The sequence below is a fragment of the Cynocephalus volans genome, chromosome 16 (genome assembly GCF_027409185.1).
Source record: "Cynocephalus volans isolate mCynVol1 chromosome 16, mCynVol1.pri, whole genome shotgun sequence".
NCBI lineage: Eukaryota > Metazoa > Chordata > Mammalia > Dermoptera > Cynocephalidae > Cynocephalus > Cynocephalus volans.
Genome location: NC_084475.1, coordinates 62,756,783 through 62,828,871, shown reverse-complemented (window position 1 = coordinate 62,828,871; position 72,089 = coordinate 62,756,783). Strand labels below are relative to the sequence as shown.

Here is a 72,089-nt window from a genome sequence, read left to right as displayed (position 1 = left end):
TCCTGCCTTGGCAGGTCACGGACCTGGGCCAGGTCACAGCGAACGGTGCAGAGAGAGCTGGAGCACATCATCTTCAGTGTCACCAGGTGATAGAATTTGGATGTGTTGTCCCCACCGAAACTCATGTGGAAATCTGGTCCTCAATGTGGCAGTGCTGGAAGCTGAGTCATGGGGGGCAGATCCCTCATGAATGGATTCATGTTCTCCCTGGGGGAAGTGGGGCCCTAGTGAAATCTTGCTCTATTAGTTCCCTGGAGAGCTGGTTGTATAAAAGACCCTGGCATCTCCTCCCTGCCTCTCTTGCTTCCTCTCAAAATGTGATCTGCTTGTACCCGCCAGTGCCTGCCATTTTCCACCATGAGTAGAGGAAGCCCGAGGTCCATGCCAGAATCAGCTGTCCCAGAATCATAAGACAAACAAACCTCTGTTCTTTCCAAATTACCTAGTCTCAGATATTCTCTTAGAGCAACACAAAATGGGCTAATGCACCAGGGAGGAGGTAGCGCGGCCACTGGGGGGATGGAGGTGTCGGGCATCGACCCAGCTGCTATCAGCACCTTCTTGCATGTGAGAGTCTGACACGGCGAGCCCAGGGTTTGCAGCTTTTGGACTTGTCCCAGTTTTGTTTCCACTTCCTTTCACTTTGTCTTCCATTTACGAGCCTCAGATAATGTCATGACTTCAACACTGCGCTCGTGTTATTACACTGGAAGTTCAACACGTTCATCAAAAATGAAAGAAATCTCAATCCAGTAGGAAATATTCATACAAATGAGAACCAATGTTGAAATAAATACGTCTCAATATATGTCTCTTTTCAAATTCTAGCACTTAGAGAGTTGATCCTGTACAGCATTATTAAATTTCTTCGATTGCACTGAAATACAAGTTGCCTCCTCTGTCTGCATTTCCCTATTAAAGGACTCGTTCACTAGATTTGATGCCTTCCACCTTTCTTCACCATAGCTCATATTTTCCGACATAATCGATAGATAATAGCAGCATAGAGCTGAGGCATTAATTCATTAGTTCTCTTCGTCTGTCACCAGTAATGTGTTGACTGCATATACATGAGTGATAACATGCTTGGCAATGTGGATCCAGTTATAACTGAGACAGGGAAACTGTGAGAAAACTTTAGTAGTTGTCAGTACTAGTTTTCCAGTGGAAATTGGAGAGATTAAATCACATAAACTTGCAAGTTACTTGCTGAGAATCTGAACATAGTAAACAATAGTTACCGTGAGTATTGATATAACAAATATCGTAATCCTCTGTAGAGTCTGCATTCAACCGAGTCAAGCCAAGAGAAGCTTTCAGTGCAGCTCCCTTGACACGCTCAGGGCCAGTCACATTGGTGCCTCTCAAATGGAAACTCCACGAGGGGGACCGTCTGCAGGCCTGTGCAGGAGCAGAGCCCAGGCTGCCAGTGTTAGAGCAGTGCCTGGTGCAGAAGAGAAACTGCCCAGCACCCTTGAAGCACCTTCCGGGGAACCGGTGTGGCAGGAAGTCGAGTGACAGAAAATGGCTGCTCTGTGAACAGTTTACAAACGAAATACTAATCTGTCCTTCACAGTCAGTCAGTTTCACCCACGTTTGGTGATATATTTTGAAGCAGGGATTTAAAAAAAAAAAAAAATTGGAAAGGACAGAAAAAAGGTTTAAAAATATACGGAGTATATATATTGTATAAAAATACATGTAGTATATCTATTTTCTTCTTATTCAAAAATAATATATATGTAAATATATGTAAACATAAGTATACCTATGAATCTAACTGTATATACATATATAATCCAACATTATAAATATATAAATATTAGATAATATGTAATACTGTATGTATAATTATCTTTACATATAATATAAACAAAGTATTTACATTGACATATAATTACCTATGCATATAAAATATATATAATTTTAAGCATATATAAAATGCATTTAAATATATAAGTTATTTCTATTGGGGCTTTTTTTGAAGGGAGGGTGAGTGGACATTCCTTGATTTTCAACCACGGATAATCACAATACTAATTCAAAAGCTATTTCCTGGGCTGGAATTAGGGAGTACTTTCCTCAAGCCAAAAATTTAAGGAGGCCGCAATCTAAGGAATCGACACAAATGATATTTCCATGCCGTATGAAAAATGAAAATTAGTGAAAAACTATCCAGGAGAAACAAAGTAATACAATTTTAAGTAAAGACCAGAAATGACCGTGCACTTGCAAATCCCTCAGAGTCTCACCAGGGAGAAGGGAGACTGTGGCAATTGCATGGTCATCAAGTGTGGCAAATTGCACTCACTCTATGCCACTCTCACCCAAGAGCGTTGAAGGTTCTGACCGGCTAAATGCCCTCAACTGCTCCTACACGACACTGCTCCTTTTTCTTCCTAGCAACACAAGTCACGGTGGCGTTCTGCGAAAGAAGTTTCAGTAACCTCAGGTGAAAGAGCAATGATCGAAGATTAATCCTGAATCACAAGAAACCTAAACATGGCCGTTCTGTCCGTTGAAAAGTAAAGTAGCACCTTGCAAATATCGTGGAGTTTCCCTCCTTTAATGCTGGGAAAGTAAAATTACATAAAAACGATCTAAATCAAATAATGCCGCTTTAATTTGCCTAGATTCCTTTTTTCAAAGACTTGAACGTCCTGACTCAGAAACATGGGCCACTGAAAACTCCGACGACCCCACAGGGGGGCGCACGTCCCTCCTCCCGGCCCCGGCCCCGGCCCCGGCCCCGGCCCCGGCCCCGACTCCATCCCTGTTCCCGGCCCCAGCCCCGGCCCCGGCCCCGGTCCCGGCCCCAGTCACGGTCCTGGCGGTATCACCGCCGTCGTCCCCGCTCACTCGCCCGAGGCTCCCGCACTGGGGCTGCTCCCGGACCCGCTGTCTACCCGGCTCCCCTTTCCCAGGCTGTCCCGGCCTCGCGTCCCCCACTCCTGCGGAATCTGTGACCATCACAGCCCGTGCGGTCGCGAGCACTCGGGTCCCGACTCAATGGGTTTCCCCGTCAAACTCAGTCTCGCTGCGGCTTCTACGCGAAAGAAAGCCCCGAGCACAGGGAGCAGCTCAGACACTCACGGCCCTCACCGAAGAAAACTGGGTCGCGCCAAGCCGCGGCGGAGCTCTCTCCGCAGCCATCGGAGGAAAATGTTCTCCACACTATTTAAGCAGCACCGGTTCGGCGCGACAAGCGGCGACGTCTGCTCTCTCGGGCTGTGGCACCCTCTGAAACCAAAAGCGGCCGAGTCCGTCCGCGTTTCCGGAACCGGAGGCTCAGAAAAGGCCGTTCGCGCGCCCCCTCGCGGCCGCCTCGAGAATCACTGAAATTCTCAATGGTCCACATCTGCCTGCTCATGGCGGGAGTGGTGCTCTGCTCCGTCCCTGCCTGCTCATCTGTCTGGGGCATGCCTTCCAGCCATGGCCTGGAAAACCGGCAAGCCATCATGCTAGTGAGACGGATGAAAAAGATCCCATCTCACTCATGCTTCAAGGACAGGAAGAACTTCAATTTTCCTTGGACAGGAGAAAATATCACCCCAATCCAGAAGACACATGCCACCTGTTTCCGTGGTCAGATGCTCCAGCAGATCCTCAGCCTCCTCAAAAGAGAGAACAGCCATGCTGCTTGGGATGCGATCCTCCTCGATAAACTACTCTTCAGCCTTGAGAAGAGCCTGCGACAAGTGCAGATGACAAATGGAGAAACTCTCTCTTGTCCTGATTTGGGAAATGACGTTCGGAAGTATTTCCAAGAAATGATTGGTTATCTGAGGGAAAAGAAATACAGCCCCTGTGCCTGGGAGGTGGTCAGAGTGGAAATTGAAGTGCGCTTAGTCCTCATTCACCGCCTTCAGAGCAACGTCAGGAAATGACGTAGAAGTTATACTCAGGACCCTCCCTAACCAATTACACGATTGTTTACCAGGCCCCCCAAAGCAAGCTAAACTCACACATTTGCACCAGCTGAAAAACATCTGAATCCTAAATCATGGGATTATGTAAAACATACGTTCTACATCGTGAATTTACAGTAGAATGATTAGAGAGAATAACATGGTGTCTTGTCCTAAATAAATACTGTCATGATTTATAATTTTCATTATCTGTTTCAATTCTTGAGTGGTGCTTGTTGTTTCCGAAGTTGGAAGTTTCATTGTTTACAGACATGGTTCTTCAGTCTAGAATTTGGTGAAGGGCATTTGTCAGTCAAGTTGATGCTCGCTCCTGTAACAGAACAAAAGAAAACCACCAGTAGTTAGATGATAATACAAACTGATCTTTCCTTTATAGAAGAGCTCAGTGTTGGCCTCCTCTGAGCGGGGTTTCAGGGACCTCACAACCTACTATTTTGCAGCTTTGCCATCATCAACATATAAGTTCAAACAGGTTTGCGACGCTTGAGGCTACTGTGCTCAGTCGATATGGAAAAAATTATATGGTGGATCACTTGTAGGATGCTTTGAAGGACCCATGCTGCACAGGGTGAACATCACTTCCACCCGTATTTACTCAGCCTGGATTCACGCTCGTCGGATACCTAAGTGCAAAGGAGAGGGGAAAGAGAGTCCGACTGGGGGATTAGTGAGAAGAGAATATATGTTCTTTGAATAAGACCACTCTTTATTTTCACACTGTGTGTACTAACAGTATTTGTAAGAGAAAATTAACTGGCATTCTTGCTAGGCACAGTTTATTTCAAAATCTGATGCCAACTCTGATTCCACAATTTAGACTCAGGGAAAACGACACGGACGTCATTCATTAAAGTTCACAGCGACACTGACTGAATCTTGGAAAGAGTTAAGTGATTCCCAAAGGCACAGGCCAAAATTGAAAAATAGACAAGTGTATAGGGACAAGGTCCCCAAACACATTGTAACATTCACATCGTCTCCGTATTATCGGAAAAGACAAGGAATGTGCGATCAGGCAAGGCGTTGCGCTTCCTTGAGGGGCACTGAAGTAAAAGTGGAAGGTGGGTCTTCCATTTGCAACCAGGCCCTGTGGCACATCCTGAGGTTCTAAATATTAAAACTACAAATGGGAAGAAAGCATCTCTACAATCAAGTGTTTGTGTTTTGTTTTTTAAATCGTCACAAAATCTTCCATTACAATTTCCCTGCATGAAGCGGGAAGAGCTTACAAATTCTTTAGATCTATTGTCTTCCCAATTCATGTCTCCAGTATGTATTGGTATTATTCTTTCCACTGTTATTATAATGATTATTCCTTTCATAAATATTGACTGAGCTCCGGAAATGATAGGAACTAGGCTAAGATGCCCAGGAAACAAGACCGCATAAGACGACTCCTCTGACCAAGAGTAACTTACGGACTCATGGCGACCTATATTCTTAGGACGAAGTTCATTCGAAGGTTCAATGTAATAAAGACATCATCTCTGACAGCTAGGAGAAATAATATAGCCATGTGTAAAGAAGGGGTGTCCTTTGAAATTGTGAATTCCCTTGCTTCTTGCTGGAGACATGACAAGACGATGAGTCAACTTCTGAGTCCATTTATCCACAAGGAGAAAACAAGGGATGCATTTCTCGCTTCCCCGTTATCCAGAGAGCATATTGCACTCTCACAAGTTTGCCTTTTCTGTGTGTAAACTCTTGTGGTTGTTGTGTCTCCCTTGACTCTCTTGAAAGCTGGATCCAGCAAAGCTGAAACCAACCCCTGGACCAGCAGTGATTGCTTTTCCTGGAGCCCATGCCCGTTTGCTACCTTTGACCTGCGTCCCTTCCACCACTTTTCTTCTGCTCTGCCGCATCCCCTCATCTGCGCCTTGGCTGGGCTCAATTTAGCTAAATTATCCTTCGTCGTGTCCTTTGCAGTGGGATATTGCTTTCCTTGTGACGTTTGATCACACTGAGGTACATATATTGGCTTTCTTGGTATTCCCATTCCTTGGGAGGGAAAATGCAGCAACTTTCCTTTCTATGTAAAAGGAAATGGGAAAGAAAGATCTCTGGTGTCTCGCCAGCGGTACACAACAATTGAACAGCCATTTATTTTCATCACACCTACATCCCATTGTTGCCATTTATGACAAAGATGGCTTCCTTTGGTTTAATAAGATTCCATTAGAATTGGAATCTCCAACTGATGTTTGGTTGGAAATTTGAACTTCGGTGCAAAACAAAATTTTCTTTTTAAATAAAATTGATGTTCTCTCCATCGTGCATTCTTCTTGGGATGGTATTGCTCCCAAAAGTGTGAAAATTAGTTCCTAGAGGTGTTAACAAATCTTAGTCATTACAATAATTTGTGGTTCTCCAAAGCCCAAATCTAAGAAAACCTGTCCCTTATTACTAATTTTTATTTCCCTCGGGTTTTCTTGTGTATCAAGAAGCATCGACATTGAGTTCTCGGAAGATCCACAGAGCATATGCAGCATGAGCAATACAAGCCTACGGTGAACAGACGATCGCTTGATCTCAAAATCATGTCTCGAGATGTGGCCTCCACACGAATACATATGGACTGCCTTTGGCTGTCTCGTGGATGGAGCTGAGGTTTGCTCCTGAGTGCTACTGAATGAGTTAATGGCTTTGAGAATTAAATGCAAAGAATTTGTGCTTTATTATGTGGCTCTGCTAAAGTTATTCGCCACATCAATAATGAAGTCGAGTGCTAAAAAGAAATAAGAGTTAACCGCACCTGGGGGAACATCCGGGAGGTGGCCCAGTGACAATGTATTCTATCGTATGGAACAAAATTTAAAGTTAGGTACACGAGAAATTAATGGGAAGAAAATAATTGAATTGATAGATAATTTTTAGCAGTTTTGAAAGATATTTAAGTATGTCATTACATTGGTATTGTGTATTTTTGTAACATGAATTTGCATGTGAAATTTGACTCATTACAATTTATATAAGTCAATAGATGACACAAAAAGGAGCTCAGCAAATAAACTTATAAAGCCAAGTCAAATCAATAACTTTGAAACTTAAGTCTTGGCTTAAAATTTTTATAGAGACCTTCTTAAACATGCATTGAATGCAAAAAGTTAACTTCACACTTTCTTTTCTACGTATGAACCTGAGCTACAGATACGGTCCGTAAATAATTGCACGATATACCCCCGCCTTTGTAGCTTATCACAGGAGGGTCAATTCGGAAAAAACAATTTAACCAGGCTCTGGAGGAAAGGGATGAGCAGGCCACCATGAAAGAAATAAAAGAGAAAAGAAAAAGGTGGAGAAACGCTGCTCTCAAAGTATGTAGAGAGTGCATAAAGAAAGCAAAAACAGAAGTAGAAAGGAAGACACGGGCATCCAAAAAATGGAAACTAGTGTGTTCCCTATTTAAGACACATGCACAAAGCAAGCTCTTCAGAGAACCTAGAGGCTAAGGCTCAGAGTCGCCCATCTCAGCCAGGCCAGCAGCATCTGCGAGATCCCCAATGGCCTTGCCCTTTCCTTTACTGATGGCCCTGCTGGTGCTCAGCTACCAGGCGACCTGCTCTCTGGGCTGTGATCTGCCTCAGGCCCACAGCCTGGGGACCAGGAAGGCCTTGATACTCCTGGGACGAATGAGGAGAATCTCCCCTCTGTCCTGCCTGAAGGACAGAAATGACTTCGGATTCCCCCTGGAAGACTTGGATGGCCACCAGCTGCAGAAGGCCCGAGCCATCTCTGTCCTCCATGAGATGACCCCGCAGAGCTTCAACCTCTTCTGCACAAAGGGCTCATCGGCTGCTTGGGATGAGAGCCTCTTGGACAAACTCTGCACTGGACTCTATCAGCAGCTGGACGACCTGGAAGCCTGTCTGATGCCGGAGGTGGGGGTGGAAGAGACTCCCCTGGTGAACGAGGACTTCGCACTGGCCGTGAGGAAATACTTCCAAAGAATCAGTCTCTACCTGAAAGAGAAGAGGCACAGCCCTTGCGCCTGGGAGGTCGTGAGAGCAGAAATCGTGAGATCCTTCTCTTCATCAATAAACATGCGGGGAAGATTAGGGAGGAGGCAATGAGACCTGGTCCGACGTGGAAACGACTCTCATGGACGAGTACACACTATCGCACTTTCCTGAGCTCTCCGGTCGCCAAGACTGTCACTTCTGCTACAATCATGACATGAAGTGCCTCAAGTTTGTCAGATGCCTTCAGGGTGTTCAGCAGCGTCATGTTCAACCCTGCAGGGACTGGTACTTACAGACGACCGTGCAAATGTATCTATCTATTTATTTATTTAAATGTTTATTTATCTAACTGTTGATAAGATTGAAATTGTTTTTGTCAATACGCCTTTATACTGTGCTTAATAGAACAAAATATATTCTTTGTATTTTGTGAAACTATTATATTGCTTTCTGCATTAAATTTTTACTATAGAAAAATGCTTGTATTTGTTTATTCTTTAAAAAGAGAGTCCAAGCCTGTCTCTACAACCTGACGTAAAAACAGATGGTACAATTCATCTCCTCAACATTAGTGTATTCGAGCTATCGGTAAAAATGAACTTCACCTAAAAGAGGTTGTTTGTTCCCCTCAGAATACGGATGTGAACATGCTCTCTTCTATCTTTGATTCTTGGAGGGACAGAGAGCTCAAAAGAAACACACTCATACTTAATATCAGTTATGTGAAACAGTATAATGAGAAAATGAAACAACCAATAAAATTCTCTCTGCAGAAGGTAGATGGAAGCATGTCAGGAAATAGAAATAAAATTACCGATACGCCCCACAAATTGCTAGACATGTAAGTGCAAATGTCCAGCACTAGTTGGACACAGGAATTTGCAATTGGCAAGGAATTCAATGCCTGGAGGATCATAATGGCAACTGAAAGTGCAGAAATGAAGTTGGTCATGTGGGAAGAGATGACAGAGGGAGAAACAGACATTGTCTGGATTCTAAGGACCTTCAAACTTTAAAGGAAGTGGACAGAAGAGCCACAGATGAAGAAGATGGAATAGCCATCCATTATAAAGACTCACCCTTTGGAGACAAAGACGATAAATGTCTTTTCTAAACAATAAATGTGCTGAGAAGAGGAATCAGTAGATTCCACAGAAGGTGTGAACTCAAACTGCCCACTACATTGGAAAATAGACCGTACTGGCAACCTTAGTGACATCTGGTTTGTAGAACGAATAAGCAGAAACCATACTGGAGTCGGTAGAAGTGAAATGAGAGAAAAGAAGTTAGTGACCCTGAGGGAAAGGCAGAAATTCGAAGAAATCTGGAAAAGAATGCGGGGTTTTTTGTGTGTATAGTTTTTCCCATTTTGCAATACATACTTTTTTCATGGTTAGAAGACATTTTTTATATATACATATATACAGACACACACACACACACACACACACACACAGAGAGAGAGAGAGAATATTGTTTATGAATATTCATGAGATAGAAAGCTGATTGTCAGCCCTTGTGCCCATGATGTGAGGGCCAGATTCCTACTGGCAGCACGCCCATTACCACAAATTGCATTTGTACCCTGTGTCCCCCACCCGATAATGCCCGAACTCCCTCTCCCTCCCTCAACCCCTCACTCCACTTTGTAGCCCATGGAATGCTCTGTCCCTCTGCAAGTCCAACACACTGCTATGGACTTTCTTTCCTTCCTTCTTTCTCTCACAGCTCCTTACATAAGTGAGCACATGTGATATTTATACCTCTGTGCTTTGCTTATTTCACTCAACATAAATTTCTCCAGGCTCATCCATGTTGTTGCAAATGGGAGTATGTCATTCTTTTTCGTGGCAGAGTAGTATTCCATGCTCTGTGTTGTGGGGAGGGGGGTTGTATTTAAATGTATATGTCACAGTTTCCTTATTCATTCATCCATTAAAGGATATTGTTATATTTACTGTAAAAGAAAATTGTTCTAGTTAAGTCTGTACTGTCACTTTGCCCAAAAACTCTCTGGAGCCACATCATGTTTGCTATCCGGGATTTAACGACTTTATGCATAGTTGAGAGAATTGCAGAACCAAGACTGAGCTGGCCATCACACAGCTGGGGGTGACAGCTAATGAACTTCAGCACCCAGCTGCTCACCTACCTCTCCAGGTCCCACCCAGGCTCTGGATTGTAGATTTTGGCTGCGTAAGACGAGAGAGGGAAAGACAAGAGCCAGGTCATGACTACAGTGGTGAGGAAGGTATTTGGGTAATCGTGATGCAGTGTCACCTGGAAGCGGCTCAGTTTGAAGGCAGCCACACCTCCATCTTCGCGACTGCTAGTGCCCTGTGCTGTAGTGGGCAAGGCCCCATGCTGTAGAGCACAAGGTCCCAGAGATGACAAGCCAGGCGTAGAAGCACAGCGAATACCAGGAGATGCAGTGCCAAGTCTGCACACGTGTCTACACCACAGGGGCCGGTGAAGAAAACCAGGAGCTCACTGTGCATGGGGTTCACCATTTGGGAGTTCTGATTCCACTGGAAGGAGACTGCACCCATCAGATGATGCTCATTTGCTCAATAAACAAAACTGAGCATCAAGACCTGTGAAGAAGTTCTAAGAACCAACAGTAGCTCGAAAACTCAGATTGTAAGAAATGGGACAAAATCTGGTGTACTGGGTTCCTGCTTACACAGATAGAAATTGCAAAATTTCTTGCATTTAGGTTACAACTCTGCTTGGCATACAATTGTTTTTTTCAACTAGGTTCTCCCAAGATACCGACACTGCGTAAATCTGAGTGCCCCAACACTGACTGAATGTCATGATGCCATCTGCCAAGGATCAACTCCCTCGTTATGTCAGGAACATTACAAGCAGAATTCCTCTTGGGGGATCTCTTTTTCTTCATCCAGGTCTTGACAGATTTTACAAGCCCACATTAGGCAGTCTGGGGTGCGTCAGTGGGAGACCCACTCGTTGAGGTTACTGAATATAAAACACTTTAATGTAAGCAAGACCCACTGCCGACCTCCTCCCCAGTCCACCTTTCCTTCTTCATCTACTCATGTTTCAAAGGCCGACTCTGTAGCCATGCCTACAACGGTCCTTGGAGAAAACCCTCAAGCACGTCAGGGAGAAGAGGCAACCGCACAAGACTCAGTACCTGACCTGGAAACCTCTTTCACCCCATTCTCTCCTGTGGGTGACAGAAGGCCAGATGGGGCCCATCCAATAGGGTGCACGGGTGTGCAGAGGTCCCTCTGAAGCAGAGGATGACAGTCAGGACAAACATCAACAACAGCGAAACAGAAGGCCTTGGAAGACACTAAGCAGGAGAAGATGAAATAGACGATGCAGGAATGGGGACCATCCATCCATGGGAGAAGAGTCTCTTTATCAGGACGGGTGATTAGTAGAGAAGCCTGGGCACAAGGAAGCCCAGTTCCTGCCATAGATCCCACCAGAGAATACATCAAAAACAGAATGAGGCATTTCTTTCCATGCTTTCATGTATATAAAAGGGGGAGGGAACCAAAATATCCCGATTTCATGCTCCAGAAGGAGCCTAGGCTCCCAGCCAGGATGGGACAGTCTAGACCAAGGATGGCAGGTCCATCCCACCATCCTCACGCCTGCCCCGGACACTGGGTCTGGGGTTCTGTTTCCTCTGGTCCGTGGACGGTTTTCCTTCACTGTCTACTCTCCAGAAAACTCCTTTCAAAGAAATGTTTTCAGAAAATTCGAAATATTTCATGGTTTTTCATAGTATGCATTCTCTGAAAAGGAGGTGTAATGTGAACAGCAAAATTGATTCTTCACGAATATGTTTGTTTCTCCTAAAGAAAGAGTGTTTTCTTTTTTCTCTGCTACATTTGGTGGAAGGTTCGCAAATCCCAGGCACTGGGGCTTAGATAAAAGAGGAGATCGGCTCCCGCACTCACTGGGCGCTCACTTGGAGTTTCCAAAGCTGAGCGAGGTCAAGGAGGGAGTGTGATGGCGACAAGGCACACCCACCACCCTCTCAGGTTCCTTCATTCATCATTCTGAAAATGGTATCTTAAGGACAAATGCAAAAACCTAACAGCTTGACAAACATTTGGGCTTAAATACATGAGCAAATCCATTAAAGAACACGCCTCGGGACCTAGACTGATCAGTCCTTCCCCTCTGCTCCGTTCTGATACTGAACTACAGACAGCCATGGGTTGGGATACCTGGGGTTACACAGGCATCCCAGGACCAGGAATGTCCCACTCAGCCTCCAGGAACAGCATGAGACAGGACACATGACATATCCCAAACGGGGACCTGGAAAAAAATGCTGACGGACTGGAGAAGAGATGGACAGCCCTAGAACAGAGTCAGGGATATAGCTGCTCATCGGAGAAAGACAAAATAGGTAAAACAACTAGGAGGGTACTTCAAAAACTTCATGGAAAGATTCATATGATCCTTCAGTTCTCTTCTTCCACAGGCTCTTTGAAGTAACCTCATATTAATCCATAGACAAGCAACAGAGCACTTCTTTTCTGGGCAATTGTGAAAAGAGTGATACTCAAAACAAATATTGAAAACCCTGAAATAATAGGACAGGTTTCCCTAACAATGTCCTATTACAGTGTTTCCTCATGTTTTTATGCTTGCCTCGTACGTAGAGGGGAAAACTAACTCGTGTAGAATATTTCCCAAAGACTCTACAGTACATGAAATCCAATTCTAAAATCATGTCATCTATCTGTGATTTTTATTGTAAACATATTTTTTGTGTTATTGGGTTTCAATGACAATAAATTTAATATTTCTTTATTTGTACACCAATGTTTATATCTGCATTATTCACAAAAGGCAAAACACGGAGACAACTGAAATGTCCATTAATGGATGAATGGATAAACAAATATCACATATACATACAATGGAAAACCAGCCTTAAAAGGAATGAAATTTTGATACAGGAAGCTGGAAGACATGAAGCCTAGTGAAACAAGCCACACACAAAAGTACAAATGCTGTATGATTCCACTTTATATGGAAGTACCTACAGTAGTCAAATTCATAGACACGGAAAGTCGAATAGTGATTGCCAGGGCCGGGGGAAGAGGAGAATGGAGAGTTATTGTTTAACAGGCACAGAATTTCAGTTGGGAATGATAAAAACATTCTGCAGATAAATTGTGATGATGATTGCACGTCCATGCACTTAATGACACTGAACTGTACACTTAAAATAGTTAAAATGGTAGGTTTTACGTATATTTTACCACAATAAAAATTTAAACAATTAAAAAATTATAATCCTCTTCAAGGTTGAGGATTTATTGTCAGAATAGCAATGGCAAGTGGTGAAGGGTTGTGGGCTCCTCTCGTCTCCCTCACTTCCATTGACACCATCCTCTATAACTTTACGAATGGTTATTGTCTCCTATTTGTCAATAAATCTAATATTTAATAAGAACTCGTAAGACAGGACCAATTAAGTACTGTATGACGATTTAAAAAAACACAAAAGAAAGACGAGGACCAGGGGCCTTGGGGAAGACGGGTGAAGAGTGGATGTGCAGGCTGTGGGTGCAGAAGCGCCACGCAGGTGGCCACGTGTTGCCGGTGCTCAGGAGAAGCGTAGCAGGTCACAGAAAGACCCTTCGGTGCACACGCAGGTGCTGAAGGGAAACCTTAGAACTCCTACCTACTTTTATTTTTGTCTGAGGTGTTAGATGGTTCATAAGAACTTGCACTATGTAAACACGGACTGGCCCTGGGGCGCTCGCCGCCACCCGTCATGTTCACGGTCCGGGCAGGAGTCCGGTGAGCGCTCTTCCTCCCCACGCGCAGGGTCTGGCAGTGCACCTCGCTCACTCACATGCTGTCGGCACCCCGCGCTCTCCCGCAGTGTGTGCACCCAGTCAAGCGGACACGCAATGTGTACAAGTGGCGTCTAGTGTTAACTAAACCGACAGTTACTACATGAGCAAGTGAGGAAAAGTTTCCTGTCTAGAAAGAATGACCAAAGTGCACTCTCATTATGCAACCACCCCGTGAAGGAGAATCTGGCCAAGGTGATGCTGGCTCTGTTGGGAGGAACTCTTCTTCGAGGCACGTGTACTGGCTCTGGAACAATTAACCAATCAGACCTGATATTTACAAAGGAGTAAAAAGCAAACATGAAAATGATCGAGAAAGGCTATTTAAAATTGGAATGTATGTTTTCCTCCTCCTGCCCAGGGTCTCTTCCATCTCCTGCACCACACAGGGCTCCAGAGACTCTAGTGAGTCATCGAGTCCAGTGAGGAATTTCAGCCCTCGTGCGGGGGAAGTTGGAGATCTGCTGGATAATCTCATGGGGAACAGAGGTGGCTTGAGCCTTTTGGAATTTGCCACCATCCAGCTGCTCCAGGGGAACTGAATACGTTCTCGTCCTTCGGATGGGAAAAAAGGAAGATTCTCCCACCTGGGTGCAGAACTGTGGAGGTCGGTCTCCTGCCTTGGCAGGTCACGGACCTGGGCCAGGTCACAGCGAACGGTGCAGAGAGAGCTGGAGCACATCATCTTCAGTGTCACCAGGTGATAGAATTTGGATGTGTTGTCCCCACCGAAACTCATGTGGAAATCTGGTCCTCAATGTGGCAGTGCTGGAAGCTGAGTCATGGGGGGCGGATCCCTCATGAATGGATTCATGTTCTCCCTGGGGGAAGTGGGGCCCTAGTGAAATCTTGCTCTATTAGTTCCCTGGAGAGCTGGTTGTATAAAAGACCCTGGCATCTCCTCCCTGCCTCTCTTGCTTCCTCTCAAAATGTGATCTGCTTGTACCCGCCAGTGCCTGCCATTTTCCACCATGAGTAGAGGAAGCCCGAGGTCCATGCCAGAATCAGCTGTCCCAGAATCATAAGACAAACAAACCTCTGTTCTTTCCAAATTACCTAGTCTCAGATATTCTCTTAGAGCAACACAAAATGGGCTAATGCACCAGGGAGGAGGTAGCGCGGCCACTGGGGGGATGGAGGTGTCGGGCATCGACCCAGCTGCTATCAGCACCTTCTTGCATGTGAGAGTCTGACACGGCGAGCCCAGGGTTTGCAGCTTTTGGACTTGTCCCAGTTTTGTTTCCACTTCCTTTCACTTTGTCTTCCATTTACGAGCCTCAGATAATGTCATGACTTCAACACTGCGCTCGTGTTATTACACTGGAAGTTCAACACGTTCATCAAAAATGAAAGAAATCTCAATCCAGTAGGAAATATTCATACAAATGAGAACCAATGTTGAAATAAATACGTCTCAATATATGTCTCTTTTCAAATTCTAGCACTTAGAGAGTTGATCCTGTACAGCATTATTAAATTTCTTCGATTGCACTGAAATACAAGTTGCCTCCTCTGTCTGCATTTCCCTATTAAAGGACTCGTTCACTAGATTTGATGCCTTCCACCTTTCTTCACCATAGCTCATATTTTCCGACATAATCGATAGATAATAGCAGCATAGAGCTGAGGCATTAATTCATTAGTTCTCTTCGTCTGTCACCAGTAATGTGTTGACTGCATATACATGAGTGATAACATGCTTGGCAATGTGGATCCAGTTATAACTGAGACAGGGAAACTGTGAGAAAACTTTAGTAGTTGTCAGTACTAGTTTTCCAGTGGAAATTGGAGAGATTAAATCACATAAACTTGCAAGTTACTTGCTGAGAATCTGAACATAGTAAACAATAGTTACCGTGAGTATTGATATAACAAATATCGTAATCCTCTGTAGAGTCTGCATTCAACCGAGTCAAGCCAAGAGAAGCTTTCAGTGCAGCTCCCTTGACACGCTCAGGGCCAGTCACATTGGTGCCTCTCAAATGGAAACTCCACGAGGGGGACCGTCTGCAGGCCTGTGCAGGAGCAGAGCCCAGGCTGCCAGTGTTAGAGCAGTGCCTGGTGCAGAAGAGAAACTGCCCAGCACCCTTGAAGCACCTTCCGGGGAACCGGTGTGGCAGGAAGTCGAGTGACAGAAAATGGCTGCTCTGTGAACAGTTTACAAACGAAATACTAATCTGTCCTTCACAGTCAGTCAGTTTCACCCACGTTTGGTGATATATTTTGAAGCAGGGATTTAAAAAAAAAAAAATTGGAAAGGACAGAAAAAAGGTTTAAAAATATACGGAGTATATATATTGTATAAAAATACATGTAGTATATCTATTTTCTTCTTATTCAAAAATAATATATATGTAAATATATGTAAACATAAGTATACCTATGAATCTAACTGTATATACATATATAATCCAACATTATAAATATATAAATATTAGATAATATGTAATACTGTATGTATAATTATCTTTACATATAATATAAACAAAGTATTTACATTGACATATAATTACCTATGCATATAAAATATATATAATTTTAAGCATATATAAAATGCATTTAAATATATAAGTTATTTGTATTGGGGCTTTTTTTGAAGGGAGGGTGAGTGGACATTCCTTGATTTTCAACCACGGATAATCACAATACTAATTCAAAAGCTATTTCCTGGGCTGGAATTAGGGAGTACTTTCCTCAAGCCAAAAATTTAAGGAGGCCGCAATCTAAGGAATCGACACAAATGATATTTCCATGCCGTATGAAAAATGAAAATTAGTGAAAAACTATCCAGGAGAAACAAAGTAATACAATTTTAAGTAAAGACCAGAAATGACCGTGCACTTGCAAATCCCTCAGAGTCTCACCAGGGAGAAGGGAGACTGTGGCAATTGCATGGTCATCAAGTGTGGCAAATTACACTCACTCTATGCCACTCTCACCCAAGAGCGTTGAAGGTTCTGACCGGCTAAATGCCCTCAACTGCTCCTACACGACACTGCTCCTTTTTCTTCCTAGCAACACAAGTCACGGTGGCGTTCTGCGAAAGAAGTTTCAGCAACCTCAGGTGAAAGAGCAATGATCGAAGATTAATCCTGAATCACAAGAAACCTAAACATGGCCGTTCTGTCCGTTGAAAAGTAAAGTAGCACCTTGCAAATATCGTGGAGTTTCCCTCCTTTAATGCTAGGAAAGTAAAATTACATAAAAACGATCTAAATCAAATAATGCCGCTTTAATTTGCCTAGATTCCTTTTTTCAAAGACTTGAACGTCCTGACTCAGAAACATGGGCCACTGAAAACTCCGACGACCCCACAGGGGGGCGCACGTCCCTCCTCCCGGCCCCGGCCCCGGCCCCGGCCCCGGCCCCGGCCCCGACTCCATCCCTGTTCCCGGCCCCAGCCCCGGCCCCGGCCCCGGTCCCGGCCCCAGTCACGGTCCTGGCGGTATCACCGCCGTCGTCCCCGCTCACTCGCCCGAGGCTCCCGCACTGGGGCTGCTCCCGGACCCGCTGTCTACCCGGCTCCCCTTTCCCAGGCTGTCCCGGCCTCGCGTCCCCCACTCCTGCGGAATCTGTGACCATCACAGCCCGTGCGGTCGCGAGCACTCGGGTCCCGACTCAATGGGTTTCCCCGTCAAACTCAGTCTCGCTGCGGCTTCTACGCGAAAGAAAGCCCCGAGCACAGGGAGCAGCTCAGACACTCACGGCCCTCACCGAAGAAAACTGGGTCGCGCCAAGCCGCGGCGGAGCTCTCTCCGCAGCCATCGGAGGAAAATGTTCTCCACACTATTTAAGCAGCACCGGTTCGGCGCGACAAGCGGCGACGTCTGCTCTCTCGGGCTGTGGCACCCTCTGAAACCAAAAGCGGCCGAGTCCGTCCGCGTTTCCGAAACCGGAGGCTCAGAAAAGGCCGTTCGCGCGCCCTCTCGCGGCCGCCTCGAGAATCACTGAAATTCTCAATGGTCCACATCTGCCTGCTCATGGCGGGAGTGGTGCTCTGCTCCGTCCCTGCCTGCTCATCTGTCTGGGGCATGCCTTCCAGCCATGGCCTGGAAAACCGGCAAGCCATCATGCTAGTGAGACGGATGAAAAAGATCCCATCTCACTCATGCTTCAAGGACAGGAAGAACTTCAATTTTCCTTGGACAGGAGAAAATATCACCCCAATCCAGAAGACACATGCCACCTGTTTCCGTGGTCAGATGCTCCAGCAGATCCTCAGCCTCCTCAAAAGAGAGAACAGCCATGCTGCTTGGGATGCGATCCTCCTCGATAAACTACTCTTCAGCCTTGAGAAGAGCCTGCGACAAGTGCAGATGACAAATGGAGAAACTCTCTCTTGTCCTGATTTGGGAAATGACGTTCGGAAGTATTTCCAAGAAATGATTGGTTATCTGAGGGAAAAGAAATACAGCCCCTGTGCCTGGGAGGTGGTCAGAGTGGAAATTGAAGTGCGCTTAGTCCTCATTCACCGCCTTCAGAGCAACGTCAGGAAATGACGTAGAAGTTATACTCAGGACCCTCCCTAACCAATTACACGATTGTTTACCAGGCCCCCCAAAGCAAGCTAAACTCACACATTTGCACCAGCTGAAAAACATCTGAATCCTAAATCATGGGATTATGTAAAACATACGTTCTACATCGTGAATTTACAGTAGAATGATTAGAGAGAATAACATGGTGTCTTGTCCTAAATAAATACTGTCATGATTTATAATTTTCATTATCTGTTTCAATTCTTGAGTGGTGCTTGTTGTTTCCGAAGTTGGAAGTTTCATTGTTTACAGACATGGTTCTTCAGTCTAGAATTTGGTGAAGGGCATTTGTCAGTCAAGTTGATGCTCGCTCCTGTAACAGAACAAAAGAAAACCACCAGTAGTTAGATGATAATACAAACTGATCTTTCCTTTATAGAAGAGCTCAGTGTTGGCCTCCTCTGAGCGGGGTTTCAGGGACCTCACAACCTACTATTTTGCAGCTTTGCCATCATCAACATATAAGTTCAAACAGGTTTGCGACGCTTGAGGCTACTGTGCTCAGTCGATATGGAAAAAATTATATGGTGGATCACTTGTAGGATGCTTTGAAGGACCCATGCTGCACAGGGTGAACATCACTTCCACCCGTATTTACTCAGCCTGGATTCACGCTCGTCGGATACCTAAGTGCAAAGGAGAGGGGAAAGAGAGTCCGACTGGGGGATTAGTGAGAAGAGAATATATGTTCTTTGAATAAGACCACTCTTTATTTTCACACTGTGTGTACTAACAGTATTTGTAAGAGAAAATTAACTGGCATTCTTGCTAGGCACAGTTTATTTCAAAATCTGATGCCAACTCTGATTCCACAATTTAGACTCAGGGAAAACGACACGGACGTCATTCATTAAAGTTCACAGCGACACTGACTGAATCTTGGAAAGAGTTAAGTGATTCCCAAAGGCACAGGCCAAAATTGAAAAATAGACAAGTGTATAGGGACAAGGTCCCCAAACACATTGTAACATTCACATCGTCTCCGTATTATCGGAAAAGACAAGGAATGTGCGATCAGGCAAGGCGTTGCGCTTCCTTGAGGGGCACTGAAGTAAAAGTGGAAGGTGGGTCTTCCATTTGCAACCAGGACCTGCGGCACATCCTGAGGTTCTAAATATTAAAACTACAAATGGGAAGAAAGCATCTCTACAATCAAGTGTTTGTGTTTTGTTTTTTAAATCGTCACAAAATCTTCCATTACAATTTCCCTGCATGAAGCGGGAAGAGCTTACAAATTCTTTAGATCTATTGTCTTCCCAATTCATGTCTCCAGTATGTATTGGTATTATTCTTTCCACTGTTATTATAATGATTATTCCTTTCATAAATATTGACTGAGCTCCGGAAATGATAGGAACTAGGCTAAGATGCCCAGGAAACAAGACCGCATAAGACGACTCCTCTGACCAAGAGTAACTTACGGACTCATGGCGACCTATATTCTTAGGACGAAGTTCATTCGAAGGTTCAATGTAATAAAGACATCATCTCTGACAGCTAGGAGAAATAATATAGCCATGTGTAAAGAAGGGGTGTCCTTTGAAATTGTGAATTCCCTTGCTTCTTGCTGGAGACATGACAAGACGATGAGTCAACTTCTGAGTCCATTTATCCACAAGGAGAAAACAAGGGATGCATTTCTCGCTTCCCCGTTATCCAGAGAGCATATTGCACTCTCACAAGTTTGCCTTTTCTGTGTGTAAACTCTTGTGGTTGTTGTGTCTCCCTTGACTCTCTTGAAAGCTGGATCCAGCAAAGCTGAAACCAACCCCTGGACCAGCAGTGATTGCTTTTCCTGGAGCCCATGCCCGTTTGCTACCTTTGACCTGCGTCCCTTCCACCACTTTTCTTCTGCTCTGCCGCATCCCCTCATCTGCGCCTTGGCTGGGCTCAATTTAGCTAAATTATCCTTCGTCGTGTCCTTTGCAGTGGGATATTGCTTTCCTTGTGACGTTTGATCACACTGAGGTACATATATTGGCTTTCTTGGTATTCCCATTCCTTGGGAGGGAAAATGCAGCAACTTTCCTTTCTATGTAAAAGGAAATGGGAAAGAAAGATCTCTGGTGTCTCGCCAGCGGTACACAACAATTGAACAGCCATTTATTTTCATCACACCTACATCCCATTGTTGCCATTTATGACAAAGATGGCTTCCTTTGGTTTAATAAGATTCCATTAGAATTGGAATCTCCGACTGATGTTTGGTTGGAAATTTGAACTTCGGTGCAAAACAAAATTTTCTTTTTAAATAAAATTGATGTTCTCTCCATCGTGCATTCTTCTTGGGATGGTATTGCTCCCAAAAGTGTGAAAATTAGTTCCTAGAGGTGTTAACAAATCTTAGTCATTACAATAATTTGTGGTTCTCCAAAGCCCAAATCTAAGAAAACCTGTCCCTTATTACTAATTTTTATTTCCCTCGGGTTTTCTTGTGTATCAAGAAGCATCGACATTGAGTTCTCGGAAGATCCACAGAGCATATGCAGCATGAGCAATACAAGCCTACGGTGAACAGACGATCGCTTGATCTCAAAATCATGTCTCGAGATGTGGCCTCCACACGAATACATATGGACTGCCTTTGGCTGTCTCGTGGATGGAGCTGAGGTTTGCTCCTGAGTGCTACTGAATGAGTTAATGGCTTTGAGAATTAAATGCAAAGAATTTGTGCTTTATTATGTGGCTCTGCTAAAGTTATTCGCCACATCAATAATGAAGTCGAGTGCTAAAAAGAAATAAGAGTTGACCGCACCTGGGGGAACATCCGGGAGGTGGCCCAGTGACAATGTATTCTATCGTATGGAACAAAATTTAAAGTTAGGTACACGAGAAATTAATGGGAAGAAAATAATTGAATTGATAGATAATTTTTAGCAGTTTTGAAAGATATTTAAGTATGTCATTACATTGGTATTGTGTATTTTTGTAACATGAATTTGCATGTGAAATTTGACTCATTACAATTTATATAAGTCAATAGATGACACAAAAAGGAGCTCAGCAAATAAACTTATAAAGCCAAGTCAAATCAATAACTTTGAAACTTAAGTCTTGGCTTAAAATTTTTATAGAGACCTTCTTAAACATGCATTGAATGCAAAAAGTTAACTTCACACTTTCTTTTCTACGTATGAACCTGAGCTACAGATACGGTCCATAAATAATTGCACGATATACCCCCGCCTTTGTAGCTTATCACAGGAGGGTCAATTCGGAAAAAACAATTTAACCAGGCTCTGGAGGAAAGGGATGAGCAGGCCACCATGAAAGAAATAAAAGAGAAAAGAAAAAGGTGGAGAAACGCTGCTCTCAAAGTATGTAGAGAGTGCATAAAGAAAGCAAAAACAGAAGTAGAAAGGAAGACACGGGCATCCAAAAAATGGAAACTAGTGTGTTCCCTATTTAAGACACATGCACAAAGCAAGCTCTTCAGAGAACCTAGAGGCTAAGGCTCAGAGTCGCCCATCTCAGCCAGGCCAGCAGCATCTGCGAGATCCCCAATGGCCTTGCCCTTTCCTTTACTGATGGCCCTGCTGGTGCTCAGCTACCAGGCGACCTGCTCTCTGGGCTGTGATCTGCCTCAGGCCCACAGCCTGGGGACCAGGAAGGCCTTGATACTCCTGGGACGAATGAGGAGAATCTCCCCTCTGTCCTGCCTGAAGGACAGAAATGACTTCGGATTCCCCCTGGAAGACTTGGATGGCCACCAGCTGCAGAAGGCCCGAGCCATCTCTGTCCTCCATGAGATGACCCAGCAGAGCTTCAACCTCTTCTGCACAAAGGGCTCATCGGCTGCTTGGGATGAGAGCCTCTTGGACAAACTCTGCACTGGACTCTATCAGCAGCTGGACGACCTGGAAGCCTGTCTGATGCCGGAGGTGGGGGTGGAAGAGACTCCCCTGGTGAACGAGGACTTCGCACTGGCCGTGAGGAAATACTTCCAAAGAATCAGTCTCTACCTGAAAGAGAAGAGGCACAGCCCTTGCGCCTGGGAGGTCGTGAGAGCAGAAATCGTGAGATCCTTCTCTTCATCAATAAACATGCGGGGAAGATTAGGGAGGAGGCAATGAGACCTGGTCCGACGTGGAAACGACTCTCATGGACGAGTACACACTATCGCACTTTCCTGAGCTCTCCGGTCGCCAAGACTGTCACTTCTGCTACAATCATGACATGAAGTGCCTCAAGTTTGTCAGATGCCTTCAGGGTGTTCAGCAGCGTCATGTTCAACCCTGCAGGGACTGGTACTTACAGACGACCGTGCAAATGTATCTATCTATTTATTTATTTAAATGTTTATTTATCTAACTGTTGATAAGATTGAAATTGTTTTTGTCAATACGCCTTTATACTGTGCTTAATAGAACAAAATATATTCTTTGTATTTTGTGAAACTATTATATTGCTTTCTGCATTAAATTTTTACTATAGAAAAATGCTTGTATTTGTTTATTCTTTAAAAAGAGAGTCCAAGCCTGTCTCTACAACCTGACGTAAAAACAGATGGTACAATTCATCTCCTCAACATTAGTGTATTCGAGCTATCGGTAAAAATGAACTTCACCTAAAAGAGGTTGTTTGTTCCCCTCAGAATACGGATGTGAACATGCTCTCTTCTATCTTTGATTCTTGGAGGGACAGAGAGCTCAAAAGAAACACACTCATACTTAATATCAGTTATGTGAAACAGTATAATGAGAAAATGAAACAACCAATAAAATTCTCTCTGCAGAAGGTAGATGGAAGCATGTCAGGAAATAGAAATAAAATTACCGATACGCCCCACAAATTGCTAGACATGTAAGTGCAAATGTCCAGCACTAGTTGGACACAGGAATTTGCAATTGGCAAGGAATTCAATGCCTGGAGGATCATAATGGCAACTGAAAGTGCAGAAATGAAGTTGGTCATGTGGGAAGAGATGACAGAGGGAGAAACAGACATTGTCTGGATTCTAAGGACCTTCAAACTTTAAAGGAAGTGGACAGAAGAGCCACAGATGAAGAAGATGGAATAGCCATCCATTATAAAGACTCACCCTTTGGAGACAAAGACGATAAATGTCTTTTCTAAACAATAAATGTGCTGAGAAGAGGAATCAGTAGATTCCACAGAAGGTGTGAACTCAAACTGCCCACTACATTGGAAAATAGACCGTACTGGCAACCTTAGTGACATCTGGTTTGTAGAACGAATAAGCAGAAACCATACTGGAGTCGGTAGAAGTGAAATGAGAGAAAAGAAGTTAGTGACCCTGAGGGAAAGGCAGAAATTCGAAGAAATCTGGAAAAGAATGCGGGGTTTTTTGTGTGTATAGTTTTTCCCATTTTGCAATACATACTTTTTTCATGGTTAGAAGACATTTTTTATATATACATATATACAGACACACACACACACACACACACACACACAGAGAGAGAGAGAGAATATTGTTTATGAATATTCATGAGATAGAAAGCTGATTGTCAGCCCTTGTGCCCATGATGTGAGGGCCAGATTCCTACTGGCAGCACGCCCATTACCACAAATTGCATTTGTACCCTGTGTCCCCCACCCGATAATGCCCGAACTCCCTCTCCCTCCCTCAACCCCTCACTCCACTTTGTAGCCCATGGAATGCTCTGTCCCTCTGCAAGTCCAACACACTGCTATGGACTTTCTTTCCTTCCTTCTTTCTCTCACAGCTCCTTACATAAGTGAGCACATGTGATATTTATACCTCTGTGCTTTGCTTATTTCACTCAACATAAATTTCTCCAGGCTCATCCATGTTGTTGCAAATGGGAGTATGTCATTCTTTTTCGTGGCAGAGTAGTATTCCATGCTCTGTGTTGTGGGGAGGGGGGTTGTATTTAAATGTATATGTCACAGTTTCCTTATTCATTCATCCATTAAAGGATATTGTTATATTTACTGTAAAAGAAAATTGTTCTAGTTAAGTCTGTACTGTCACTTTGCCCAAAAACTCTCTGGAGCCACATCATGTTTGCTATCCGGGATTTAACGACTTTATGCATAGTTGAGAGAATTGCAGAACCAAGACTGAGCTGGCCATCACACAGCTGGGGGTGACAGCTAATGAACTTCAGCACCCAGCTGCTCACCTACCTCTCCAGGTCCCACCCAGGCTCTGGATTGTAGATTTTGGCTGCGTAAGACGAGAGAGGGAAAGACAAGAGCCAGGTCATGACTACAGTGGTGAGGAAGGTATTTGGGTAATCGTGATGCAGTGTCACCTGGAAGCGGCTCAGTTTGAAGGCAGCCACACCTCCATCTTCGCGACTGCTAGTGCCCTGTGCTGTAGTGGGCAAGGCCCCATGCTGTAGAGCACAAGGTCCCAGAGATGACAAGCCAGGCGTAGAAGCACAGCGAATACCAGGAGATGCAGTGCCAAGTCTGCACACGTGTCTACACCACAGGGGCCGGTGAAGAAAACCAGGAGCTCACTGTGCATGGGGTTCACCATTTGGGAGTTCTGATTCCACTGGAAGGAGACTGCACCCATCAGATGATGCTCATTTGCTCAATAAACAAAACTGAGCATCAAGACCTGTGAAGAAGTTCTAAGAACCAACAGTAGCTCGAAAACTCAGATTGTAAGAAATGGGACAAAATCTGGTGTACTGGGTTCCTGCTTACACAGATAGAAATTGCAAAATTTCTTGCATTTAGGTTACAACTCTGCTTGGCATACAATTGTTTTTTTCAACTAGGTTCTCCCAAGATACCGACACTGCGTAAATCTGAGTGCCCCAACACTGACTGAATGTCATGATGCCATCTGCCAAGGATCAACTCCCTCGTTATGTCAGGAACATTACAAGCAGAATTCCTCTTGGGGGATCTCTTTTTCTTCATCCAGGTCTTGACAGATTTTACAAGCCCACATTAGGCAGTCTGGGGTGCGTCAGTGGGAGACCCACTCGTTGAGGTTACTGAATATAAAACACTTTAATGTAAGCAAGACCCACTGCCGACCTCCTCCCCAGTCCACCTTTCCTTCTTCATCTACTCATGTTTCAAAGGCCGACTCTGTAGCCATGCCTACAACGGTCCTTGGAGAAAACCCTCAAGCACGTCAGGGAGAAGAGGCAACCGCACAAGACTCAGTACCTGACCTGGAAACCTCTTTCACCCCATTCTCTCCTGTGGGTGACAGAAGGCCAGATGGGGCCCATCCAATAGGGTGCACGGGTGTGCAGAGGTCCCTCTGAAGCAGAGGATGACAGTCAGGACAAACATCAACAACAGCGAAACAGAAGGCCTTGGAAGACACTAAGCAGGAGAAGATGAAATAGACGATGCAGGAATGGGGACCATCCATCCATGGGAGAAGAGTCTCTTTATCAGGACGGCTGATTAGTAGAGAAGCCTGGGCACAAGGAAGCCCAGTTCCTGCCATAGATCCCACCAGAGAATACATCAAAAACAGAATGAGGCATTTCTTTCCATGCTTTCATGTATATAAAAGGGGGAGGGAACCAAAATATCCCGATTTCATGCTCCAGAAGGAGCCTAGGCTCCCAGCCAGGATGGGACAGTCTAGACCAAGGATGGCAGGTCCATCCCACCATCCTCACGCCTGCCCCGGACACTGGGTCTGGGGTTCTGTTTCCTCTGGTCCGTGGACGGTTTTCCTTCACTGTCTACTCTCCAGAAAACTCCTTTCAAAGAAATGTTTTCAGAAAATTCGAAATATTTCATGGTTTTTCATAGTATGCATTCTCTGAAAAGGAGGTGTAATGTGAACAGCAAAATTGATTCTTCACGAATATGTTTGTTTCTCCTAAAGAAAGAGTGTTTTCTTTTTTCTCTGCTACATTTGGTGGAAGGTTCGCAAATCCCAGGCACTGGGGCTTAGATAAAAGAGGAGATCGGCTCCCGCACTCACTGGGCGCTCACTTGGAGTTTCCAAAGCTGAGCGAGGTCAAGGAGGGAGTGTGATGGGGACAAGGCACACCCACCACCCTCTCAGGTTCCTTCATTCATCATTCTGAAAATGGTATCTTAAGGACAAATGCAAAAACCTAACAGCTTGACAAACATTTGGGCTTAAATACATGAGCAAATCCATTAAAGAACACGCCTCGGGACCTAGACTGATCAGTCCTTCCCCTCTGCTCCGTTCTGATACTGAACTACAGACAGCCATGGGTTGGGATACCTGGGGTTACACAGGCATCCCAGGACCAGGAATGTCCCACTCAGCCTCCAGGAACAGCATGAGACAGGACACATGACATATCCCAAACGGGGACCTGGAAAAAAATGCTGACGGACTGGAGAAGAGATGGACAGCCCTAGAACAGAGTCAGGGATATAGCTGCTCATCGGAGAAAGACAAAATAGGTAAAACAACTAGGAGGGTACTTCAAAAACTTCATGGAAAGATTCATATGATCCTTCAGTTCTCTTCTTCCACAGGCTCTTTGAAGTAACCTCATATTAATCCATAGACAAGCAACAGAGCACTTCTTTTCTGGGCAATTGTGAAAAGAGTGATACTCAAAACAAATATTGAAAACCCTGAAATAATAGGACAGGTTTCCCTAACAATGTCCTATTACAGTGTTTCCTCATGTTTTTATGCTTGCCTCGTACGTAGAGGGGAAAACTAACTCGTGTAGAATATTTCCCAAAGACTCTACAGTACATGAAATCCAATTCTAAAATCATGTCATCTATCTGTGATTTTTATTGTAAACATATTTTTTGTGTTATTGGGTTTCAATGACAATAAATTTAATATTTCTTTATTTGTACACCAATGTTTATATCTGCATTATTCACAAAAGGCAAAACACGGAGACAACTGAAATGTCCATTAATGGATGAATGGATAAACAAATATCACATATACATACAATGGAAAACCAGCCTTAAAAGGAATGAAATTTTGATACAGGAAGCTGGAAGACATGAAGCCTAGTGAAACAAGCCACACACAAAAGTACAAATGCTGTATGATTCCACTTTATATGGAAGTACCTACAGTAGTCAAATTCATAGACACGGAAAGTCGAATAGTGATTGCCAGGGCCGGGGGAAGAGGAGAATGGAGAGTTATTGTTTAACAGGCACAGAATTTCAGTTGGGAATGATAAAAACATTCTGCAGATAAATTGTGATGATGATTGCACGTCCATGCACTTAATGACACTGAACTGTACACTTAAAATAGTTAAAATGGTAGGTTTTACGTATATTTTACCACAATAAAAATTTAAACAATTAAAAAATTATAATCCTCTTCAAGGTTGAGGATTTATTGTCAGAATAGCAATGGCAAGTGGTGAAGGGTTGTGGGCTCCTCTCGTCTCCCTCACTTCCATTGACACCATCCTCTATAACTTTACGAATGGTTATTGTCTCCTATTTGTCAATAAATCTAATATTTAATAAGAACTCGTAAGACAGGACCAATTAAGTACTGTATGACGATTTAAAAAAACACAAAAGAAAGACGAGGACCAGGGGCCTTGGGGAAGACGGGTGAAGAGTGGATGTGCAGGCTGTGGGTGCAGAAGCGCCACGCAGGTGGCCACGTGTTGCCGGTGCTCAGGAGAAGCGTAGCAGGTCACAGAAAGACCCTTCGGTGCACACGCAGGTGCTGAAGGGAAACCTTAGAACTCCTACCTACTTTTATTTTTGTCTGAGGTGTTAGATGGTTCATAAGAACTTGCACTATGTAAACACGGACTGGCCCTGGGGCGCTCGCCGCCACCCGTCATGTTCACGGTCCGGGCAGGAGTCCGGTGAGCGCTCTTCCTCCCCACGCGCAGGGTCTGGCAGTGCACCTCGCTCACTCACATGCTGTCGGCACCCCGCGCTCTCCCGCAGTGTGTGCACCCAGTCAAGCGGACACGCAATGTGTACAAGTGGCGTCTAGTGTTAACTAAACCGACAGTTACTACATGAGCAAGTGAGGAAAAGTTTCCTGTCTAGAAAGAATGACCAAAGTGCACTCTCATTATGCAACCACCCCGTGAAGGAGAATCTGGCCAAGGTGATGCTGGCTCTGTTGGGAGGAACTCTTCTTCGAGGCACGTGTACTGGCTCTGGAACAATTAACCAATCAGACCTGATATTTACAAAGGAGTAAAAAGCAAACATGAAAATGATCGAGAAAGGCTATTTAAAATTGGAATGTATGTTTTCCTCCTCCTGCCCAGGGTCTCTTCCATCTCCTGCACCACACAGGGCTCCAGAGACTCTAGTGAGTCATCGAGTCCAGTGAGGAATTTCAGCCCTCGTGCGGGGGAAGTTGGAGATCTGCTGGATAATCTCATGGGGAACAGAGGTGGCTTGAGCCTTTTGGAATTTGCCACCATCCAGCTGCTCCAGGGGAACTGAATACGTTCTCGTCCTTCGGATGGGAAAAAAGGAAGATTCTCCCACCTGGGTGCAGAACTGTGGAGGTCGGTCTCCTGCCTTGGCAGGTCACGGACCTGGGCCAGGTCACAGCGAACGGTGCAGAGAGAGCTGGAGCACATCATCTTCAGTGTCACCAGGTGATAGAATTTGGATGTGTTGTCCCCACCGAAACTCATGTGGAAATCTGGTCCTCAATGTGGCAGTGCTGGAAGCTGAGTCATGGGGGGCGGATCCCTCATGAATGGATTCATGTTCTCCCTGGGGGAAGTGGGGCCCTAGTGAAATCTTGCTCTATTAGTTCCCTGGAGAGCTGGTTGTATAAAAGACCCTGGCATCTCCTCCCTGCCTCTCTTGCTTCCTCTCAAAATGTGATCTGCTTGTACCCGCCAGTGCCTGCCATTTTCCACCATGAGTAGAGGAAGCCCGAGGTCCATGCCAGAATCAGCTGTCCCAGAATCATAAGACAAACAAACCTCTGTTCTTTCCAAATTACCTAGTCTCAGATATTCTCTTAGAGCAACACAAAATGGGCTAATGCACCAGGGAGGAGGTAGCGCGGCCACTGGGGGGATGGAGGTGTCGGGCATCGACCCAGCTGCTATCAGCACCTTCTTGCATGTGAGAGTCTGACACGGCGAGCCCAGGGTTTGCAGCTTTTGGACTTGTCCCAGTTTTGTTTCCACTTCCTTTCACTTTGTCTTCCATTTACGAGCCTCAGATAATGTCATGACTTCAACACTGCGCTCGTGTTATTACACTGGAAGTTCAACACGTTCATCAAAAATGAAAGAAATCTCAATCCAGTAGGAAATATTCATACAAATGAGAACCAATGTTGAAATAAATACGTCTCAATATATGTCTCTTTTCAAATTCTAGCACTTAGAGAGTTGATCCTGTACAGCATTATTAAATTTCTTCGATTGCACTGAAATACAAGTTGCCTCCTCTGTCTGCATTTCCCTATTAAAGGACTCGTTCACTAGATTTGATGCCTTCCACCTTTCTTCACCATAGCTCATATTTTCCGACATAATCGATAGATAATAGCAGCATAGAGCTGAGGCATTAATTCATTAGTTCTCTTCGTCTGTCACCAGTAATGTGTTGACTGCATATACATGAGTGATAACATGCTTGGCAATGTGGATCCAGTTATAACTGAGACAGGGAAACTGTGAGAAAACTTTAGTAGTTGTCAGTACTAGTTTTCCAGTGGAAATTGGAGAGATTAAATCACATAAACTTGCAAGTTACTTGCTGAGAATCTGAACATAGTAAACAATAGTTACCGTGAGTATTGATATAACAAATATCGTAATCCTCTGTAGAGTCTGCATTCAACCGAGTCAAGCCAAGAGAAGCTTTCAGTGCAGCTCCCTTGACACGCTCAGGGCCAGTCACATTGGTGCCTCTCAAATGGAAACTCCACGAGGGGGACCGTCTGCAGGCCTGTGCAGGAGCAGAGCCCAGGCTGCCAGTGTTAGAGCAGTGCCTGGTGCAGAAGAGAAACTGCCCAGCACCCTTGAAGCACCTTCCGGGGAACCGGTGTGGCAGGAAGTCGAGTGACAGAAAATGGCTGCTCTGTGAACAGTTTACAAACGAAATACTAATCTGTCCTTCACAGTCAGTCAGTTTCACCCACGTTTGGTGATATATTTTGAAGCAGGGATTTAAAAAAAAAAAATTGGAAAGGACAGAAAAAAGGTTTAAAAATATACGGAGTATATATATTGTATAAAAATACATGTAGTATATCTATTTTCTTCTTATTCAAAAATAATATATATGTAAATATATGTAAACATAAGTATACCTATGAATCTAACTGTATATACATATATAATCCAACATTATAAATATATAAATATTAGATAATATGTAATACTGTATGTATAATTATCTTTACATATAATATAAACAAAGTATTTACATTGACATATAATTACCTATGCATATAAAATATATATAATTTTAAGCATATATAAAATGCATTTAAATATATAAGTTATTTGTATTGGGGCTTTTTTTGAAGGGAGGGTGAGTGGACATTCCTTGATTTTCAACCACGGATAATCACAATACTAATTCAAAAGCTATTTCCTGGGCTGGAATTAGGGAGTACTTTCCTCAAGCCAAAAATTTAAGGAGGCCGCAATCTAAGGAATCGACACAAATGATATTTCCATGCCGTATGAAAAATGAAAATTAGTGAAAAACTATCCAGGAGAAACAAAGTAATACAATTTTAAGTAAAGACCAGAAATGACCGTGCACTTGCAAATCCCTCAGAGTCTCACCAGGGAGAAGGGAGACTGTGGCAATTGCATGGTCATCAAGTGTGGCAAATTGCACTCACTCTATGCCACTCTCACCCAAGAGCGTTGAAGGTTCTGACCGGCTAAATGCCCTCAACTGCTCCTACACGACACTGCTCCTTTTTCTTCCTAGCAACACAAGTCACGGTGGCGTTCTGCGAAAGAAGTTTCAGCAACCTCAGGTGAAAGAGCAATGATCGAAGATTAATCCTGAATCACAAGAAACCTAAACATGGCCGTTCTGTCCGTTGAAAAGTAAAGTAGCACCTTGCAAATATCGTGGAGTTTCCCTCCTTTAATGCTAGGAAAGTAAAATTACATAAAAACGATCTAAATCAAATAATGCCGCTTTAATTTGCCTAGATTCCTTTTTTCAAAGACTTGAACGTCCTGACTCAGAAACATGGGCCACTGAAAACTCCGACGACCCCACAGGGGGGCGCACGTCCCTCCTCCCGGCCCCGGCCCCGGCCCCGGCCCCGGCCCCGGCCCCGACTCCATCCCTGTTCCCGGCCCCAGCCCCGGCCCCGGCCCCGGTCCCGGCCCCAGTCACGGTCCTGGCGGTATCACCGCCGTCGTCCCCGCTCACTCGCCCGAGGCTCCCGCACTGGGGCTGCTCCCGGACCCGCTGTCTACCCGGCTCCCCTTTCCCAGGCTGTCCCGGCCTCGCGTCCCCCACTCCTGCGGAATCTGTGACCATCACAGCCCGTGCGGTCGCGAGCACTCGGGTCCCGACTCAATGGGTTTCCCCGTCAAACTCAGTCTCGCTGCGGCTTCTACGCGAAAGAAAGCCCCGAGCACAGGGAGCAGCTCAGACACTCACGGCCCTCACCGAAGAAAACTGGGTCGCGCCAAGCCGCGGCGGAGCTCTCTCCGCAGCCATCGGAGGAAAATGTTCTCCACACTATTTAAGCAGCACCGGTTCGGCGCGACAAGCGGCGACGTCTGCTCTCTCGGGCTGTGGCACCCTCTGAAACCAAAAGCGGCCGAGTCCGTCCGCGTTTCCGAAACCGGAGGCTCAGAAAAGGCCGTTCGCGCGCCCTCTCGCGGCCGCCTCGAGAATCACTGAAATTCTCAATGGTCCACATCTGCCTGCTCATGGCGGGAGTGGTGCTCTGCTCCGTCCCTGCCTGCTCATCTGTCTGGGGCATGCCTTCCAGCCATGGCCTGGAAAACCGGCAAGCCATCATGCTAGTGAGACGGATGAAAAAGATCCCATCTCACTCATGCTTCAAGGACAGGAAGAACTTCAATTTTCCTTGGACAGGAGAAAATATCACCCCAATCCAGAAGACACATGCCACCTGTTTCCGTGGTCAGATGCTCCAGCAGATCCTCAGCCTCCTCAAAAGAGAGAACAGCCATGCTGCTTGGGATGCGATCCTCCTCGATAAACTACTCTTCAGCCTTGAGAAGAGCCTGCGACAAGTGCAGATGACAAATGGAGAAACTCTCTCTTGTCCTGATTTGGGAAATGACGTTCGGAAGTATTTCCAAGAAATGATTGGTTATCTGAGGGAAAAGAAATACAGCCCCTGTGCCTGGGAGGTGGTCAGAGTGGAAATTGAAGTGCGCTTAGTCCTCATTCACCGCCTTCAGAGCAACGTCAGGAAATGACGTAGAAGTTATACTCAGGACCCTCCCTAACCAATTACACGATTGTTTACCAGGCCCCCCAAAGCAAGCTAAACTCACACATTTGCACCAGCTGAAAAACATCTGAATCCTAAATCATGGGATTATGTAAAACATACGTTCTACATCGTGAATTTACAGTAGAATGATTAGAGAGAATAACATGGTGTCTTGTCCTAAATAAATACTGTCATGATTTATAATTTTCATTATCTGTTTCAATTCTTGAGTGGTGCTTGTTGTTTCCGAAGTTGGAAGTTTCATTGTTTACAGACATGGTTCTTCAGTCTAGAATTTGGTGAAGGGCATTTGTCAGTCAAGTTGATGCTCGCTCCTGTAACAGAACAAAAGAAAACCACCAGTAGTTAGATGATAATACAAACTGATCTTTCCTTTATAGAAGAGCTCAGTGTTGGCCTCCTCTGAGCGGGGTTTCAGGGACCTCACAACCTACTATTTTGCAGCTTTGCCATCATCAACATATAAGTTCAAACAGGTTTGCGACGCTTGAGGCTACTGTGCTCAGTCGATATGGAAAAAATTATATGGTGGATCACTTGTAGGATGCTTTGAAGGACCCATGCTGCACAGGGTGAACATCACTTCCACCCGTATTTACTCAGCCTGGATTCACGCTCGTCGGATACCTAAGTGCAAAGGAGAGGGGAAAGAGAGTCCGACTGGGGGATTAGTGAGAAGAGAATATATGTTCTTTGAATAAGACCACTCTTTATTTTCACACTGTGTGTACTAACAGTATTTGTAAGAGAAAATTAACTGGCATTCTTGCTAGGCACAGTTTATTTCAAAATCTGATGCCAACTCTGATTCCACAATTTAGACTCAGGGAAAACGACACGGACGTCATTCATTAAAGTTCACAGCGACACTGACTGAATCTTGGAAAGAGTTAAGTGATTCCCAAAGGCACAGGCCAAAATTGAAAAATAGACAAGTGTATAGGGACAAGGTCCCCAAACACATTGTAACATTCACATCGTCTCCGTATTATCGGAAAAGACAAGGAATGTGCGATCAGGCAAGGCGTTGCGCTTCCTTGAGGGGCACTGAAGTAAAAGTGGAAGGTGGGTCTTCCATTTGCAACCAGGCCCTGTGGCACATCCTGAGGTTCTAAATATTAAAACTACAAATGGGAAGAAAGCATCTCTACAATCAAGTGTTTGTGTTTTGTTTTTTAAATCGTCACAAAATCTTCCATTACAATTTCCCTGCATGAAGCGGGAAGAGCTTACAAATTCTTTAGATCTATTGTCTTCCCAATTCATGTCTCCAGTATGTATTGGTATTATTCTTTCCACTGTTATTATAATGATTATTCCTTTCATAAATATTGACTGAGCTCTGGAAATGATAGGAACTAGGCTAAGATGCCCAGGAAACAAGACCGCATAAGACGACTCCTCTGACCAAGAGTAACTTACGGACTCATGGCGACCTATATTCTTAGGACGAAGTTCATTCGAAGGTTCAATGTAATAAAGACATCATCTCTGACAGCTAGGAGAAATAATATAGCCATGTGTAAAGAAGGGGTGTCCTTTGAAATTGTGAATTCCCTTGCTTCTTGCTGGAGACATGACAAGACGATGAGTCAACTTCTGAGTCCATTTATCCACAAGGAGAAAACAAGGGATGCATTTCTCGCTTCCCCGTTATCCAGAGAGCATATTGCACTCTCACAAGTTTGCCTTTTCTGTGTGTAAACTCTTGTGGTTGTTGTGTCTCCCTTGACTCTCTTGAAAGCTGGATCCAGCAAAGCTGAAACCAACCCCTGGACCAGCAGTGATTGCTTTTCCTGGAGCCCATGCCCGTTTGCTACCTTTGACCTGCGTCCCTTCCACCACTTTTCTTCTGCTCTGCCGCATCCCCTCATCTGCGCCTTGGCTGGGCTCAATTTAGCTAAATTATCCTTCGTCGTGTCCTTTGCAGTGGGATATTGCTTTCCTTGTGACGTTTGATCACACTGAGGTACATATATTGGCTTTCTTGGTATTCCCATTCCTTGGGAGGGAAAATGCAGCAACTTTCCTTTCTATGTAAAAGGAAATGGGAAAGAAAGATCTCTGGTGTCTCGCCAGCGGTACACAACAATTGAACAGCCATTTATTTTCATCACACCTACATCCCATTGTTGCCATTTATGACAAAGATGGCTTCCTTTGGTTTAATAAGATTCCATTAGAATTGGAATCTCCGACTGATGTTTGGTTGGAAATTTGAACTTCGGTGCAAAACAAAATTTTCTTTTTAAATAAAATTGATGTTCTCTCCATCGTGCATTCTTCTTGGGATGGTATTGCTCCCAAAAGTGTGAAAATTAGTTCCTAGAGGTGTTAACAAATCTTAGTCATTACAATAATTTGTGGTTCTCCAAAGCCCAAATCTAAGAAAACCTGTCCCTTATTACTAATTTTTATTTCCCTCGGGTTTTCTTGTGTATCAAGAAGCATCGACATTGAGTTCTCGGAAGATCCACAGAGCATATGCAGCATGAGCAATACAAGCCTACGGTGAACAGACGATCGCTTGATCTCAAAATCATGTCTCGAGATGTGGCCTCCACACGAATACATATGGACTGCCTTTGGCTGTCTCGTGGATGGAGCTGAGGTTTGCTCCTGAGTGCTACTGAATGAGTTAATGGCTTTGAGAATTAAATGCAAAGAATTTGTGCTTTATTATGTGGCTCTGCTAAAGTTATTCGCCACATCAATAATGAAGTCGAGTGCTAAAAAGAAATAAGAGTTGACCGCACCTGGGGGAACATCCGGGAGGTGGCCCAGTGACAATGTATTCTATCGTATGGAACAAAATTTAAAGTTAGGTACACGAGAAATTAATGGGAAGAAAATAATTGAATTGATAGATAATTTTTAGCAGTTTTGAAAGATATTTAAGTATGTCATTACATTGGTATTGTGTATTTTTGTAACATGAATTTGCATGTGAAATTTGACTCATTACAATTTATATAAGTCAATAGATGACACAAAAAGGAGCTCAGCAAATAAACTTATAAAGCCAAGTCAAATCAATAACTTTGAAACTTAAGTCTTGGCTTAAAATTTTTATAGAGACCTTCTTAAACATGCATTGAATGCAAAAAGTTAACTTCACACTTTCTTTTCTACGTATGAACCTGAGCTACAGATACGGTCCGTAAATAATTGCACGATATACCCCCGCCTTTGTAGCTTATCACAGGAGGGTCAATTCGGAAAAAACAATTTAACCAGGCTCTGGAGGAAAGGGATGAGCAGGCCACCATGAAAGAAATAAAAGAGAAAAGAAAAAGGTGGAGAAACGCTGCTCTCAAAGTATGTAGAGAGTGCATAAAGAAAGCAAAAACAGAAGTAGAAAGGAAGACACGGGCATCCAAAAAATGGAAACTAGTGTGTTCCCTATTTAAGACACATGCACAAAGCAAGCTCTTCAGAGAACCTAGAGGCTAAGGCTCAGAGTCGCCCATCTCAGCCAGGCCAGCAGCATCTGCGAGATCCCCAATGGCCTTGCCCTTTCCTTTACTGATGGCCCTGCTGGTGCTCAGCTACCAGGCGACCTGCTCTCTGGGCTGTGATCTGCCTCAGGCCCACAGCCTGGGGACCAGGAAGGCCTTGATACTCCTGGGACGAATGAGGAGAATCTCCCCTCTGTCCTGCCTGAAGGACAGAAATGACTTCGGATTCCCCCTGGAAGACTTGGATGGCCACCAGCTGCAGAAGGCCCGAGCCATCTCTGTCCTCCATGAGATGACCCAGCAGAGCTTCAACCTCTTCTGCACAAAGGGCTCATCGGCTGCTTGGGATGAGAGCCTCTTGGACAAACTCTGCACTGGACTCTATCAGCAGCTGGACGACCTGGAAGCCTGTCTGATGCCGGAGGTGGGGGTGGAAGAGACTCCCCTGGTGAACGAGGACTTCGCACTGGCCGTGAGGAAATACTTCCAAAGAATCAGTCTCTACCTGAAAGAGAAGAGGCACAGCCCTTGCGCCTGGGAGGTCGTGAGAGCAGAAATCGTGAGATCCTTCTCTTCATCAATAAACATGCGGGGAAGATTAGGGAGGAGGCAATGAGACCTGGTCCGACGTGGAAACGACTCTCATGGACGAGTACACACTATCGCACTTTCCTGAGCTCTCCGGTCGCCAAGACTGTCACTTCTGCTACAATCATGACATGAAGTGCCTCAAGTTTGTCAGATGCCTTCAGGGTGTTCAGCAGCGTCATGTTCAACCCTGCAGGGACTGGTACTTACAGACGACCGTGCAAATGTATCTATCTATTTATTTATTTAAATGTTTATTTATCTAACTGTTGATAAGATTGAAATTGTTTTTGTCAATACGCCTTTATACTGTGCTTAATAGAACAAAATATATTCTTTGTATTTTGTGAAACTATTATATTGCTTTCTGCATTAAATTTTTACTATAGAAAAATGCTTGTATTTGTTTATTCTTTAAAAAGAGAGTCCAAGCCTGTCTCTACAACCTGACGTAAAAACAGATGGTACAATTCATCTCCTCAACATTAGTGTATTCGAGCTATCGGTAAAAATGAACTTCACCTAAAAGAGGTTGTTTGTTCCCCTCAGAATACGGATGTGAACATGCTCTCTTCTATCTTTGATTCTTGGAGGGACAGAGAGCTCAAAAGAAACACACTCATACTTAATATCAGTTATGTGAAACAGTATAATGAGAAAATGAAACAACCAATAAAATTCTCTCTGCAGAAGGTAGATGGAAGCATGTCAGGAAATAGAAATAAAATTACCGATACGCCCCACAAATTGCTAGACATGTAAGTGCAAATGTCCAGCACTAGTTGGACACAGGAATTTGCAATTGGCAAGGAATTCAATGCCTGGAGGATCATAATGGCAACTGAAAGTGCAGAAATGAAGTTGGTCATGTGGGAAGAGATGACAGAGGGAGAAACAGACATTGTCTGGATTCTAAGGACCTTCAAACTTTAAAGGAAGTGGACAGAAGAGCCACAGATGAAGAAGATGGAATAGCCATCCATTATAAAGACTCACCCTTTGGAGACAAAGACGATAAATGTCTTTTCTAAACAATAAATGTGCTGAGAAGAGGAATCAGTAGATTCCACAGAAGGTGTGAACTCAAACTGCCCACTACATTGGAAAATAGACCGTACTGGCAACCTTAGTGACATCTGGTTTGTAGAACGAATAAGCAGAAACCATACTGGAGTCGGTAGAAGTGAAATGAGAGAAAAGAAGTTAGTGACCCTGAGGGAAAGACAGAAATTCGAAGAAATCTGGAAAAGAATGCGGGGTTTTTTGTGTGTATAGTTTTTCCCATTTTGCAATACATACTTTTTTCATGGTTAGAAGACATTTTTTATATATACATATATACAGACACACACACACACACACACACAGAGAGAGAGAGAGAGAATATTGTTTATGAATATTCATGAGATAGAAAGCTGATTGTCAGCCCTTGTGCCCATGATGTGAGGGCCAGATTCCTACTGGCAGCACGCCCATTACCACAAATTGCATTTGTACCCTGTGTCCCCCACCCGATAATGCCCGAACTCCCTCTCCCTCCCTCAACCCCTCACTCCACTTTGTAGCCCATGGAATGCTCTGTCCCTCTGCAAGTCCAACACACTGCTATGGACTTTCTTTCCTTCCTTCTTTCTCTCACAGCTCCTTACATAAGTGAGCACATGTGATATTTATACCTCTGTGCTTTGCTTATTTCACTCAACATAAATTTCTCCAGGCTCATCCATGTTGTTGCAAATGGGAGTATGTCATTCTTTTTCGTGGCAGAGTAGTATTCCATGCTCTGTGTTGTGGGGAGGGGGGTTGTATTTAAATGTATATGTCACAGTTTCCTTATTCATTCATCCATTAAAGGATATTGTTATATTTACTGTAAAAGAAAATTGTTCTAGTTAAGTCTGTACTGTCACTTTGCCCAAAAACTCTCTGGAGCCACATCATGTTTGCTATCCGGGATTTAACGACTTTATGCATAGTTGAGAGAATTGCAGAACCAAGACTGAGCTGGCCATCACACAGCTGGGGGTGACAGCTAATGAACTTCAGCACCCAGCTGCTCACCTACCTCTCCAGGTCCCACCCAGGCTCTGGATTGTAGATTTTGGCTGCGTAAGACGAGAGAGGGAAAGACAAGAGCCAGGTCATGACTACAGTGGTGAGGAAGGTATTTGGGTAATCGTGATGCAGTGTCACCTGGAAGCGGCTCAGTTTGAAGGCAGCCACACCTCCATCTTCGCGACTGCTAGTGCCCTGTGCTGTAGTGGGCAAGGCCCCATGCTGTAGAGCACAAGGTCCCAGAGATGACAAGCCAGGCGTAGAAGCACAGCGAATACCAGGAGATGCAGTGCCAAGTCTGCACACGTGTCTACACCACAGGGGCCGGTGAAGAAAACCAGGAGCTCACTGTGCATGGGGTTCACCATTTGGGAGTTCTGATTCCACTGGAAGGAGACTGCACCCATCAGATGATGCTCATTTGCTCAATAAACAAAACTGAGCATCAAGACCTGTGAAGAAGTTCTAAGAACCAACAGTAGCTCGAAAACTCAGATTGTAAGAAATGGGACAAAATCTGGTGTACTGGGTTCCTGCTTACACAGATAGAAATTGCAAAATTTCTTGCATTTAGGTTACAACTCTGCTTGGCATACAATTGTTTTTTTCAACTAGGTTCTCCCAAGATACCGACACTGCGTAAATCTGAGTGCCCCAACACTGACTGAATGTCATGATGCCATCTGCCAAGGATCAACTCCCTCGTTATGTCAGGAACATTACAAGCAGAATTCCTCTTGGGGGATCTCTTTTTCTTCATCCAGGTCTTGACAGATTTTACAAGCCCACATTAGGCAGTCTGGGGTGCGTCAGTGGGAGACCCACTCGTTGAGGTTACTGAATATAAAACACTTTAATGTAAGCAAGACCCACTGCCGACCTCCTCCCCAGTCCACCTTTCCTTCTTCATCTACTCATGTTTCAAAGGCCGATTCTGTAGCCATGCCTACAACGGTCCTTGGAGAAAACCCTCAAGCACGTCAGGGAGAAGAGGCAACCGCACAAGACTCAGTACCTGACCTGGAAACCTCTTTCACCCCATTCTCTCCTGTGGGTGACAGAAGGCCAGATGGGGCCCATCCAATAGGGTGCACGGGTGTGCAGAGGTCCCTCTGAAGCAGAGGATGACAGTCAGGACAAACATCAACAACAGCGAAACAGAAGGCCTTGGAAGACACTAAGCAGGAGAAGATGAAATAGACGATGCAGGAATGGAGACCATCCATCCATGGGAGAAGAGTCTCTTTATCAGGACGGCTGATTAGTAGAGAAGCCTGGGCACAAGGAAGCCCAGTTCCTGCCATAGATCCCACCAGAGAATACATCAAAAACAGAATGAGGCATTTCTTTCCATGCTTTCATGTATATAAAAGGGGGAGGGAACCAAAATATCCCGATTTCATGCTCCAGAAGGAGCCTAGGCTCCCAGCCAGGATGGGACAGTCTAGACCAAGGATGGCAGGTCCATCCCACCATCCTCACGCCTGCCCCGGACACTGGGTCTGGGGTTCTGTTTCCTCTGGTCCGTGGACGGTTTTCCTTCACTGTCTACTCTCCAGAAAACTCCTTTCAAAGAAATGTTTTCAGAAAATTCGAAATATTTCATGGTTTTTCATAGTATGCATTCTCTGAAAAGGAGGTGTAATGTGAACAGCAAAATTGATTCTTCACGAATATGTTTGTTTCTCCTAAAGAAAGAGTGTTTTCTTTTTTCTCTGCTACATTTGGTGGAAGGTTCGCAAATCCCAGGCACTGGGGCTTAGATAAAAGAGGAGATCGGCTCCCGCACTCACTGGGCGCTCACTTGGAGTTTCCAAAGCTGAGCGAGGTCAAGGAGGGAGTGTGATGGCGACAAGGCACACCCACCACCCTCTCAGGTTCCTTCATTCATCATTCTGAAAATGGTATCTTAAGGACAAATGCAAAAACCTAACAGCTTGACAAACATTTGGGCTTAAATACATGAGCAAATCCATTAAAGAACACGCCTCGGGACCTAGACTGATCAGTCCTTCCCCTCTGCTCCGTTCTGATACTGAACTACAGACAGCCATGGGTTGGGATACCTGGGGTTACACAGGCATCCCAGGACCAGGAATGTCCCACTCAGCCTCCAGGAACAGCATGAGACAGGACACATGACATATCCCAAACGGGGACCTGGAAAAAAATGCTGACGGACTGGAGAAGAGATGGACAGCCCTAGAACAGAGTCAGGGATATAGCTGCTCATCGGAGAAAGACAAAATAGGTAAAACAACTAGGAGGGTACTTCAAAAACTTCATGGAAAGATTCATATGATCCTTCAGTTCTCTTCTTCCACAGGCTCTTTGAAGTAACCTCATATTAATCCATAGACAAGCAACAGAGCACTTCTTTTCTGGGCAATTGTGAAAAGAGTGATACTCAAAACAAATATTGAAAACCCTGAAATAATAGGACAGGTTTCCCTAACAATGTCCTATTACAGTGTTTCCTCATGTTTTTATGCTTGCCTCGTACGTAGAGGGGAAAACTAACTCGTGTAGAATATTTCCCAAAGACTCTACAGTACATGAAATCCAATTCTAAAATCATGTCATCTATCTGTGATTTTTATTGTAAACATATTTTTTGTGTTATTGGGTTTCAATGACAATAAATTTAATATTTCTTTATTTGTACACCAATGTTTATATCTGCATTATTCACAAAAGGCAAAACACGGAGACAACTGAAATGTCCATTAATGGATGAATGGATAAACAAATATCACATATACATACAATGGAAAACCAGCCTTAAAAGGAATGAAATTTTGATACAGGAAGCTGGAAGACATGAAGCCTAGTGAAACAAGCCACACACAAAAGTACAAATGCTGTATGATTCCACTTTATATGGAAGTACCTACAGTAGTCAAATTCATAGACACGGAAAGTCGAATAGTGATTGCCAGGGCCGGGGGAAGAGGAGAATGGAGAGTTATTGTTTAACAGGCACAGAATTTCAGTTGGGAATGATAAAAACATTCTGCAGATAAATTGTGATGATGATTGCACGTCCATGCACTTAATGACACTGAACTGTACACTTAAAATAGTTAAAATGGTAGGTTTTACGTATATTTTACCACAATAAAAATTTAAACAATTAAAAAATTATAATCCTCTTCAAGGTTGAGGATTTATTGTCAGAATAGCAATGGCAAGTGGTGAAGGGTTGTGGGCTCCTCTTGTCTCCCTCACTTCCATTGACACCATCCTCTATAACTTTACGAATGGTTATTGTCTCCTATTTGTCAATAAATCTAATATTTAATAAGAACTCGTAAGACAGGACCAATTAAGTACTGTATGACGATTTAAAAAAACACAAAAGAAAGACGAGGACCAGGGGCCTTGGGGAAGACGGGTGAAGAGTGGATGTGCAGGCTGTGGGTGCAGAAGCGCCACGCAGGTGGCCACGTGTTGCCGGTGCTCAGGAGAAGCGTAGCAGGTCACAGAAAGACCCTTCGGTGCACACGCAGGTGCTGAAGGGAAACCTTAGAACTCCTACCTACTTTTATTTTTGTCTGAGGTGTTAGATGGTTCATAAGAACTTGCACTATGTAAACACGGACTGGCCCTGGGGCGCTCGCCGCCACCCGTCATGTTCACGGTCCGGGCAGGAGTCCGGTGAGCGCTCTTCCTCCCCACGCGCAGGGTCTGGCAGTGCACCTCGCTCACTCACATGCTGTCGGCACCCCGCGCTCTCCCGCAGTGTGTGCACCCAGTCAAGCGGACACGCAATGTGTACAAGTGGCGTCTAGTGTTAACTAAACCGACAGTTACTACATGAGCAAGTGAGGAAAAGTTTCCTGTCTAGAAAGAATGACCAAAGTGCACTCTCATTATGCAACCACCCCGTGAAGGAGAATCTGGCCAAGGTGATGCTGGCTCTGTTGGGAGGAACTCTTCTTCGAGGCATGTGTACTGGCTCTGGAACAATTAACCAATCAGACCTGATATTTACAAAGGAGTAAAAAGCAAACATGAAAATGATCGAGAAAGGCTATTTAAAATTGGAATGTATGTTTTCCTCCTCCTGCCCAGGGTCTCTTCCATCTCCTGCACCACACAGGGCTCCAGAGACTCTAGTGAGTCATCGAGTCCAGTGAGGAATTTCAGCCCTCGTGCGGGGGAAGTTGGAGATCTGCTGGATAATCTCATGGGGAACAGAGGTGGCTTGAGCCTTTTGGAATTTGCCACCATCCAGCTGCTCCAGGGGAACTGAATACGTTCTCGTCCTTCGGATGGGAAAAAAGGAAGATTCTCCCACCTGGGTGCAGAACTGTGGAGGTCGGTCTCCTGCCTTGGCAGGTCACGGACCTGGGCCAGGTCACAGCGAACGGTGCAGAGAGAGCTGGAGCACATCATCTTCAGTGTCACCAGGTGATAGAATTTGGATGTGTTGTCCCCACCAAAACTCATGTGGAAATCTGGTCCTCAATGTGGCAGTGCTGGAAGCTGAGTCATGGGGGGCGGATCCCTCATGAATGGATTCATGTTCTCCCTGGGGAAAGTGGGGCCCTAGTGAAATCTTGCTCTATTAGTTCCCTGGAGAGCTGGTTGTATAAAAGACCCTGGCATCTCCTCCCTGCCTCTCTTGCTTCCTCTCAAAATGTGATCTGCTTGTACCCGCCAGTGCCTGCCATTTTCCACCATGAGTAGAGGAAGCCCGAGGTCCATGCCAGAATCAGCTGTCCCAGAATCATAAGACAAACAAACCTCTGTTCTTTCCAAATTACCTAGTCTCAGATATTCTCTTAGAGCAACACAAAATGGGCTAATGCACCAGGGAGGAGGTAGCGCGGCCACTGGGGGGATGGAGGTGTCGGGCATCGACCCAGCTGCTATCAGCACCTTCTTGCATGTGAGAGTCTGACACGGCGAGCCCAGGGTTTGCAGCTTTTGGACTTGTCCCAGTTTTGTTTCCACTTCCTTTCACTTTGTCTTCCATTTACGAGCCTCAGATAATGTCATGACTTCAACACTGCGCTCGTGTTATTACACTGGAAGTTCAACACGTTCATCAAAAATGAAAGAAATCTCAATCCAGTAGGAAATATTCATACAAATGAGAACCAATGTTGAAATAAATACGTCTCAATATATGTCTCTTTTCAAATTCTAGCACTTAGAGAGTTGATCCTGTACAGCATTATTAAATTTCTTCGATTGCACTGAAATACAAGTTGCCTCCTCTGTCTGCATTTCCCTATTAAAGGACTCGTTCACTAGATTTGATGCCTTCCACCTTTCTTCACCATAGCTCATATTTTCCGACATAATCGATAGATAATAGCAGCATAGAGCTGAGGCATTAATTCATTAGTTCTCTTCGTCTGTCACCAGTAATGTGTTGACTGCATATACATGAGTGATAACATGCTTGGCAATGTGGATCCAGTTATAACTGAGACAGGGAAACTGTGAGAAAACTTTAGTAGTTGTCAGTACTAGTTTTCCAGTGGAAATTGGAGAGATTAAATCACATAAACTTGCAAGTTACTTGCTGAGAATCTGAACATAGTAAACAATAGTTACCGTGAGTATTGATATAACAAATATCGTAATCCTCTGTAGAGTCTGCATTCAACCGAGTCAAGCCAAGAGAAGCTTTCAGTGCAGCTCCCTTGACACGCTCAGGGCCAGTCACATTGGTGCCTCTCAAATGGAAACTCCACGAGGGGGACCGTCTGCAGGCCTGTGCAGGAGCAGAGCCCAGGCTGCCAGTGTTAGAGCAGTGCCTGGTGCAGAAGAGAAACTGCCCAGCACCCTTGAAGCACCTTCCGGGGAACCGGTGTGGCAGGAAGTCGAGTGACAGAAAATGGCTGCTCTGTGAACAGTTTACAAACGAAATACTAATCTGTCCTTCACAGTCAGTCAGTTTCACCCACGTTTGGTGATATATTTTGAAGCAGGGATTTAAAAAAAAAAAAATTGGAAAGGACAGAAAAAAGGTTTAAAAATATACGGAGTATATATATTGTATAAAAATACATGTAGTATATCTATTTTCTTCTTATTCAAAAATAATATATATGTAAATATATGTAAACATAAGTATACCTATGAATCTAACTGTATATACATATATAATCCAACATTATAAATATATAAATATTAGATAATATGTAATACTGTATGTATAATTATCTTTACATATAATATAAACAAAGTATTTACATTGACATATAATTACCTATGCATATAAAATATATATAATTTTAAGCATATATAAAATGCATTTAAATATATAAGTTATTTGTATTGGGGCTTTTTTTGAAGGGAGGGTGAGTGGACATTCCTTGATTTTCAACCACGGATAATCACAATACTAATTCAAAAGCTATTTCCTGGGCTGGAATTAGGGAGTACTTTCCTCAAGCCAAAAATTTAAGGAGGCCGCAATCTAAGGAATCGACACAAATGATATTTCCATGCCGTATGAAAAATGAAAATTAGTGAAAAACTATCCAGGAGAAACAAAGTAATACAATTTTAAGTAAAGACCAGAAATGACCGTGCACTTGCAAATCCCTCAGAGTCTCACCAGGGAGAAGGGAGACTGTGGCAATTGCATGGTCACCAAGTGTGGCAAATTGCACTCACTCTATGCCACTCTCACCCAAGAGCGTTGAAGGTTCTGACCGGCTAAATGCCCTCAACTGCTCCTACACGACACTGCTCCTTTTTCTTCCTAGCAACACAAGTCACGGTGGCGTTCTGCGAAAGAAGTTTCAGCAACCTCAGGTGAAAGAGCAATGATCGAAAATTAATCCTGAATCACAAGAAACCTAAACATGGCCGTTCTGTCCGTTGAAAAGTAAAGTAGCACCTTGCAAATATCGTGGAGTTTCCCTCCTTTAATGCTAGGAAAGTAAAATTACATAAAAACGATCTAAATCAAATAATGCCGCTTTAATTTGCCTAGATTCCTTTTTTCAAAGACTTGAACGTCCTGACTCAGAAACATGGGCCACTGAAAACTCCGACGACCCCACAGGGGGGCGCACGTCCCTCCTCCCGGCCCCGGCCCCGGCCCCGACTCCATCCCTGTTCCCGGCCCCAGCCCCGGCCCCGGCCCCGGCCCCGGCTCCGTCCCTGTTCCCGGCCCGGCCCCGGCCCCGGTCCCGGCCCCAGTCACGGTCCCGGCGGTATCACCGCCGTCGTCCCCGCTCACTCGCCGGACGCTCCCGCACTCGGGCTGCTCCCGGACCCGCTGTCTACCCGGCTCCCCTTTCCCAGGCTGTCCCGGCCTCGCGTCCCCCACTCCTGCGGAATCTGTGACCATCACAGCCCGTGCGGTCGCGAGCCCTCGGGTCCCGACTCAATGGGTTTCCCCGTCAAACTCAGTCTCGCTGCGGCTTCTACGCGAAAGAAAGCCCCGAGCACAGGGAGCAGCTCAGACACTCACGGCCCTCACCGAAGAAAACTGGGTCGCGCCAAGCCGCGGCGGAGCTCTCTCCGCAGCCATCGGAGGAAAATGTTCTCCACACTATTTAAGCAGCACCGGTTCGGCGCGACAAGCGGCGACGTCTGCTCTCTCGGGCTGTGGCACCCTCTGAAACCAAAAGCGGCCGAGTCCGTCCGCGTTTCCGAAACCGGAGGCTCAGAAAAGGCCGTTCGCGCGCCCTCTCGCGGCCGCCTCGAGAATCACTGAAATTCTCAATGGTCCACATCTGCCTGCTCATGGCGGGAGTGGTGCTCTGCTCCGTCCCTGCCTGCTCATCTGTCTGGGGCATGCCTTCCAGCCATGGCCTGGAAAACCGGCAAGCCATCATGCTAGTGAGACGGATGAAAAAGATCCCATCTCACTCATGCTTCAAGGACAGGAAGAACTTCAATTTTCCTTGGACAGGAGAAAATATCACCCCAATCCAGAAGACACATGCCACCTGTTTCCGTGGTCAGATGCTCCAGCAGATCCTCAGCCTCCTCAAAAGAGAGAACAGCCATGCTGCTTGGGATGCGATCCTCCTCGATAAACTACTCTTCAGCCTTGAGAAGAGCCTGCGACAAGTGCAGATGACAAATGGAGAAACTCTCTCTTGTCCTGATTTGGGAAATGACGTTCGGAAGTATTTCCAAGAAATGATTGGTTATCTGAGGGAAAAGAAATACAGCCCCTGTGCCTGGGAGGTGGTCAGAGTGGAAATTGAAGTGCGCTTAGTCCTCATTCACCGCCTTCAGAGCAACGTCAGGAAATGACGTAGAAGTTATACTCAGGACCCTCCCTAACCAATTACACGATTGTTTACCAGGCCCCCCAAAGCAAGCTAAACTCACACATTTGCACCAGCTGAAAAACATCTGAATCCTAAGTCATGGGATTATGTAAAACATACGTTCTACATCGTGAATTTACAGTAGAATGATTAGAGAGAATAACATGGTGTCTTGTCCTAAATAAATACTGTCATGATTTATAATTTTCATTATCTGTTTCAATTCTTGAGTGGTGCTTGTTGTTTCCGAAGTTGGAAGTTTAATTGTTTACAGACATGGTTCTTCAGTCTAGAATTTGGTGAAGGGCATTTGTCAGTCAAGTTGATGCTCGCTCCTGTAACAGAACAAAAGAAAACCACCAGTAGTTAGATGATAATACAAATTTATCTTTCCTTTATAGAAGAGCTCAGTGTTGGCCTCCTCTGAGCGGGGTTTCAGGGACCTCACAACCTACTATTTTGCAGCTTTGCCATCATCAACATATAAGTTCAAACAGGTTTGCGACGCTTGAGGCTACTGTGCTCAGTCGATATGGAAAAAAATTATATGGTGGATCACTTGTAGGATGCTTTGAAGGACCCATGCTGCACAGGGTGAACATCACTTCCACCCGTATTTACTCAGCCTGGATTCACGCTCGTCGGATACCTAAGTGCAAAGGAGAGGGGAAAGAGAGTCCGACTGGGGGATTAGTGAGAAGAGAATATATGTTCTTTGAATAAGACCACTCTTTATTTTCACACTGTGTGTACTAACAGTATTTGTAAGAGAAAATTAACTGGCATTCTTGCTAGGCACAGTTTATTTCAAAATCTGATGCCAACTCTGATTCCACAATTTAGACTCAGGGAAAACGACACGGACGTCATTCATTAAAGTTCACAGCGACACTGACTGAATCTTGGAAAGAGTTAAGTGATTCCCAAAGGCACAGGCCAAAATTGAAAAATAGACAAGTGTATAGGGACAAGGTCCCCAAACACATTGTAACATTCACATCGTCTCCGTATTATCGGAAAAGACAAGGAATGTGCGATCAGGCAAGGCGTTGCGCTTCCTTGAGGGGCACTGAAGTAAAAGTGGAAGGTGGGTCTTCCATTTGCAACCAGGACCTGCGGCACATCCTGAGGTTCTAAATATTAAAACTACAAATGGGAAGAAAGCATCTCTACAATCAAGTGTTTGTGTTTTGTTTTTTAAATCGTCACAAAATCTTCCATTACAATTTCCCTGCATGAAGCGGGAAGAGCTTACAAATTCTTTAGATCTATTGTCTTCCCAATTCATGTCTCCAGTATGTATTGGTATTATTCTTTCCACTGTTATTATAATGATTATTCCTTTCATAAATATTGACTGAGCTCCGGAAATGATAGGAACTAGGCTAAGATGCCCAGGAAACAAGACTGCATAAGACGACTCCTCTGACCAAGAGTAACTTACGGACTCATGGCCACCTATATTCTTAGGACGAAGTTCATTCGAAGGTTCAATGTAATAAAGACATCATCTCTGACAGCTAGGAGAAATAATATAGCCATGTGTAAAGAAGGGGTGTCCTTTGAAATTGTGAATTCCCTTGCTTCTTGCTGGAGACATGACAAGACGATTAGTCAACTTCTGAGTCCATTTATCCACAAGGAGAAAACAAGGGATGCATTTCTCGCTTCCCCGTTATCCAGAGAGCATATTGCACTCTCACAAGTTTGCCTTTTCTGTGTGTAAACTCTTGTGGTTGTTGTGTCTCCCTTGACTCTCTTGAAAGCTGGATCCAGCAAAGCTGAAACCAACCCCTGGACCAGCAGTGATTGCTTTTCCTGGAGCCCATGCCCGTTTGCTACCTTTGACCTGCGTCCCTTCCACCACTTTTCTTCTGCTCTGCCGCATCCCCTCATCTGCCCCTTGGCTGGGCTCAATTTAGCTAAATTATCCTTCGTCGTGTCCTTTGCAGTGGGATATTGCTTTCCTTGTGACGTTTGATCACATTGAGGTACATATATTGGCTTTCTTGGTATTCCCATTCCTTGGGAGGGAAAATGCAGCAACTTTCCTTTCTATGTAAAAGGAAATGGGAAAGAAAGATCTCTGGTGTCTCGCCAGCGGTACACAACAATTGAACAGCCATTTATTTTCATCACACCTACATCCCATTGTTGCCATTTATGACAAAGATGGCTTCCTTTGGTTTAATAAGATTCCATTAGAATTGGAATCTCCGACTGATGTTTGGTTGGAAATTTGAACTTCGGTGCAAAACAAAATTTTCTTTTTAAATAAAATTGATGTTCTCTCCATCGTGCATTCTTCTTGGGATGGTATTGCTCCCAAAAGTGTGAAAATTAGTTCCTAGAGGTGTTAACAAATCTTAGTCATTACAATAATTTGTGGTTCTCCAAAGCCCAAATCTAAGAAAACCTGTCCCTTATTACTAATTTTTATTTCCCTCGGGTTTTCTTGTGTATCAAGAAGCATCGACATTGAGTTCTCGGAAGATCCACAGAGCATATGCAGCATGAGCAATACAAGCCTACGGTGAACAGACGATCGCTTGATCTCAAAATCATGTCTCGAGATGTGGCCTCCACACGAATACATATGGACTGCCTTTGGCTGTCTCGTGGATGGAGCTGAGGTTTGCTCCTGAGTGCTACTGAATGAGTTAATGGCTTTGAGAATTAAATGCAAAGAATTTGTGCTTTATTATGTGGCTCTGCTAAAGTTATTCACCACATCAATAATGAAGTCGAGTGCTAAAAAGAAATAAAAGTTGACCGCACCTGGGGGAACATCCGGGAGGTGGCACAGTGACAATGTATTCTATCGTATGGAACAAAATTTAAAGTTAGGTACACTAGAAATTAATGGGAAGAAAATAATTGAATTGATAGATAATTTTTAGCAGTTTTGAAAGATATTTAAGTATGTCATTACATTGGTATTGTGTATTTTTGTAACATGAATTTGCATGTGAAATTTGAATCATTACAATTTATATAAGTCAATAGATGACACAAAAAGGAGCTCAGCAAATAAACTTATAAAGCCAAGTCAAATCAATACCTTTGGAAGGCAGCTATGCTCACCACTATACCACCAACGCCGCCCCAAATCAATAACTTTGAAACTTAAGTCTTGGCTTAAAATTTTTATAGAGACCTTCTTAAACATGCATTGAATGCAAAAAGTTAACTTCACACTTTCTTTTCTACGTATAAACCTGAGCTACAGATACGGTCCGTAAATAATTGCACGATATACCCCCGCCTTTGTAGCTTATCACAGGAGGGTCAAATCGGAAAAAACAATTTAACCAGGCTCTGGAGGAAAGGGATGAGCAGGCCACCATGAAAGAAATAAAAGAGAAAAGAAAAAGGTGGAGAAACACTGCTCTCAAAGTATGTAGAGAGTGCATAAAGAAAGCAAAAACAGAAGTAGAAAGGAAGACACGGGCATCCAGAAAATGGAAACTAGTGTGTTCCCTATTTAAGACACATGCACAAAGCAAGCTCTTCAGAGAACCTAGAGGCCGAGGCTCAGAGTCGCCCATCTCAGCCAGGCCAGCAGCATCTGCGAGATCCCCAATGGCCTTGCCCTTTCCTTTACTGATGGCCCTGCTGGTGCTCACCTGCCAGGCGAACTGCTCTCTGGGGTGTGATCTGCCTCAGACCCACAGCCTGGGGACCAGGAGGGCCTTGGTACTCCTGGGACGAATGAGGAGAATCTCCCCTCTGTCCTGCCTGAAGGACAGAAATGACTTCGAATTCCCCCAGGAAGACTTGGATGGCCACCTGCTGCAGAAGGCCCGAGCCATCTCTGTCCTCCATGAGATGACCCAGCAGAGCTTCAACCTCTTCTGCACAAAGGGCTCATCGGCTGCTTGGGATGAGAGCCTCTTGGACAAACTCTGCACTGGACTCTATCAGCAGCTGGACGACCTGGAAGCCTGTCTGATGCCGGAGGTGGGGGTGGAAGAGACTCCCCTGGTGAACGAGGACTTCGCACTGGCCGTGAGGAAATACTTCCAAAGAATCAGTCTCTACCTGAAAGAGAAGAGGCACAGCCCTTGCGCCTGGGAGGTCGTGAGAGCAGAAATCGTGAGATCCTTCTCTTCATCAATAAACATGCGGGGAAGATTAGGGAGGAGGCAATGAGACCTGGTCCGACGTGGAAACGACTCTCATGGACGAGTACACACTATCGCACTTTCCTGAGCTCTCCGGTCGCCAAGACTGTCACTTCTGCTACAATCATGACATGAAGTGCCTCAAGTTTGTCAGATGCCTTCAGGGTGTTCAGCAGCGTCATGTTCAACCCTGCAGGGACTGGTACTTACAGACGACCGTGCAAATGTATCTATCTATTTATTTATTTAAATGTTTATTTATCTAACTGTTGATAAGATTGAAATTGTTTTTGTCAATACGCCTTTATACTGTGCTTAATAGAACAAAATATATTCTTTGTATTTTGTGAAACTATTATATTGCTTTCTGCATTAAATTTTTACTATAGAAAAATGCTTGTATTTGTTTATTCTTTAAAAAGAAAGTCCAAGCCTGTCTCTACAACCTGACGTAAAAACAGATGGTACAATTCATCTCCTCAACATTAGTGTATTCGAGCTATCGGTAAAAATGAACTTCACCTAAAAGAGGTTGTTTGTTCCCCTCAGAATACGGATGTGAACATGCTCTCTTCTATCTTTGATTCTTGGAGGGACAGAGAGCTCAAAAGAAACACACTCATACTTAATATCAGTTATGTGAAACAGTATAATGAGAAAATGAAACAACCAATAAAATTCTCTCTGCAGAAGGTAGATGGAAGCATGTCAGGAAATAGAAATAAAATTACCGATACGCCCCACAAATTGCTAGACATGTAAGTGCAAATGTCCAGCACTAGTTGGACACAGGAATTTGCAATTGGCAAGGAATTCAATGCCTGGAGGATCATAATGGCAACTGAAAGTGCAGAAATGAAGTTGGTCATGTGGGAAGAGATGACAGAGGGAGAAACAGACATTGTCTGGATTCTAAGGACCTTCAAACTTTAAAGGAAGTGGACAGAAGAGCCACAGATGAAGAAGATGGAATAGCCATCCATTATAAAGACTCACCCTTTGGAGACAAAGACGATAAATGTCTTTTCTAAACAATAAATGTGCTGAGAAGAGGAATCAGTAGATTCCACAGAAGGTGTGAACTCAAACTGCCCACTACATTGGAAAATAGACCGTACTGGCAACCTTAGTGACATCTGGTTTGTAGAACGAATAAGCAGAAACCATACTGGAGTCGGTAGAAGTGAAATGAGAGAAAAGAAGTTAGTGACCCTGAGGGAAAGACAGAAATTCGAAGAAATCTGGAAAAGAATGCGGGGTTTTTTGTGTGTATAGTTTTTCCCATTTTGCAATACATACTTTTTTCATGGTTAGAAGACATTTTTTATATATACATATATACAGACACACACACACACACACACACACACAGAGAGAGAGAGAGAGAGAATATTGTTTATGAATATTCATGAGATAGAAAGCTGATTGTCAGCCCTTGTGCCCATGATGTGAGGGCCAGATTCCTACTGGCAGCACGCCCATTACCACAAATTGCATTTGTACCCTGTGTCCCCCACCCGATAATGCCCGAACTCCCTCTCCCTCCCTCAACCCCTCACTCCACTTTGTAGCCCATGGAATGCTCTGTCCCTCTGCAAGTCCAACACACTGCTATGGACTTTCTTTCCTTCCTTCTTTCTCTCACAGCTCCTTACATAAGTGAGCACATGTGATATTTATACCTCTGTGCTTTGCTTATTTCACTCAACATAAATTTCTCCAGGCTCATCCATGTTGTTGCAAATGGGAGTATGTCATTCTTTTTCGTGGCAGAGTAGTATTCCATGCTCTGTGTTGTGGGGAGGGGGGTTGTATTTAAATGTATATGTCACAGTTTCCTTATTCATTCATCCATTAAAGGATATTGTTATATTTACTGTAAAAGAAAATTGTTCTAGTTAAGTCTGTACTGTCACTTTGCCCAAAAACTCTCTGGAGCCACATCATGTTTGCTATCCGGGATTTAACGACTTTATGCATAGTTGAGAGAATTGCAGAACCAAGACTGAGCTGGCCATCACACAGCTGGGGGTGACAGCTAATGAACTTCAGCACCCAGCTGCTCACCTACCTCTCCAGGTCCCACCCAGGCTCTGGATTGTAGATTTTGGCTGCGTAAGACGAGAGAGGGAAAGACAAGAGCCAGGTCATGACTACAGTGGTGAGGAAGGTATTTGGGTGATCGTGATGCAGTGTCACCTGGAAGCGGCTCAGTTTGAAGGCAGCCACACCTCCATCTTCGCGACTGCTAGTGCCCTGTGCTGTAGTGGGCAAGGCCCCATGCTGTAGAGCACAAGGTCCCAGAGATGACAAGCCAGGCGTAGAAGCACAGCGAATACCAGGAGATGCAGTGCCAAGTCTGCACACGTGTCTACACCACAGGGGCCGGTGAAGAAAACCAGGAGCTCACTGTGCATGGGGTTCACCATTTGGGAGTTCTGATTCCACTGGAAGGAGACTGCACCCATCAGATGATGCTCATTTGCTCAATAAACAAAACTGAGCATCAAGACCTGTGAAGAAGTTCTAAGAACCAACAGTAGCTCGAAAACTCAGATTGTAAGAAATGGGACAAAATCTGGTGTACTGGGTTCCTGCTTACACAGATAGAAATTGCAAAATTTCTTGCATTTAGGTTACAACTCTGCTTGGCCTACAATTGTTTTTTTCAACTAGGTTCTCCCAAGATACCGACACTGCGTAAATCTGAGTGCCCCAACACTGACTGAATGTCATGATGCCATCTGCCAAGGATCAACTCCCTCGTTATGTCAGGAACATTACAAGCAGAATTCCTCTTGGGGGATCTCTTTTTCTTCATCCAGGTCTTGACAGATTTTACAAGCCCACATTAGGCAGTCTGGGGTGCGTCAGTGGGAGACCCACTCGTTGAGGTTACTGAATATAAAACACTTTAATGTAAGCAAGACCCACTGCCGACCTCCTCCCCAGTCCACCTTTCCTTCTTCATCTACTCATGTTTCAAAGGCCGACTCTGTAGCCATGCCTACAACGGTCCTTGGAGAAAACCCTCAAGCACGTCAGGGAGAAGAGGCAACCGCACAAGACTCAGTACCTGACCTGGAAACCTCTTTCACCCCATTCTCTCCTGTGGGTGACAGAAGGCCAGATGGGGCCCATCCAATAGGGTGCACGGGTGTGCAGAGGTCCCTCTGAAGCAGAGGATGACAGTCAGGACAAACATCAACAACAGCGAAACAGAAGGCCTTGGAAGACACTAAGCAGGAGAAGATGAAATAGACGATGCAGGAATGGAGACCATCCATCCATGGGAGAAGAGTCTCTTTATCAGGACGGGTGATTAGTAGAGAAGCCTGGGCACAAGGAAGCCCAGTTCCTGCCATAGATCCCACCAGAGAATACATCAAAAACAGAATGAGGCATTTCTTTCCATGCTTTCATGTATATAAAAGGGGGAGGGAACCAAAATATCCCGATTTCATGCTCCAGAAGGAGCCTAGGCTCCCAGCCAGGATGGGACAGTCTAGACCAAGGATGGCAGGTCCATCCCACCATCCTCACGCCTGCCCCGGACACTGGGTCTGGGGTTCTGTTTCCTCTGGTCCGTGGACGGTTTTCCTTCACTGTCTACTCTCCAGAAAACTCCTTTCAAAGAAATGTTTTCAGAAAATTCGAAATATTTCATGGTTTTTCATAGTATGCATTCTCTGAAAAGGAGGTGTAATGTGAACAGCAAAATTGATTCTTCACGAATATGTTTGTTTCTCCTAAAGAAAGAGTGTTTTCTTTTTTCTCTGCTACATTTGGTGGAAGGTTCGCAAATCCCAGGCACTGGGGCTTAGATAAAAGAGGAGATCGGCTCCCGCACTCACTGGGCGCTCACTTGGAGTTTCCAAAGCTGAGCGAGGTCAAGGAGGGAGTGTGATGGGGACAAGGCACACCCACCACCCTCTCAGGTTCCTTCATTCATCATTCTGAAAATGGTATCTTAAGGACAAATGCAAAAACCTAACAGCTTGACAAACATTTGGGCTTAAATACATGAGCAAATCCATTAAAGAACACGCCTCGGGACCTAGACTGATCAGTCCTTCCCCTCTGCTCCGTTCTGATACTGAACTACAGACAGCCATGGGTTGGGATACCTGGGGTTACACAGGCATCCCAGGACCAGGAATGTCCCACTCAGCCTCCAGGAACAGCATGAGACAGGACACATGACATATCCCAAACGGGGACCTGGAAAAAAATGCTGACGGACTGGAGAAGAGATGGACAGCCCTAGAACAGAGTCAGGGATATAGCTGCTCATCGGAGAAAGACAAAATAGGTAAAACAACTAGGAGGGTACTTCAAAAACTTCATGGAAAGATTCATATGATCCTTCAGTTCTCTTCTTCCACAGGCTCTTTGAAGTAACCTCATATTAATCCATAGACAAGCAACAGAGCACTTCTTTTCTGGGCAATTGTGAAAAGAGTGATACTCAAAACAAATATTGAAAACCCTGAAATAATAGGACAGGTTTCCCTAACAATGTCCTATTACAGTGTTTCCTCATGTTTTTATGCTTGCCTCGTACGTAGAGGGGAAAACTAACTCGTGTAGAATATTTCCCAAAGACTCTACAGTACATGAAATCCAATTCTAAAATCATGTCATCTATCTGTGATTTTTATTGTAAACATATTTTTTGTGTTATTGGGTTTCAATGACAATAAATTTAATATTTCTTTATTTGTACACCAATGTTTATATCTGCATTATTCACAAAAGGCAAAACACGGAGACAACTGAAATGTCCATTAATGGATGAATGGATAAACAAATATCACATATACATACAATGGAAAACCAGCCTTAAAAGGAATGAAATTTTGATACAGAAAGCTGGAAGACATGAAGCCTAGTGAAACAAGCCACACACAAAAGTACAAATGCTGTATGATTCCACTTTATATGGAAGTACCTACAGTAGTCAAATTCATAGACACGGAAAGTCGAATAGTGATTGCCAGGGCCGGGGGAAGAGGAGAATGGAGAGTTATTGTTTAACAGGCACAGAATTTCAGTTGGGAATGATAAAAACATTCTGCAGATAAATTGTGATGATGATTGCACGTCCATGCACTTAATGACACTGAACTGTACACTTAAAATAGTTAAAATGGTAGGTTTTACGTATATTTTACCACAATAAAAATTTAAACAATTAAAAAATTATAATCCTCTTCAAGGTTGAGGATTTATTGTCAGAATAGCAATGGCAAGTGGTGAAGGGTTGTGGGCTCCTCTCGTCTCCCTCACTTCCATTGACACCATCCTCTATAACTTTACGAATGGTTATTGTCTCCTATTTGTCAATAAATCTAATATTTAATAAGAACTCGTAAGACAGGACCAATTAAGTACTGTATGACGATTTAAAAAAACACAAAAGGAAGACGAGGACCATGGGACTTGGGGAAGACGGGTGAAGAGTGGATGTGCAGGCTGTGGGTGCAGAAGCGCCACGCAGGTGGCCACGTGTTGCCGGTGCTCAGGAGAAGCGTAGCAGGTCACAGAAAGACCCTTCGGTGCACACGCAGGTGCTGAAGGGAAACCTTAGAACTCCTACCTACTTTTATTTTTGTCTGAGGTGTTAGATGGTTCACAAGAACTTGCACTATGTAAACACGGACTGGCCCTGGGGCACTCGCCGCCACCCGTCATGTTCACGGTCCGGGCAGGAGTCCGGTGAGCGCTCTTCCTCCCCACGCGCAGGGTCTGGCAGTGCACCTCGCTCACTCACATGCTGTCGGCACCCCGCGCTCTCCCGCAGTGTGTGCACCCAGTCAAGCGGACACGCAATGTGTACAAGTGGCGTCTAGTGTTAACTAAACCGACAGTTACTACATGAGCAAGTGAGGAAAAGTTTCCTGTCTAGAAAGAATGACCAAAGTGCACTCTCATTATGCAACCACCCCGTGAAGGAGAATCTGGCCAAGGTGATGCTGGCTCTGTTGGGAGGAACTCTTCTTCGAGGCACGTGTACTGGCTCTGGAACAATTAACCAATCAGACCTGATATTTACAAAGGAGTAAAAAGCAAACATGAAAATGATCGAGAAAGGCTATTTAAAATTGGAATGTATGTTTTCCTCCTCCTGCCCAGGGTCTCTTCCATCTCCTGCACCACACAGGGCTCCAGAGACTCTAGTGAGTCATCGAGTCCAGTGAGGAATTTCAGCCCTCGTGCGGGGGAAGTTGGAGATCTGCTGGATAATCTCATGGGGAACAGAGGTGGCTTGAGCCTTTTGGAATTTGCCACCATCCAGCTGCTCCAGGGGAACTGAATACGTTCTCGTCCTTCGGATGGGAAAAAAGGAAGATTCTCCCACCTGGGTGCAGAACTGTGGAGGTCGGTCTCCTGCCTTGGCAGGTCACGGACCTGGGCCAGGTCACAGCGAACGGTGCAGAGAGAGCTGGAGCACATCATCTTCAGTGTCACCAGGTGATAGAATTTGGATGTGTTGTCCCCACCGAAACTCATGTGGAAATCTGGTCCTCAATGTGGCAGTGCTGGAAGCTGAGTCATGGGGGGCGGATCCCTCATGAATGGATTCATGTTCTCCCTGGGGGAAGTGGGGCCCTAGTGAAATCTTGCTCTATTAGTTCCCTGGAGAGCTGGTTGTATAAAAGACCCTGGCATCTCCTCCCTGCCTCTCTTGCTTCCTCTCACCATGTGATCTGCTTGTACCCGCCAGTGCCTGCCATTTTCCACCATGAGTAGAGGAAGCCCGAGGTCCATGCCAGAATCAGCTGTCCCAGAATCATAAGACAAACAAACCTCTGTTCTTTCCAAATTACCTAGTCTCAGATATTCTCTTAGAGCAACACAAAATGGGCTAATGCACCAGGGAGGAGGTAGCGCGGCCACTGGGGGGATGGAGGTGTCGGGCATCGACCCAGCTGCTATCAGCACCTTCTTGCATGTGAGAGTCTGACACGGCGAGCCCAGGGTTTGCAGCTTTTGGACTTGTCCCAGTTTTGTTTCCACTTCCTTTCACTTTGTCTTCCATTTACGAGCCTCAGATAATGTCATGACTTCAACACTGCGCTCGTGTTATTACACTGGAAGTTCAACACGTTCATCAAAAATGAAAGAAATCTCAATCCAGTAGGAAATATTCATACAAATGAGAACCAATGTTGAAATAAATACGTCTCAATATATGTCTCTTTTCAAATTCTAGCACTTAGAGAGTTGATCCTGTACAGCATTATTAAATTTCTTCGATTGCACTGAAATACAAGTTGCCTCCTCTGTCTGCATTTCCCTATTAAAGGACTCGTTCACTAGATTTGATGCCTTCCACCTTTCTTCACCATAGCTCATATTTTCCGACATAATCGATAGATAATAGCAGCATAGAGCTGAGGCATTAATTCATTAGTTCTCTTCGTCTGTCACCAGTAATGTGTTGACTGCATATACATGAGTGATAACATGCTTGGCAATGTGGATCCAGTTATAACTGAGACAGGGAAACTGTGAGAAAACTTTAGTAGTTGTCAGTACTAGTTTTCCAGTGGAAATTGGAGAGATTAAATCACATAAACTTGCAAGTTACTTGCTGAGAATCTGAACATAGTAAACAATAGTTACCGTGAGTATTGATATAACAAATATCGTAATCCTCTGTAGAGTCTGCATTCAACCGAGTCAAGCCAAGAGAAGCTTTCAGTGCAGCTCCCTTGACACGCTCAGGGCCAGTCACATTGGTGCCTCTCAAATGGAAACTCCACGAGGGGGACCGTCTGCAGGCCTGTGCAGGAGCAGAGCCCAGGCTGCCAGTGTTAGAGCAGTGCCTGGTGCAGAAGAGAAACTGCCCAGCACCCTTGAAGCACCTTCCGGGGAACCGGTGTGGCAGGAAGTCGAGTGACAGAAAATGGCTGCTCTGTGAACAGTTTACAAACGAAATACTAATCTGTCCTTCACAGTCAGTCAGTTTCACCCACGTTTGGTGATATATTTTGAAGCAGGGATTTAAAAAAAAAAAATTGGAAAGGACAGAAAAAAGGTTTAAAAATATACGGAGTATATATATTGTATAAAAATACATGTAGTATATCTATTTTCTTCTTATTCAAAAATAATATATATGTAAATATATGTAAACATAAGTATACCTATGAATCTAACTGTATATACATATATAATCCAACATTATAAATATATAAATATTAGATAATATGTAATACTGTATGTATAATTATCTTTACATATAATATAAACAAAGTATTTACATTGACATATAATTACCTATGCATATAAAATATATATAATTTTAAGCATATATAAAATGCATTTAAATATATAAGTTATTTGTATTGGGGCTTTTTTTGAAGGGAGGGTGAGTGGACATTCCTTGATTTTCAACCACGGATAATCACAATACTAATTCAAAAGCTATTTCCTGGGCTGGAATTAGGGAGTACTTTCCTCAAGCCAAAAATTTAAGGAGGCCGCAATCTAAGGAATCGACACAAATGATATTTCCATGCCGTATGAAAAATGAAAATTAGTGAAAAACTATCCAGGAGAAACAAAGTAATACAATTTTAAGTAAAGACCAGAAATGACCGTGCACTTGCAAATCCCTCAGAGTCTCACCAGGGAGAAGGGAGACTGTGGCAATTGCATGGTCATCAAGTGTGGCAAATTGCACTCACTCTATGCCACTCTCACCCAAGAGCGTTGAAGGTTCTGACCGGCTAAATGCCCTCAACTGCTCCTACACGACACTGCTCCTTTTTCTTCCTAGCAACACAAGTCACGGTGGCGTTCTGCGAAAGAAGTTTCAGCAACCTCAGGTGAAAGAGCAATGATCGAAGATTAATCCTGAATCACAAGAAACCTAAACATGGCCGTTCTGTCCGTTGAAAAGTAAAGTAGCACCTTGCAAATATCGTGGAGTTTCCCTCCTTTAATGCTAGGAAAGTAAAATTACATAAAAACGATCTAAATCAAATAATGCCGCTTTAATTTGCCTAGATTCCTTTTTTCAAAGACTTGAACGTCCTGACTCAGAAACATGGGCCACTGAAAACTCCGACGACCCCACAGGGGGGCGCACGTCCCTCCTCCCGGCCCCGGCCCCGGCCCCGGCCCCGGCCCCGGCCCCGACTCCATCCCTGTTCCCGGCCCCAGCCCCGGCCCCGGCCCCGGTCCCGGCCCCAGTCACGGTCCTGGCGGTATCACCGCCGTCGTCCCCGCTCACTCGCCCGAGGCTCCCGCACTGGGGCTGCTCCCGGACCCGCTGTCTACCCGGCTCCCCTTTCCCAGGCTGTCCCGGCCTCGCGTCCCCCACTCCTGCGGAATCTGTGACCATCACAGCCCGTGCGGTCGCGAGCACTCGGGTCCCGACTCAATGGGTTTCCCCGTCAAACTCAGTCTCGCTGCGGCTTCTACGCGAAAGAAAGCCCCGAGCACAGGGAGCAGCTCAGACACTCACGGCCCTCACCGAAGAAAACTGGGTCGCGCCAAGCCGCGGCGGAGCTCTCTCCGCAGCCATCGGAGGAAAATGTTCTCCACACTATTTAAGCAGCACCGGTTCGGCGCGACAAGCGGCGACGTCTGCTCTCTCGGGCTGTGGCACCCTCTGAAACCAAAAGCGGCCGAGTCCGTCCGCGTTTCCGAAACCGGAGGCTCAGAAAAGGCCGTTCGCGCGCCCTCTCGCGGCCGCCTCGAGAATCACTGAAATTCTCAATGGTCCACATCTGCCTGCTCATGGCGGGAGTGGTGCTCTGCTCCGTCCCTGCCTGCTCATCTGTCTGGGGCATGCCTTCCAGCCATGGCCTGGAAAACCGGCAAGCCATCATGCTAGTGAGACGGATGAAAAAGATCCCATCTCACTCATGCTTCAAGGACAGGAAGAACTTCAATTTTCCTTGGACAGGAGAAAATATCACCCCAATCCAGAAGACACATGCCACCTGTTTCCGTGGTCAGATGCTCCAGCAGATCCTCAGCCTCCTCAAAAGAGAGAACAGCCATGCTGCTTGGGATGCGATCCTCCTCGATAAACTACTCTTCAGCCTTGAGAAGAGCCTGCGACAAGTGCAGATGACAAATGGAGAAACTCTCTCTTGTCCTGATTTGGGAAATGACGTTCGGAAGTATTTCCAAGAAATGATTGGTTATCTGAGGGAAAAGAAATACAGCCCCTGTGCCTGGGAGGTGGTCAGAGTGGAAATTGAAGTGCGCTTAGTCCTCATTCACCGCCTTCAGAGCAACGTCAGGAAATGACGTAGAAGTTATACTCAGGACCCTCCCTAACCAATTACACGATTGTTTACCAGGCCCCCCAAAGCAAGCTAAACTCACACATTTGCACCAGCTGAAAAACATCTGAATCCTAAATCATGGGATTATGTAAAACATACGTTCTACATCGTGAATTTACAGTAGAATGATTAGAGAGAATAACATGGTGTCTTGTCCTAAATAAATACTGTCATGATTTATAATTTTCATTATCTGTTTCAATTCTTGAGTGGTGCTTGTTGTTTCCGAAGTTGGAAGTTTAATTGTTTACAGACATGGTTCTTCAGTCTAGAATTTGGTGAAGGGCATTTGTCAGTCAAGTTGATGCTCGCTCCTGTAACAGAACAAAAGAAAACCACCAGTAGTTAGATGATAATACAAACTGATCTTTCCTTTATAGAAGAGCTCAGTGTTGGCCTCCTCTGAGCGGGGTTTCAGGGACCTCACAACCTACTATTTTGCAGCTTTGCCATCATCAACATATAAGTTCAAACAGGTTTGCGACGCTTGAGGCTACTGTGCTCAGTCGATATGGAAAAAATTATATGGTGGATCACTTGTAGGATGCTTTGAAGGACCCATGCTGCACAGGGTGAACATCACTTCCACCCGTATTTACTCAGCCTGGATTCACGCTCGTCGGATACCTAAGTGCAAAGGAGAGGGGAAAGAGAGTCCGACTGGGGGATTAGTGAGAAGAGAATATATGTTCTTTGAATAAGACCACTCTTTATTTTCACACTGTGTGTACTAACAGTATTTGTAAGAGAAAATTAACTGGCATTCTTGCTAGGCACAGTTTATTTCAAAATCTGATGCCAACTCTGATTCCACAATTTAGACTCAGGGAAAACGACACGGACGTCATTCATTAAAGTTCACAGCGACACTGACTGAATCTTGGAAAGAGTTAAGTGATTCCCAAAGGCACAGGCCAAAATTGAAAAATAGACAAGTGTATAGGGACAAGGTCCCCAAACACATTGTAACATTCACATCGTCTCCGTATTATCGGAAAAGACAAGGAATGTGCGATCAGGCAAGGCGTTGCGCTTCCTTGAGGGGCACTGAAGTAAAAGTGGAAGGTGGGTCTTCCATTTGCAACCAGGCCCTGTGGCACATCCTGAGGTTCTAAATATTAAAACTACAAATGGGAAGAAAGCATCTCTACAATCAAGTGTTTGTGTTTTGTTTTTTAAATCGTCACAAAATCTTCCATTACAATTTCCCTGCATGAAGCGGGAAGAGCTTACAAATTCTTTAGATCTATTGTCTTCCCAATTCATGTCTCCAGTATGTATTGGTATTATTCTTTCCACTGTTATTATAATGATTATTCCTTTCATAAATATTGACTGAGCTCCGGAAATGATAGGAACTAGGCTAAGATGCCCAGGAAACAAGACCGCATAAGACGACTCCTCTGACCAAGAGTAACTTACGGACTCATGGCGACCTATATTCTTAGGACGAAGTTCATTCGAAGGTTCAATGTAATAAAGACATCATCTCTGACAGCTAGGAGAAATAATATAGCCATGTGTAAAGAAGGGGTGTCCTTTGAAATTGTGAATTCCCTTGCTTCTTGCTGGAGACATGACAAGACGATGAGTCAACTTCTGAGTCCATTTATCCACAAGGAGAAAACAAGGGATGCATTTCTCGCTTCCCCGTTATCCAGAGAGCATATTGCACTCTCACAAGTTTGCCTTTTCTGTGTGTAAACTCTTGTGGTTGTTGTGTCTCCCTTGACTCTCTTGAAAGCTGGATCCAGCAAAGCTGAAACCAACCCCTGGACCAGCAGTGATTGCTTTTCCTGGAGCCCATGCCCGTTTGCTACCTTTGACCTGCGTCCCTTCCACCACTTTTCTTCTGCTCTGCCGCATCCCCTCATCTGCGCCTTGGCTGGGCTCAATTTAGCTAAATTATCCTTCGTCGTGTCCTTTGCAGTGGGATATTGCTTTCCTTGTGACGTTTGATCACACTGAGGTACATATATTGGCTTTCTTGGTATTCCCATTCCTTGGGAGGGAAAATGCAGCAACTTTCCTTTCTATGTAAAAGGAAATGGGAAAGAAAGATCTCTGGTGTCTCGCCAGCGGTACACAACAATTGAACAGCCATTTATTTTCATCACACCTACATCCCATTGTTGCCATTTATGACAAAGATGGCTTCCTTTGGTTTAATAAGATTCCATTAGAATTGGAATCTCCGACTGATGTTTGGTTGGAAATTTGAACTTCGGTGCAAAACAAAATTTTCTTTTTAAATAAAATTGATGTTCTCTCCATCGTGCATTCTTCTTGGGATGGTATTGCTCCCAAAAGTGTGAAAATTAGTTCCTAGAGGTGTTAACAAATCTTAGTCATTACAATAATTTGTGGTTCTCCAAAGCCCAAATCTAAGAAAACCTGTCCCTTATTACTAATTTTTATTTCCCTCGGGTTTTCTTGTGTATCAAGAAGCATCGACATTGAGTTCTCGGAAGATCCACAGAGCATATGCAGCATGAGCAATACAAGCCTACGGTGAACAGACGATCGCTTGATCTCAAAATCATGTCTCGAGATGTGGCCTCCACACGAATACATATGGACTGCCTTTGGCTGTCTCGTGGATGGAGCTGAGGTTTGCTCCTGAGTGCTACTGAATGAGTTAATGGCTTTGAGAATTAAATGCAAAGAATTTGTGCTTTATTATGTGGCTCTGCTAAAGTTATTCGCCACATCAATAATGAAGTCGAGTGCTAAAAAGAAATAAGAGTTGACCGCACCTGGGGGAACATCCGGGAGGTGGCCCAGTGACAATGTATTCTATCGTATGGAACAAAATTTAAAGTTAGGTACACGAGAAATTAATGGGAAGAAAATAATTGAATTGATAGATAATTTTTAGCAGTTTTGAAAGATATTTAAGTATGTCATTACATTGGTATTGTGTATTTTTGTAACATGAATTTGCATGTGAAATTTGACTCATTACAATTTATATAAGTCAATAGATGACACAAAAAGGAGCTCAGCAAATAAACTTATAAAGCCAAGTCAAATCAATAACTTTGAAACTTAAGTCTTGGCTTAAAATTTTTATAGAGACCTTCTTAAACATGCATTGAATGCAAAAAGTTAACTTCACACTTTCTTTTCTACGTATGAACCTGAGCTACAGATACGGTCCGTAAATAATTGCACGATATACCCCCGCCTTTGTAGCTTATCACAGGAGGGTCAATTCGGAAAAAACAATTTAACCAGGCTCTGGAGGAAAGGGATGAGCAGGCCACCATGAAAGAAATAAAAGAGAAAAGAAAAAGGTGGAGAAACGCTGCTCTCAAAGTATGTAGAGAGTGCATAAAGAAAGCAAAAACAGAAGTAGAAAGGAAGACACGGGCATCCAAAAAATGGAAACTAGTGTGTTCCCTATTTAAGACACATGCACAAAGCAAGCTCTTCAGAGAACCTAGAGGCTAAGGCTCAGAGTCGCCCATCTCAGCCAGGCCAGCAGCATCTGCGAGATCCCCAATGGCCTTGCCCTTTCCTTTACTGATGGCCCTGCTGGTGCTCAGCTACCAGGCGACCTGCTCTCTGGGCTGTGATCTGCCTCAGGCCCACAGCCTGGGGACCAGGAAGGCCTTGATACTCCTGGGACGAATGAGGAGAATCTCCCCTCTGTCCTGCCTGAAGGACAGAAATGACTTCGGATTCCCCCTGGAAGACTTGGATGGCCACCAGCTGCAGAAGGCCCGAGCCATCTCTGTCCTCCATGAGATGACCCAGCAGAGCTTCAACCTCTTCTGCACAAAGGGCTCATCGGCTGCTTGGGATGAGAGCCTCTTGGACAAACTCTGCACTGGACTCTATCAGCAGCTGGACGACCTGGAAGCCTGTCTGATGCCGGAGGTGGGGGTGGAAGAGACTCCCCTGGTGAACGAGGACTTCGCACTGGCCGTGAGGAAATACTTCCAAAGAATCAGTCTCTACCTGAAAGAGAAGAGGCACAGCCCTTGCGCCTGGGAGGTCGTGAGAGCAGAAATCGTGAGATCCTTCTCTTCATCAATAAACATGCGGGGAAGATTAGGGAGGAGGCAATGAGACCTGGTCCGACGTGGAAACGACTCTCATGGACGAGTACACACTATCGCACTTTCCTGAGCTCTCCGGTCGCCAAGACTGTCACTTCTGCTACAATCATGACATGAAGTGCCTCAAGTTTGTCAGATGCCTTCAGGGTGTTCAGCAGCGTCATGTTCAACCCTGCAGGGACTGGTACTTACAGACGACCGTGCAAATGTATCTATCTATTTATTTATTTAAATGTTTATTTATCTAACTGTTGATAAGATTGAAATTGTTTTTGTCAATACGCCTTTATACTGTGCTTAATAGAACAAAATATATTCTTTGTATTTTGTGAAACTATTATATTGCTTTCTGCATTAAATTTTTACTATAGAAAAATGCTTGTATTTGTTTATTCTTTAAAAAGAGAGTCCAAGCCTGTCTCTACAACCTGACGTAAAAACAGATGGTACAATTCATCTCCTCAACATTAGTGTATTCGAGCTATCGGTAAAAATGAACTTCACCTAAAAGAGGTTGTTTGTTCCCCTCAGAATACGGATGTGAACATGCTCTCTTCTATCTTTGATTCTTGGAGGGACAGAGAGCTCAAAAGAAACACACTCATACTTAATATCAGTTATGTGAAACAGTATAATGAGAAAATGAAACAACCAATAAAATTCTCTCTGCAGAAGGTAGATGGAAGCATGTCAGGAAATAGAAATAAAATTACCGATACGCCCCACAAATTGCTAGACATGTAAGTGCAAATGTCCAGCACTAGTTGGACACAGGAATTTGCAATTGGCAAGGAATTCAATGCCTGGAGGATCATAATGGCAACTGAAAGTGCAGAAATGAAGTTGGTCATGTGGGAAGAGATGACAGAGGGAGAAACAGACATTGTCTGGATTCTAAGGACCTTCAAACTTTAAAGGAAGTGGACAGAAGAGCCACAGATGAAGAAGATGGAATAGCCATCCATTATAAAGACTCACCCTTTGGAGACAAAGACGATAAATGTCTTTTCTAAACAATAAATGTGCTGAGAAGAGGAATCAGTAGATTCCACAGAAGGTGTGAACTCAAACTGCCCACTACATTGGAAAATAGACCGTACTGGCAACCTTAGTGACATCTGGTTTGTAGAACGAATAAGCAGAAACCATACTGGAGTCGGTAGAAGTGAAATGAGAGAAAAGAAGTTAGTGACCCTGAGGGAAAGACAGAAATTCGAAGAAATCTGGAAAAGAATGCGGGGTTTTTTGTGTGTATAGTTTTTCCCATTTTGCAATACATACTTTTTTCATGGTTAGAAGACATTTTTTATATATACATATATACAGACACACACACACACACACACACACACACACACAGAGAATATTGGTTATGAATATTCATGAGATAGAAAGCTGATTGTCAGCCCTTGTGCCCATGATGTGAGGGCCAGATTCCTACTGGCAGCACGCCCATTACCACAAATTGCATTTGTACCCTGTGTCCCCCACCCGATAATGCCTGAACTCCCTCTCCCTCCCTCAACCCCTCACTCCACTTTGTAGCCCATGGAATGCTCTGTCCCTCTGCAAGTCCAACACACTGCTATGGACTTTCTTTCCTTCCTTCTTTCTCTCACAGCTCCTTACATAAGTGAGCACATGTGATATTTATACCTCTGTGCTTTGCTTATTTCACTCAACATAAATTTCTCCAGGCTCATCCATGTTGTTGCAAATGGGAGTATGTCATTCTTTTTCGTGGCAGAGTAGTATTCCATGCTCTGTGTTGTGGGGAGGGGGGTTGTATTTAAATGTATATGTCACAGTTTCCTTATTCATTCATCCATTAAAGGATATTGTTATATTTACTGTAAAAGAAAATTGTTCTAGTTAAGTCTGTACTGTCACTTTGCCCAAAAACTCTCTGGAGCCACATCATGTTTGCTATCCGGGATTTAACGACTTTATGCATAGTTGAGAGAATTGCAGAACCAAGACTGAGCTGGCCATCACACAGCTGGGGGTGACAGCTAATGAACTTCAGCACCCAGCTGCTCACCTACCTCTCCAGGTCCCACCCAGGCTCTGGATTGTAGATTTTGGCTGCGTAAGACGAGAGAGGGAAAGACAAGAGCCAGGTCATGACTACAGTGGTGAGGAAGGTATTTGGGTAATCGTGATGCAGTGTCACCTGGAAGCGGCTCAGTTTGAAGGCAGCCACACCTCCATCTTCGCGACTGCTAGTGCCCTGTGCTGTAGTGGGCAAGGCCCCATGCTGTAGAGCACAAGGTCCCAGAGATGACAAGCCAGGCGTAGAAGCACAGCGAATACCAGGAGATGCAGTGCCAAGTCTGCACACGTGTCTACACCACAGGGGCCGGTGAAGAAAACCAGGAGCTCACTGTGCATGGGGTTCACCATTTGGGAGTTCTGATTCCACTGGAAGGAGACTGCACCCATCAGATGATGCTCATTTGCTCAATAAACAAAACTGAGCATCAAGACCTGTGAAGAAGTTCTAAGAACCAACAGTAGCTCGAAAACTCAGATTGTAAGAAATGGGACAAAATCTGGTGTACTGGGTTCCTGCTTACACAGATAGAAATTGCAAAATTTCTTGCATTTAGGTTACAACTCTGCTTGGCCTACAATTGTTTTTTTCAACTAGGTTCTCCCAAGATACCGACACTGCGTAAATCTGAGTGCCCCAACACTGACTGAATGTCATGATGCCATCTGCCAAGGATCAACTCCCTCGTTATGTCAGGAACATTACAAGCAGAATTCCTCTTGGGGGATCTCTTTTTCTTCATCCAGGTCTTGACAGATTTTACAAGCCCACATTAGGCAGTCTGGGGTGCGTCAGTGGGAGACCCACTCGTTGAGGTTACTGAATATAAAACACTTTAATGTAAGCAAGACCCACTGCCGACCTCCTCCCCAGTCCACCTTTCCTTCTTCATCTACTCATGTTTCAAAGGCCGACTCTGTAGCCATGCCTACAACGGTCCTTGGAGAAAACCCTCAAGCACGTCAGGGAGAAGAGGCAACCGCACAAGACTCAGTACCTGACCTGGAAACCTCTTTCACCCCATTCTCTCCTGTGGGTGACAGAAGGCCAGATGGGGCCCATCCAATAGGGTGCACGGGTGTGCAGAGGTCCCTCTGAAGCAGAGGATGACAGTCAGGACAAACATCAACAACAGCGAAACAGAAGGCCTTGGAAGACACTAAGCAGGAGAAGATGAAATAGACGATGCAGGAATGGAGACCATCCATCCATGGGAGAAGAGTCTCTTTATCAGGACGGGTGATTAGTAGAGAAGCCTGGGCACAAGGAAGCCCAGTTCCTGCCATAGATCCCACCAGAGAATACATCAAAAACAGAATGAGGCATTTCTTTCCATGCTTTCATGTATATAAAAGGGGGAGGGAACCAAAATATCCCGATTTCATGCTCCAGAAGGAGCCTAGGCTCCCAGCCAGGATGGGACAGTCTAGACCAAGGATGGCAGGTCCATCCCACCATCCTCACGCCTGCCCCGGACACTGGGTCTGGGGTTCTGTTTCCTCTGGTCCGTGGACGGTTTTCCTTCACTGTCTACTCTCCAGAAAACTCCTTTCAAAGAAATGTTTTCAGAAAATTCGAAATATTTCATGGTTTTTCATAGTATGCATTCTCTGAAAAGGAGGTGTAATGTGAACAGCAAAATTGATTCTTCACGAATATGTTTGTTTCTCCTAAAGAAAGAGTGTTTTCTTTTTTCTCTGCTACATTTGGTGGAAGGTTCGCAAATCCCAGGCACTGGGGCTTAGATAAAAGAGGAGATCGGCTCCCGCACTCACTGGGCGCTCACTTGGAGTTTCCAAAGCTGAGCGAGGTCAAGGAGGGAGTGTGATGGCGACAAGGCACACCCACCACCCTCTCAGGTTCCTTCATTCATCATTCTGAAAATGGTATCTTAAGGACAAATGCAAAAACCTAACAGCTTGACAAACATTTGGGCTTAAATACATGAGCAAATCCATTAAAGAACACGCCTCGGGACCTAGACTGATCAGTCCTTCCCCTCTGCTCCGTTCTGATACTGAACTACAGACAGCCATGGGTTGGGATACCTGGGGTTACACAGGCATCCCAGGACCAGGAATGTCCCACTCAGCCTCCAGGAACAGCATGAGACAGGACACATGACATATCCCAAACGGGGACCTGGAAAAAAATGCTGACGGACTGGAGAAGAGATGGACAGCCCTAGAACAGAGTCAGGGATATAGCTGCTCATCGGAGAAAGACAAAATAGGTAAAACAACTAGGAGGGTACTTCAAAAACTTCATGGAAAGATTCATATGATCCTTCAGTTCTCTTCTTCCACAGGCTCTTTGAAGTAACCTCATATTAATCCATAGACAAGCAACAGAGCACTTCTTTTCTGGGCAATTGTGAAAAGAGTGATACTCAAAACAAATATTGAAAACCCTGAAATAATAGGACAGGTTTCCCTAACAATGTCCTATTACAGTGTTTCCTCATGTTTTTATGCTTGCCTCGTACGTAGAGGGGAAAACTAACTCGTGTAGAATATTTCCCAAAGACTCTACAGTACATGAAATCCAATTCTAAAATCATGTCATCTATCTGTGATTTTTATTGTAAACATATTTTTTGTGTTATTGGGTTTCAATGACAATAAATTTAATATTTCTTTATTTGTACACCAATGTTTATATCTGCATTATTCACAAAAGGCAAAACACGGAGACAACTGAAATGTCCATTAATGGATGAATGGATAAACAAATATCACATATACATACAATGGAAAACCAGCCTTAAAAGGAATGAAATTTTGATACAGGAAGCTGGAAGACATGAAGCCTAGTGAAACAAGCCACACACAAAAGTACAAATGCTGTATGATTCCACTTTATATGGAAGTACCTACAGTAGTCAAATTCATAGACACGGAAAGTCGAATAGTGATTGCCAGGGCCGGGGGAAGAGGAGAATGGAGAGTTATTGTTTAACAGGCACAGAATTTCAGTTGGGAATGATAAAAACATTCTGCAGATAAATTGTGATGATGATTGCACGTCCATGCACTTAATGACACTGAACTGTACACTTAAAATAGTTAAAATGGTAGGTTTTACGTATATTTTACCACAATAAAAATTTAAACAATTAAAAAATTATAATCCTCTTCAAGGTTGAGGATTTATTGTCAGAATAGCAATGGCAAGTGGTGAAGGGTTGTGGGCTCCTCTTGTCTCCCTCACTTCCATTGACACCATCCTCTATAACTTTACGAATGGTTATTGTCTCCTATTTGTCAATAAATCTAATATTTAATAAGAACTCGTAAGACAGGACCAATTAAGTACTGTATGACGATTTAAAAAAACACAAAAGAAAGACGAGGACCAGGGGCCTTGGGGAAGACGGGTGAAGAGTGGATGTGCAGGCTGTGGGTGCAGAAGCGCCACGCAGGTGGCCACGTGTTGCCGGTGCTCAGGAGAAGCGTAGCAGGTCACAGAAAGACCCTTCGGTGCACACGCAGGTGCTGAAGGGAAACCTTAGAACTCCTACCTACTTTTATTTTTGTCTGAGGTGTTAGATGGTTCATAAGAACTTGCACTATGTAAACACGGACTGGCCCTGGGGCGCTCGCCGCCACCCGTCATGTTCACGGTCCGGGCAGGAGTCCGGTGAGCGCTCTTCCTCCCCACGCGCAGGGTCTGGCAGTGCACCTCGCTCACTCACATGCTGTCGGCACCCCGCGCTCTCCCGCAGTGTGTGCACCCAGTCAAGCGGACACGCAATGTGTACAAGTGGCGTCTAGTGTTAACTAAACCGACAGTTACTACATGAGCAAGTGAGGAAAAGTTTCCTGTCTAGAAAGAATGACCAAAGTGCACTCTCATTATGCAACCACCCCGTGAAGGAGAATCTGGCCAAGGTGATGCTGGCTCTGTTGGGAGGAACTCTTCTTCGAGGCATGTGTACTGGCTCTGGAACAATTAACCAATCAGACCTGATATTTACAAAGGAGTAAAAAGCAAACATGAAAATGATCGAGAAAGGCTATTTAAAATTGGAATGTATGTTTTCCTCCTCCTGCCCAGGGTCTCTTCCATCTCCTGCACCACACAGGGCTCCAGAGACTCTAGTGAGTCATCGAGTCCAGTGAGGAATTTCAGCCCTCGTGCGGGGGAAGTTGGAGATCTGCTGGATAATCTCATGGGGAACAGAGGTGGCTTGAGCCTTTTGGAATTTGCCACCATCCAGCTGCTCCAGGGGAACTGAATACGTTCTCGTCCTTCGGATGGGAAAAAAGGAAGATTCTCCCACCTGGGTGCAGAACTGTGGAGGTCGGTCTCCTGCCTTGGCAGGTCACGGACCTGGGCCAGGTCACAGCGAACGGTGCAGAGAGAGCTGGAGCACATCATCTTCAGTGTCACCAGGTGATAGAATTTGGATGTGTTGTCCCCACCAAAACTCATGTGGAAATCTGGTCCTCAATGTGGCAGTGCTGGAAGCTGAGTCATGGGGGGCGGATCCCTCATGAATGGATTCATGTTCTCCCTGGGGAAAGTGGGGCCCTAGTGAAATCTTGCTCT

At 44.5% G+C, this 72,089-nt stretch overlaps 4 protein-coding genes across 4 annotated transcripts; all 4 read left to right on the top strand.

Annotated features, from left to right (window-relative positions):
* Positions 1 to 21,784: 21,784 nt before the first annotated feature.
* Positions 21,785 to 22,342, top strand: LOC134364326 (interferon alpha-4-like; the record flags this gene model as incomplete). The annotated part of the gene is made up of 1 exon (XM_063080187.1): positions 21,785 to 22,342. A coding segment is annotated over exon 1 (558 nt), but the record flags the coding sequence as incomplete, so codon positions are not given.
* Positions 22,343 to 36,138: 13,796 nt separating this feature from the next.
* Positions 36,139 to 36,696, top strand: LOC134364327 (interferon alpha-4-like; the record flags this gene model as incomplete). The annotated part of the gene is made up of 1 exon (XM_063080188.1): positions 36,139 to 36,696. A coding segment is annotated over exon 1 (558 nt), but the record flags the coding sequence as incomplete, so codon positions are not given.
* A 13,873-nt stretch (positions 36,697 to 50,569) lies between these two features.
* LOC134365006 (interferon alpha-4-like) lies at positions 50,570 to 51,139 on the top strand. Its single transcript, XM_063081229.1, has one exon. It carries the CDS (start codon positions 50,570 to 50,572, stop codon positions 51,137 to 51,139), a length of 570 nt encoding a protein of 189 aa, XP_062937299.1.
* A 13,786-nt stretch (positions 51,140 to 64,925) lies between these two features.
* On the top strand, positions 64,926 to 65,483 carry LOC134364328 (interferon alpha-4-like; the record flags this gene model as incomplete). The annotated part of the gene is made up of 1 exon (XM_063080189.1): positions 64,926 to 65,483. A coding segment is annotated over exon 1 (558 nt), but the record flags the coding sequence as incomplete, so codon positions are not given.
* Between the last annotated feature and the right edge of the window lie 6,606 nt (positions 65,484 to 72,089).

Bases quoted from the DNA above. Each gene is read 5' to 3' on its own strand.
- LOC134365006 (XM_063081229.1), top strand. From the start codon at position 50,570: ATGGCCTTGCCCTTTCCTTTACTGATGGCCCTGCTGGTGCTCACCTGC.